Source organism: Aristolochia californica, unplaced genomic scaffold, assembly GCF_029961685.1.
Source record: "Aristolochia californica isolate CCGP_79_NKW_82.1479 unplaced genomic scaffold, dmAriCali1.0.hap1 SCAF_8, whole genome shotgun sequence".
NCBI lineage: Eukaryota > Viridiplantae > Streptophyta > Magnoliopsida > Piperales > Aristolochiaceae > Aristolochia > Aristolochia californica.
Window position 1 is genome coordinate 5,155,844 of NW_027182279.1, and position 70,367 is coordinate 5,226,210.

The 70,367-nt window shown below is 37.4% G+C and overlaps 1 protein-coding gene across 3 annotated transcripts; it reads left to right on the forward strand.

Annotated features, from left to right (window-relative positions):
- The first annotated feature begins 3,289 nt into the window (after nucleotides 1–3,289).
- LOC137939036 (hydroxyproline O-arabinosyltransferase PLENTY-like) lies at nucleotides 3,290–23,987 on the forward strand. 3 transcript variants are annotated; one of them, XR_011109922.1, is made up of 10 exons: nucleotides 3,290–3,366; nucleotides 4,284–4,831; nucleotides 6,696–6,763; nucleotides 6,883–7,084; nucleotides 7,374–7,471; nucleotides 7,578–7,647; nucleotides 7,759–7,830; nucleotides 12,372–12,485; nucleotides 23,283–23,820; nucleotides 23,904–23,987. XR_011109922.1 is itself a non-coding variant. In XM_068784205.1 (9 exons), the coding sequence occupies exons 2-9, from the start codon at nucleotides 4,418–4,420 to the stop codon at nucleotides 23,346–23,348; spliced, it is 1,104 nt and encodes a 367-aa protein (XP_068640306.1). In that variant the 5' UTR covers nucleotides 3,355–3,574; nucleotides 4,284–4,417; the 3' UTR covers nucleotides 23,349–23,894. The 3 variants fall into 3 exon arrangements, 1 of the variants encoding a protein (XP_068640306.1); XR_011109921.1 differs by having other exon boundaries at nucleotides 3,355–3,574; XM_068784205.1 differs by lacking the exon at nucleotides 23,904–23,987 and having other exon boundaries at nucleotides 3,355–3,574; nucleotides 23,283–23,894.
- Nucleotides 23,988–70,367: the final 46,380 nt, after the last annotated feature.

Sequence of the window (70,367 nt, forward strand, 5' to 3'; positions counted from 1 at the left end):
CTAGAGTGGTATTCAACAAGTCAAGGAGGACTTAAAAAAAGAGTTCCAAACAAAAGAATTAGGGTTTCTCAAATACTTCTTGGGTATAGAAGTTCTCTAATCTAACCACGACATAGTTATGTCACAAAAGAAATATGTTCTTGATATGTTACAAGAAATAAGAATGCTCGAGTGTAAACCAGCTGATACACCTATGGAGCTAATGTTAAAGTTTGTGCAAAAAGTGGTAGTGATGTTGAAAATTGGGAAATTCCAATGATTAGTTAGAAGACTGATCTATCTCACTATTATGAGACCATATATATTTTATTCAGTAATTGTTATTAATCAATTCATGCATCAACCCCAACAATTTTGTTAGATGGCATTGGAGAGGATTATCTGGTACTTAAAAGAAAATTCAGGTCAAAGGCATTTTATTAAATGTCACGAACACACTGATATTGAGGTTTTGTAGATGCAAACTGGGCTGGTTCACCGAATGATAGGAAGTTCATCTCTAGCTATTGTACAACTGTTGGAAGAAATCTAATCATGTGGAGAAGTAAGCAACAAAATATGGTGGCAATGTCAAGTGCATAGGCTGAGTATCGGTCTATGACAAATAAAGTAAGTGAGCTATTATGACTTAAATCCTTCATGGGCGAGCTTGAGTTTTACTAAACCCATGCAACTTCACAATGATAATCAAGTTGCAATTCACATCGCAATTAACCTAGTGTTTCATAAAAGAATGAAACATATCGAGATAGATTTTTACTTTGTTTGTGAAAAGTTACAAGTCCATGTGATATCTATGCAATACATCCCATCCAAGAATCAACTATCAAATATCTTCACAAAGGCCATTGTTGTACAATCTCTCTCAAAGACATATTCCAAGTTGGGAATCTTTGATGTTTTTTCACCAACTTGTAGTGGCATTATATGTAATTAAAGAGTGAGTGATGTGAGATGTAATTATGTAAAAACTAAAGTCTTTTGTTTCACTCATGTGTTAGGGTTTTATGCCCTCATAACTATAAATCAGAAGTAAGGGGGGAAGGCACATGTACGCGCTCAAAACTCCTCTCAATCTCATCCCTCTCTTGTTCCACACGAGCTACTTTCTACTCTCTTTCTCTCTTCTCTTCTTCTTCTTCTACGTTCTTCTCTAAAAAACTTAAACCTTCTAAGCATGTAACAGTAAAATCTAACGGACCTCAAACCAAATGAAGAAACAAGTCACCTTGAAGCACCTTGAGGAAGAATGACGAATTGAACATATAGAGTCTAAGTCTATTAAAAAATCTCAAGAACTCTAACATTGTAAGAGGATAACTAGCAAAATTCAGGTTTTGAAGTAAAAATATGTTTTGGAGCTATGACATGCAATGTTTTCTGAACCAATATGTTCCAAGCTTATTCAAATAGTTTAGAACATTTTGTTCATTTAGAGTTAACCTATATCATATGCACGACCAAAAATCGACCGATCATCCACTTAGTAAGAGGAGAGATTTATGGCTTAGAGATTTGATAGATATCTGTTGTAAGAAATCTAACAAAGAGGAGCGAGACTCACCGCTATGCTTCTATAGTATTTCTACTCATCTGACCTTTCTTATGTCCAACTTATTATGGCTTAGAGATCAGATTAGATATGTTTTAAGAAATCTAACAAAGCAAGAGGGGAGAGATTTACAAATGACTTCCTAGCCAATCATTGTCTACAATACTAAATCAACATGTATAATATGAAAAGTTACAAAGGCCAAATGAGGACTGCAAGATCATTCTTGATCACAAACCACTATGATTGCCTTAGGTAAGGTTGGCCCCTGAAGGCACTGTTATGGCTTTTTGCAAAGGTAGAAGAAGAGCCGTGACAAAAGTAAAGCCAGGAATACATATTATATCATTCTTGATCACAAATCACTATGATTGCCTTAGGTAAGGTTGGCCCCTGAAGGTGCTGTTATGTCTTTTTGCAAAGGCAGAAGAAGAGCCGTGACAAAAGTAAAGCTAGGAATACATATTATACTTTGCTGTCTCTCTACATAAAGGGGTTTGTTGTTAACATTTAGGGGTTTCCTGTCATGGCTGTAAATTGAAGAAGGGTTCTAAAATGGTAAACATAGTAAGTAATATATGGTAAGCAATCCCAAATTATAAGCATTTCAGGTTTCTCCAGATTTCAAGTGAAATAAAGAAAAAAAACTCAAGAATCATATTTAGTGCCTAATGGAGGAGCCATCCACTGAAATCTGGAAATAGAATTTGAGAGGCAGAACTCCGCACAGTAAAATAGGAGAAGAAGGCAAAGAAGTGGAAAAAGTAAAAAGGTTCTGTAACCATAAAAAAAAGTATGGAAGTGGATGCTTCATCTCTTTCCGTGTAGCATACAAGCAATATCGGATTCCGTGAAGCTTCTTGACCACGAAGGTTAGTTCTGTTGACCTTCCTTTCAGGTTTATTCTTTGAAAATGGAGATGCAGGGATGCCTAGTTAGGGTATCACAGATTCACCTGAGCCAAACGAGACAACAATCCACAGATTTGTTCTCTAGGAAATCTATAAAACAAAGCCAAATGCATTGATAGCGGTTGCTGGATGAAAAGAATAAATTATACCAATGAAAGAAACAAAAACGAAAAAAAAAAAGATGTCGCATTCGAACCCAGAAAGCCAAGGGGTTCTGCATTTTTATTGCACATACCCGAAGAGGCGCCGAAGAGCCTCCCTTCAAACAAGGAAGACAGCAATGACTCTTAAATTCTCAGTCTTAAAATAGTCATTAAATATAACATTAAAAATAAAAAATTATATAAATAAAAAGGGTATTTTATTATCTAAAACTAATTTAATAGATTTAACTTTTACTTTAGATAGTGTTTTTTAATAAACTAAAATAAAATTTCACTTATTTTAAACTAATTAATTATTTAATTAAATATCTCAAAATAAAAAAATTAAACAAATACTTACTTTTGTAATATCCGAATACTTAATCAAATTATTACTTTTGTAATATCTAAATAAAAAAAGGTATTTTATCATATAAGATTACTCTGATAAATTTATTTTTATAAGATAATTTTATTTAAATATTTTTAATAAACTAAGATAAATTTCAACTTGTTTAAATTAATAAATAATAAAAATTAAATTAAGATTATTTAATTTTATTAAATATTTAAAATAAAATATTTAAATACATATTTAATTTTATTATATATTTAAAATAAATATTTAATTTTATTATATTCAAATACAAGAACGAGAGGGAAGTAGAAGCGCTGATTCTCGGATAAGAATGAGTGAAATTGAATAGTAGAGAAGGAAACTGACGAGGACTTACATTTGCGGAACCAATTTTGCTCCCAGGTATCCATATTTTCCGCTGTCGGACACATTTTTGAACGTTCCCCTCTCTGTCTTCTCTCTGGTTCTATTTCGTTTTTCTATTGCATCGTTTTTCTATAAACCTCACGCAAAAGTCGTATACTGCGACCAGAGCCTTAAAAAACACGTAGACTAGACAAGGCCTCGGTTTCTAGTCTCTGCTTCGTAGACTTTCTGCTGCAATTCCCAGGTATTCTTCTCACAGGTTCTAGATCTGCGGCTTTTTGTCTGGTAATGGGTTTTCGCCTCTGAAACACGTAGAGAATTGGGCTTTTGTGGGAGAGCATTTGCGAGTTCTGTTTTTGTAGTCTCCATGGGGTCAAATTGGACTTGCCGGTTTTTTACTTTGCTTGTTTAGATCACGGTCTCATTGGTTGAGATTTTTTTTTTCTTCAAATTCGAATATTGTGAACGATTCGAAAGTGTCACAAATTGAAAATTTCTTCTCCCTGCAAATGCTTGCTTGGTTTACTGTTATCCCTATTCAGGTTTATTTGAATGTGTCTAATCATCTCTCTTTTGCATGATTTTAAAAAGATCTCCATGGATTGGGAGTATAAGAGATCTCCACAGATTGGAACGGTAAATTTAATTGCTGCAGCAATTATGCTGTTTTTTTCAAAAGATTATATCTGCCTTGATTACTCTTTTTACCGTTCTGGTTTTCTTTCAATCTTTCTTGTAAATTCTTTTTTATTTCTTCAATTCCTGCAATGCTGCATGTGTTCATTTTGGTCGAAATTCTCTAGTATGTACGGTGATTTAATCTCTTCTCAGTTCATGCTTTACTATTTCAATTCCAGATTTGTAATGGGGTTCATTTTACAGAGTATATTTTGTTTGATTTTGGAATTTTCAGTTTAGTCTAACCGGTTCGTTTTGCAATCAATGTGGTTCAGGAGCAATTGTACTGTCGATTTCTCTGGAAGAAAGTTTTTTCTTTTGATGAAGGAATTCAATTGTCCTGTGAAGATAGAAATGCCTAAAGTGGGAGTAAATCATTAAAAGACAGGAAATTTGTGAAAAACTGTAAATGTTGGCAAGAAAGAACATGGGCCGGGCCTCTCTCTTTCTGGTCCTTTTGGCTCTAGGATTTTTCTTTGCAACCTATAACTTGCTAACTACGGTGATACATAATAGAAACAACTTCTCAGGCAGCGAAACTCTAGAGAATTCTTTCTCCTCTGATCCAGTAGTGCAGATGCTCGGACATGTGAAGAAAACAGAGACTGACAATGTACTATATCATGTGGCTCTGACTGCAACTGATGCTGCTTATAGTAAATGGCAGTGTCGTATAATGTACTATTGGTATAAGAAGGTGAAGAACATGCCAGGGTCAGAGATGGGAGGATTTACTAGGGTGCTCCATTCAGGAAGTCCTGATAATCTAATGGATGAAATTCCAACTTTTGTGGTGGACCCTCTTCCTGCAGGACTTGACCGGGTTAGTATCTTATCCTTTCAAACACTGGTCTTGTTTGAATCTCTGCAAAATGTTTTTCTTTTGATTTTTGTTACTCTGCTTTAAAATCAGTTTCATCTGATGTATGGATTAAGGCTTTACTGGAATCAAGTATGGGTTTTCATCCTTGACCACAGTGTGCTTATGGTCCATGGACAACTTATGAAAAGGGATATGTTCTCGATTTTTCATTAAGAGAAGGAAATGACAAAAAATTGGAGTAGGTTAGGCTTTTTCTTTTTAAATTTTAATGTTTTGAATAGTTAAATTATACTCTGCTAATATTTGTAACTTCTGGAGCATTATTATCAAAGAAAGAATTCAAGAACTAAAATCGTTTCATCTGTGTATAAGGAAAAAAATATAGGTACTCATTCATGTAGGTAAATTAGCTACCCTAGCCACTCTCTGGAGCATCAAGCTCGTGTTATTGGGGCTGTCCATTGATAATATGTCTTAAATGATGACACTACTCAAATTGGGTGCCAGTGAGACTTGAACCCAACAATCCACACTGGCCCCTCTTACACTCCCCTCGGTATTTGAAATAATGGCCTAATCCACTGAAATTGAGGCCCTAATTATTCATATAATCTGTAAGCATAGGTGGCTCATGTTATGGCGACTTATATAGTTATTGCTAAGTTCTATATTTCTCAAACAATGGTTGGTTGCTGTGGACATCTATATGCATCTCTAGTTTATATGATTAGTTTATAACATGAAGAGAATGTCAGGCCTTCTTGAAAATCCTACTAGTCATGGGCTCGGTGTTCTTGTAAAGAAATTTCCTTCAAGTTATTAGATTGTGCTAGGTTCACATTTGACTTATGTGATTTGAACATTTCAATAACTTGATATGCTAATGAATAACTTGTGTTAAGTTTGCATTACTTTGAGCATTCATTTGGTGAAAAATACACTAGTTGGCTTATTTTTGTTGAAGTTGGGGCTAGGTCTTTCTCAAAAAAACTACATGAAATTAGAAGGTCTTTTCTCAACTAATAATCATAAAATTTTTCCTATCTTTAACCTATGTGGGATTATTCCCACTAACACTCACCTTTCATCTAGGTCATAACAAGCATACAATGGGCTCGAGACATGGGCGACTAAAATGGGATAACAATTAAAGGAGGTACGCATTAGGCCCAATGGCATGGACATCTTGCTTTGATATTAAGATATCATGTTAAATCGCGTCTAGGTCTATCTTGAAATAACTAGCCAAAGTTAAGAAACTTTTTCCCAAGTACCAAGTACAAGATTTTTCCAATATTGGATCATGTGGGACAATCTAACACTCCCTCCCGTGTGTAGGCCCTCTTTTTAGCTCTTACAATTGAACGATTTTAGGTGGAGACCCAATGGCCCTTTTATAGTTTTCTCTCCCAAGCTGAAGTTAATAATATGTTGTGAATTGGCATCCTTGTACGTCGAATAATTGGATGTGCAATTAGAACCCAAATTTGACAAATGTCATTCATTTGTGTCATCTATCAATAGGTAATTACTAGGATTCTTTATAATTTAAACTATGCTGAGCATGTGTCCACAGATACTCTCATATATTTTTTAAAGTCTATGGCCCTAGCCTCCTGAGTTTCTTGATGTCCATGTTTAGTTGGAAGATGGATGGACTCATGGCAGTTTAGACTTCTACGTTTATACTGTCATGTGGAATGATCATGTATGCAAGTCTGTTTCATATTTGAAAAATATATTGGTCATGGTATGGCCTTTTACTTGCTTTGTATTTATACAAATCAAGGATTTTGGAGCAATAATTATCTACAAATGTTGCATTCCTACCACTAAGTTTAAGTGTTTGGATTCTGTTTTTCAGGGTTATATTGTTTTGAACCGACCCTGGGCCTTTGTGCAGTGGTTGGAAAAAGCGACCATCGAGGAAGAGTACGTTTAAATTTTCCATTTAATCGGTTCTTTCTTCGTTCTTTTTCCTTTTTCCTCTTATTTTCTCTTTCCTCCCTCTGTCCAATAATTTAAACTGTTGTAATTGATGAACAATGCAGCTATATACTTATGGCAGAGCCAGATCATATTTTTGTGCATCCTCTTCCTAATTTAGCACATGGAGAATACCCAGCAGGGTTTCCCTTTTTCTATATTAAGCCTACTGAGCATGAGAATATCATAAGAAAGTTTTACCCAGAAGACAAGGGTCCTGTGACGGATGTCGACCCCATTGGCAATTCTCCAGTTATCATAAAAAAGGTCATATCTTCCTGGATTTGTATCTTTTGCTGGTAAAATTGTTCTAATAACTGATATGCCAGCAGATTCTAGTATCACTTTTACCCGTTGAAACTGATTCACCAGCATATGATAGTAGTTGATTTCATTGTTTTGCTATTAAGTTGTTGTCTTATCTCTATCCCAACCAGCATTTCAGTTCTGGTAATTCTTGCCTGGTTTCTTTGAACAAGTTTTACTTGCCGTTAGCTGTAGTTTAGAATGTTATGTTTGTTTTACCTTTATCTTATGAATAAATTGCTTATTTCAGACCCAGCTGGAGAAAATTGCACCAACATGGATGAATGTTTCATTGAGGATGAAAGATGACCTAGAGACTGATAAAACCTTTGGATGGGTGTTAGAAATGTGAGGCCATTAATAGAAATATTTTAAACATTTCTTTTAGTATTTTAGTCTCCATATATCTTTTTTAAAAGTTTTGCGCTCCATTTGTTGTTTATTTTTGAATTAGGTATGGATATGCTGTTGCATCTGCTCTGCATGGAGTGCAACACATTCTTCGAAAGGATTTCATGATACAAGTGAGTTGGCTACTGTAGAATGGCCTTGCCCTTTTTTTTACAAACTATTACAAAGTGTTGCCTTTTTGTTATGGATCTGGTGCTAAATAGATTTTCATTTGCTCATTTCAGCCTCCTTGGGATCTTGAGGTTGGGAAAAATTTTATAATTCATTACACGTATGGATGTGACTATTCACTAAAGGTAATAAACTGTTGAAATGTCTTGGTCATGACTTTTGGAACAGGAAGAACTGCCTTCATTTTTCTTTTGTTATTTCTGTTGAGTTTGTTATGATGTTAAGTATGCATACTCTTGTGTCGATTGGAATAGTAAGTTTATGGTCATCACAAGGTTATATGATGGACACCTCTAAAAAAACTTGCCAGGAACTTCTTTCAATAACATACATATGATGCTAGAAGGGACAAGTACCATAATGCTAGAGAACTGGGTGAGAGGTCTTCGCAGAGGGCAATTTCTTCTGAATCACAGCTTCCAATGAAGTCAGCAAAGTGACGCATTGAAGTTGAAATTCTGCGGGCCGGAGGAGACTTTTCATGGCAGAATCGAGTGACATTGAAATAATCGGCGAGTAGGAGGGAGAGGCCAGCACTGATAGGCAGAGAGGAGGTCACCACAAGGCTCTAGGTGCTGCCAGTACATTTATCACGGATCTTGACTCCGATGGAGAAGTTGCCCAAAAAACTATCAAGGACTTCAACGGTTCCTTCGTCCTAGATAAGGAAAATGCCACCTGCTATGCCAATTGCATTGACAATTAGCCAGCCAGGATCCTTAGAAGGCTAGATTTCACGCACAATAGCAGGGGGGAGAGAGGTGGCTTTAGTTTCTTGTAAAATTGCAATATTAGTTTTGATTGAAGAGAGGAGGCATCTGATTGATGCTCGATGCCGGGCCGAGCCTACTCCACGAGTGTTCCAAGAGACCACAATCATTGGTCATTCCTCTTTTTCTTTTGGACTTCGGAGGGATGATTGTCCCCTGGGAGTGGACCTGAGTAAACAACTCCAATCAGTTTTTCTAGCTCCATCATTTGGTCTCACGTTTCGGGGTCAAATTTGTGTTTTTCAGATTGTAAGGCCTTCACAAAGCGCTGAGACCTCTCACCCAGTTCTAGGAAAATATAACGGCCAATAACTGGGTCTCCGGGGAAGCTGCTTTGGGCACTGAGTTCACCCTGCAGAATCTGTCTGGGTTGCCCCTTGTTCCTCCGACGCGGGTAGGTGGCTATGAGGGGGAGATGGGTTTTGAGAATGACTTTGGGGGGGGGGGGGGGGGGGGGGTGTTGATCTTGGGGTCCTGAGCTTGATTCAGAGTCAAAGTGGTATTGAGCATTCTGGGGTTGGCGAGGTGGAGAGGAAGGAGGGGAGTCTATAGCTGGGAGGAAGGCTGTTGGGGTAATGCTGTTCGAGAGTTTGGTAATTATATGGGGTGGGAGGGACTGATGGGGTGACACATGGTGTGAGGGGCCTTGGGGAGGCATGGTTATTGTTGGGGTGGGTTCCAAATTAAGGTGTGTTATGAGAATGGGATGTGCTGGTAGTTGGCAATAGTTGAAGGAGGTTGGGGTTCTGTTCGAGAATGAAGTTGTCCTTTTCCAGGGGAAATGGGGTGTAGGGGTGTGAGTGGATAAGGCTGAGAAAGAGGAGACTGCTCGGTCAGAATGTTAGCTGGGGTGGCAACTTTGTCTGGGTTGCATGGGGGGGGGGGGGTAGGTAATTTTTTCAGAGGAGTATTTCAATTTGGTCAGCTGGGCAAGTGTGATTGGGAAGGAAGCTTGATCAGGGTGTCCCGAGTTGATGATTGGACTCGGTGAGTCAGATGCCAAAGACAGCGGGTCGCGAGTTGACTCGTCGGAGTCTTGTTGTCGAGCAACTTCCCGCCGGAAGTTCACCATATCTTCGAAGTAAGCTTGATCCAGAATCAAGTGTTGTTGATGGCAATGCACATGAAGCACTGTCCATCGTTGATTTGATGAGTGTTAATGAGAAGACGGGCTTCGTCCAGTTGATGCAAGTGCTTGATGGTTGGATCCAGTGCCGCGATGCTCGTATAGACTTTGCATTGCCATAGCTCCATAGGTAGACCGAGAATGGTTATCCACTGACCGTACGAGCTGGAGGGGGCCGATGGGAGCCATTCGGTGATGCTTTCAATACCGGAACTGAGACAAGGGGAGAGGGCAAGGGCAGCAGATTTGTTTGACTCCGTGTAGAGGTGAATTAACCAACATTGGTGATTAATGTAAGAAATATGTGGAGTGTATTGAAGCTGGAGTTGGGAAGTGAGCCATTGGATAACGGTGGACTTGTTGATGCCGGGAGTGGTGTTGATGATGATAGAACGGTCGAGGTCGGATCGACCGTCGCGAAGGAGGTTAGAGGGAAGGTGAATGGTGTCACTGGTTTGTGCTATCTCAAGGTTTTTAATGGCGGGGGTGATGGTGGTGGTTGTGGCATTTTTGAAATGAACCGAGGCATTGGTGGGGATAACGTGGAGGTTTGTTTGAGAGGCAAAAGGTGGTTCTGGGTGTGATAGAAAGGGGGGGGGGATGATGGGCATGGGTGGATGTGTGGCCATTTCTCATTCAATGAAGCGGGAAAGGCGAGTAGCTACATAGGTTGTTGTATAGAGGTTTCCAGCCAAAATCAGTGTTTGTTTGCTCTAGTATGTAGATTCTCGCCATGATGAGGTTGCCCCGTTTTGAACAATCTTGTATTCTCGTTGTCCTCGGAATGTTAGCCACCGAGAAGTAAAATATGAAATATCCACTCCAGAGTTCGTGAGGTCTTCATGTGCCATCTTCGTCTATGGTTACCTTCAAGAGTTGTTGGCAGAAAGAGGATATTGCAACAATTGGGATGCAGATAAAAGATGCCTTGGTGTTGCAGGTGGTGGTGATGCAAATGACAGGTCCCGAAGTGCGATTGATATTCTCCACTATAGCCGTGTTGCTGTTGTAGGAGTGACAAAAGAGTTGCTGAGGTCATTGTTGTCTGGAAACGATGGTCCAATCTCCATGAGCTTCGTCAGTCCTTGGGGCGTCGCTGGGAGAGTCGTTCAGTCTCGTTCGCCGAGGGCTTGCCAGGTTGCTGCATGAGTGATTCCAATGCTGGTGCTGCATGTGCAGAGCTGGTTCAGTCTGCTAACGACCAGTGGTGAGATTTCCGATGAGAGGGGCCGGGGTGTCACCGGCGAGAGCTGTAGTGGGATTTATCGGTGGGATCTCCCTGGTTACCCCGTGTGCACTCACATCTCGTGCGAATGCCATCAGGCATCTTGAAAAATTAATAGATAAAAAAAGCGACTCCAATCATGAAAACTTGAACTTGAGGATGTGTTCTTTACAAGAAGGGGAGAATGATGAAAATTACACAAAGAGAAAACCATCCTATATCTTTAAGAACTTGAAGAAAGTATTCAGAAGAAGTCAAGCCCCAAAGTGTCAATTTATAAAGTATTACTCTAACTAGGTTCTGTAAGATCAACAAGGTCATTTCTGTCCAATTAAATGTCAAAAGCATTGTTCAAAATGCATTTCTTGAATGGTTCTCTAAACATCAAGGAGCCTCTCTAGAATGTAGACAAATGGTTTGATACAAGTATGAAGCGATGAAAGTTGCTATAATTTTCAATTTTCTGATCTCACCAGAAAGTTTCCTAGTTTGGATTGTTTCCAAAGAAAAGGTTATAAATGGCTCATTAAGTGACCTGATCAAATGAAAACCTTTCTTGTTGTTAGATTACTAGGTGTGACATTTTTACCAATTCATGTGGCCTTAGGAGCAGTTTACTTCACCATAAGATTTTACTTTCCTGTTTGATGCATTTTGAGTTAGGCACATCCAAATTAGAGTCAGTCATGGAGCCTTTTGCCATGTTAATATAAATCCTGTTAAGATGTGGAGAAGGTGATCTCTTGTTTGATTTGAATAACAAAAAAGTTTTGAAGAGTTTCATATCGCCCTTGAAGATGTTTCTCAGCGTGTGAACTTTATCAAGTTTTCTGGATCTCAAACAGTTTGTATTCTAACCAAAACCAGATAGACGTAGCTGGTTTTTTCTTTTGACATGAGGATCCTAAGGAATGGTTCATCCCCCTGATCCATCCTACTTTATTTTCTTTTCGTACACCTATAGCATTCGCTTGTTCAGGATTTTTTATTCTTTTGTTTTCTATGGATAACAGTTTAGCCATTGGCCAAGGTTTTTTGCATCAAGTTGAAATAGGGAGATAAGTAGTGGATAATTTTTAAATTCTAGTCTGACGTCTCTCACATTGGACCCATGAAGGGCAACATCTTTGGACCTACTTAGGTTAAAAAGAAAGAAAGAAAAGAAGTTATTGAATGGGAGGAGGGGTAGAACATGTAACTTGGTTTTATCGAGATGAGGAACTGTAGGGAAATAGTTTTAGATATACCATGAGAGGAAATTGAAAAAGTGGTTTGAGAGTGAGAGCTTGTTTATTTTGTTTTGTTGCTACCAGAGGCAAGAGGCCACAAGAGAGTTGGGCAAGGAACCAGGACCAGACAGCATCTGTTGTGCACATATAACAAACTAAAGTAACTACCCTATGGCCAGCTGCATCCTGGTTTGTGCAATGTACATGAGTCCCTTCCTGCACCTTTATGTTAATTTTCTTGTTCTTCCTTGTTCTGGTATATACTTGTACTTTTTCTATTGGTTCCTATGCTAACCTGAGTTTTATATTTATTCAGGGTGAGCTAACATATGGCAAAATTGGGGAGTGGCGATTTGATAAACGATCATATCTTCGTGGGCCTCCACCTAGAAACCTCCCGCTGCCACCTCCCAAAGTTGCAGAAAGTGTGGTATGCAAGTCTTTTATTGTTTATTCAACAATACTAGTATTTTACTGGCAAAACAATAATAAAACTACATTGCGTGACTGTTAGAAAAACAAATCTACTGTTGTGTATAAATATTTTTTTTTTACTTGATTTCTTTCAATCACATATGCAAATATATTGAAATGCACAGACATGTTCTTATCTGACTAATTGATATTTGAATCGCTAGTTTTCTTTTTTTGTTTGATGAAAGAGGTCTTGTATGCATCAGGTAATCTGTGTTCTTCAAGTTATAGCTTCAATTAAATAAACCTTATGTATATGCATCTTGGTTGGTTGTTTATTTTTTGTCAAAAGTACACAGATTATGAACTTTTAATTTTTATGATAGTTAGTGTTATTAAGCATAATGTAAAAAAAAGCGCTACTGCATCACAGGGGTTAGGAGTTTCTTACTAATAAATAGGAAATCACTTTGTTCAGATCTTCTTTTATCTGTGTCTATCCTTATTAATGTATGAGACTTCAGGCTCATCATTTGGACTCGTTTCTTTGATAATTTCACTCAACACCAAATTTCTACCTGACTCGTTCATTTATGTCTCTCTTTCAGCTCATTGATGTCTATATCCAGTTTTATAGCTTTTTTTTTGTTTTTTGAAATTGTTATGACCTATATTGTTCACCTTTTGATTATTGCTAAAGCGGGGAGTCTTTTCCCATGACCGTTCTCACAAAGTACAGGCTGGCTGTAGGTTACCCTTGTTGACAATTTACAAATTAAATTACTAATAAATTCTTACTTGTTAACTGCCCTTTGGGATGATTTCACTCACCATACTTGTACTTTATTTTCAATTTGTAGGTGTACTTGTTATCAAATTAAATTACCAATTAATGCTTACTTGTTAGTAAATGCTTATATTCAATCATGGAGGGAGTTTGCAAGGATGATGATTGTCACAGGACTTTAACTGCCTAACCTCTAATGCATAGAAGATCATCACATAGGTCCTTTCATACCCCCTCCATGATGTCCTTCGCTTCATTATCTGCCCCAATCAATGTCCCTTGGGGTGGGCAATTCTTGATGGGCCTTCCCCGCTCATAAGCTCGTCAATCTTTTCCATTACTAGAAACTCCAAAGAGTGCTGTTTAAGCTTGATCCAGAAAAGCATTTGACTGGGTAAGTTGGTATTTGATTTTATCATGCATAAAATGTGCTGTGGCCATAGGTGGTAGACTTGGAGCATGAGCCTCAATCTTGATCAACGGTGTGTACGGTTTTTATGCTAGTTCTCGGGGTATCCGTCAAGGGGATCCACTTTCTCCAATGCTTTTTAACATGATAGATGAGGTGCTGCTTGGCCTCTTCCTCAAATCTAGGTAGAATAGATGGTTACGACTGCTTGATGTCCCCCATCCTCTGATTCACAGGTGACACGTTGTGCTTTTGTTGTGCAACCTTGGATGAAGTCATCAACCTCAAGGCCATCTTGATAATTTTTGAAGCAATTTTTGGCCATAAATTAAATTGCACAAAATCAACCATATTTGGCATGATGATCTCAAGGCAACAAGTGAAATTTTCGGATGTCAAATTTATATTGGGTTACCCCTATTCATAACTCAGCCATCTAAAATTCTTCGGGCCACAATCATCAAAAAGTTTGATAAGACACTACACTTGGAAAGGGTGAATGCTATCTAGCTGGAAGAGTAACTCTTGTCAATTCCAGATTAGCTGGATTACCTGTATTTTTTCTCTCTGCATGAATGTGTGATGAATATTGTCTAAAAAAGACATAGGAAGAAGGTTCCTTTGGAGAGGCTCTTATACAACTGGGCTGAGGTGTGCACCACTAAAGACTCGGGTGGATTCAGGATAAGTTAGGCAAATGAATGAGGCTTTGCTTGCTAAATGGATTTGGAGATATCGAAATGAGGGTAGTGCTCTGTGGAGAAGAGTCATTGCTGCTAAGTATGGCTATGTTCATCAGCAGTGGCTCCTCCCAATTCCGTATCAAGGAGAGCTTCCCCTTTATGGAAGTGGATTTTCTAACTTAGAGATTTCGTTGCAGTGGAAGTAAGGTTGAGACTGAGATCAGGTTCTAGAGTAAAATTTTGGAAGGATTGCTGATTTGAATTGCGTAGTTTTGATGTGGAATTTTCCAAAATTTTCTCCCTCACTAGAAACCAAGAGATTCTGGTTGCTGAATCCAGAACTGTGGGATAAGATTTTGACTGTAGAAAACATTTGTATGATCAGGAAGCTGTCACTGTTAGTAAGCTTCTTGGTGATCTAGTAAGCTAGTACATTAGAAGGAAAGGTGAGAACATCATCATCTGGACTGGGGAGGCCGATGTCAATTTTTCTTTGTCCTCCTATAAGCAGAATACAGCTCAATTTTCACACAATTCAGAGGTTTCTGGTAGAAGCTGTTGGGCCAGCCAAAAGTCCTATTTTTCAAGTGGTGTGCACAAAAACAAAATCCTTACATACGATAACTTGTGTAAGAGGGGGAATACGATTGTCATCAATCTATGTTGGCTTTGCAATGATAGGGATGGGACTGTTGATTACTTGCTTCTGCACCACCAATTTGCATCCTAGATCTGATATCTTATGTTCCAGCTATTTGACATCAGCTATGTTTTTCAGCCCCTTTTTCAGATTGGATTATTCATAATGCTTGCTTACCCCTTCCTCCACATGCTAGGATGCTTTGGCAAACAATTTTGGCTGTGATTCTGTTATGCCTATGGAAAGAACGGGATAACAGCATCTTTCAAGGCAAAATGGAGAGCATTGTGACAATTATGGATAGGGCTACGAAAACAGTTATCACCTGCTTATGCACTCAGGAGTTCTCAGGAGTTCGATGAGGGCAACAGTGTACATTATGGAGAACTGGTTGTCTTTTCCTTGTGTCCAAAGAAGCATAATTATGGAGAACTGGTTGTCTTTTCCTTGTGTCCAAAGAAGCATGTCTGGGACCCTCCTATGTGCCCCCTTCTCCGTTCACTAAAATCAACCTTGATGGAGTGCACGTGGGGTTATCTTAGGCCAGCGGGTGTTGGGAGGATTTTCCTTGATCATGAGAGGAATATACTTGCTTCTTATGCCATGCCACTTGCCCATTTCGATTCTTTAGATGCCGAGACTCATGGACTGTTGCACTACTTATCAATTGCACAAGACAATTTCAGGAAACCTATGGTTGTGGAAGTCGACTTGTCCATTATGATCAGTTGGGGTAAAGATATCTCTCCTCTGGTTCGGATTATTTTGCCCAAAACGGAGGAGGTGTTCGATCTTGTTAATAGCATGGACGTCACTTGGTCCCATGTCCTTTGGCTGTTAATTATGCTCCTGATGAGTGTGCTGAGGAGATCAACTTGTCAGTACTCTCAGTTACATTGAGTTGATATGATTGTATCAATATCTTTTCTCTTATGTAGTTTGGTGACTTTGTAATCTTCATGTTGTTTGGCCCCGGCTGCATGTAGTTGTGAGCCAGTGTATTCCCTCTCATTTAATGAAATCTCCTTTTCTGCTTCTAAAATGCAGGTTTTTTGGTCCCGGTTCCTTTTCCCAGGATTCTTTCTTCTTGTGGAGGAAAATTAGAAAATTCTGATGAACTGTATCAAAATCTTTTTCTGTGTCCAACTTATTGATGGCTTTCAGCTGCATTCACTTTTAAAAGTAGTCATGGAGTTTGCCCAAAAGTTAGTCTATTCTCATTTTATGAAATTTAAATTTTGTGCAGACAGTAGATAACCATAGAAGAGGCTACTGAAAAACAGCCTGAAAGGACCAAACTTCCAGATGATTTCATCTTTTGCATGTCCTTTTAAAACAGTGATTATCAAGAAGAGAAAGAAGATCAATTTAAATAGTATTTGGGCTCACACAGTCAGATCCGCCAATCATTTGGTGGACTTTAATGCTAAAAGGGGCTCTTCCCTCCAATACCTCGTTGTGGAGGATGGGCCGCCGCACTAGGTTGTATTTTCTTCCCTTTCCTTTGAATTAAATTCACACCTTTCCTTAAAAAAAAATGAAGAGAAAAAAGATTACTTACTTCTTAAACCTTGCCATTTCTTAGATTTCTTTGAGAATTCCAAATTCCAAGTCCCATTCAAAAAAGTTTGAGAAATCAAAATGCTATATTTTCGAGCAATGTTGAAAAGAGACGGAAGTTTTAGTTAAAATTTCTAGTGTACACCAAGATTGGCAAGGTCAGTGTGCTAGGAGGACAGGCACATATGAGAATTGTGGTTAGGAGTGTTAACTTTTGCTTTCTCTTGCCTTTTCATTCAGGACTTTGAGAGCAGCTACTTATCTATGGTAATTCCTATCGTAACTTAAATTGAACTAATATTATTTCCTGGCCTTTAGTAGAGTTGACATAGTATATTGATTATCTTTAACCATTAGAAGAAATTTGCTCAACTCCAAATCTGTGCATTGATCAAATGGCAGGCTGAATGTTACCGTAAAAGAGTCACTTAAATATCCAGCCATCTGACTTAAGTTTCTGTTGGTCTGCAAATTCTAAATGTTCTTTCTTGGGGTGTATTTGTATGCCTGCAACAGTCGGAAAAGATAAATTACTAATCATTTCGGTAGAATTTGCCATTTAAGCATAGTAAAGCTATATTGTTAAGCTTTCGTTTTGGTACTTGCAAACTCTATAATAATCTTACACTGCAATCATGAACGTTGTTGTGTTATGTATTTAATATTTTAAGTCTAATAATGACTTAAAGAGCAGTAGCAGTCTGTGACATATAGTTCTTCTGGTAACTTCAGTTTGATTAGTTTTATTTCATGGGTGTTAGTAGAGTTGACATTAGTGCATATTTCTTCTTTCACTATTGGTCATCACATGCTCGTACTCTAGTCTACTGCTTTTCACACTGATTAGACTGTAGGCTAAAATTTCCCATAAAAACATGTGTGAAATATTGGGAGAAAAAGGGTTGAGAAAGAGGAGAAGAAAATAGGAGGTGGCAACCTTTTTGGAGAAGACTAAAGTTCTGGATTAGGGTGAGGCACGAGCCCCCTTATATCAACTTAAGTGAGTGTAGAGGAAAAGACTCCTCTATCCCTCTAACATGTACACATTATGTTTGCATATATACAAGCCCAAAAATTATGAAAATTGGACCATAGGCACTTCTAAGCTTCCTGAAACTAATAACACATCTAGATACAATCAAAATATTTTAAAATGATTAAAATACCCTTCTAGTACATTTAATTCTCCCCCTCAAACTAGAGCATATATATCAAGTAGTCCCAGCTTGTTACAGAAATCCCAAACTCTCACCTGCCCAAAGCTTTAGTTAACACATACCAAGCTGATCACTTGATCAGACATAGGGAGTATCAACTTCTTTTTGCATCTTGAACGAAGAGACAATCCACCTTAATATGTTTGGTTTTCTTATGAAACATTGGGTTACTAGCAATAAAAATGATAACCTAATTATCACATTACATTATCATTAGTACACGGACCTATAAATTCAGCTCTCGTAACATTGATCTTACCCACTTCATTTCATTGACTACATGGGCCATTACTCTATATTCTGCTTCAACACTTGATCGGGCCACTATATTTTGTTTCTTGCTTTTTCAGTTGATTAGGTTACCTCTCACAAAAACACAGTAACCAATAGTAGATTTTTTATCTAGCTTAAGCCTACATAGTCAGCATTTGGGGAGACTTCTATTTCATATGATTGTGAGACCTAAAACATAACCCTTTTCCAGGTGACCCCTTCAAGTACCACAATATTCTCTGAGCTACCTCTAAGTGAACCTTGCATGGGCGTTCCATGAATTGACTTACTACACTAACTAGGAAAGATATATTTGGACTTGTGATAGTTGCATAGATCAATTTCCCAACTAATCTTCGCAACTCAATCTTATCCTTGAGTTCTTCCCTTTGCCCATCATGAAGATTATTTTCAATTTCAAGGTCTTTACATGTTTTGCACCTAATAAAAACCATACTCCTGTAGCATGTTAGTGACATATTTCCCTGTGTCAACACAATGTCAATTCTACTTCTTGTAACCTCGGTCCCAAAAAAGGACCCCAAATCCTTTGTTTGAAAATGTTTTACCAATTTCTGTTTCACTTCTTCAATACCTTGAACATCACTGCCCGACAAAACAATGTCATCAACATATACTAGTAGAATCACACCACCAAATGTTCACTTTCATAACAAATAATGAATCACAATGACTTTGAGAGAATCCAAAAGCTACTACTTGACTGAATTTTTCAACCCATGCCCTGGGACTTTGTTTGAGCCCATAAATTATTTTCTTCAATTTACATACTTTATGGGTCTTCCCTTGCATAACCTACCCTGGAGGTTACTCCCTATATACCTCCTTTGCGAAGTCACCATACAAGAAAACATTTTTAATATTAAGTTGGAGGAGTGGCCAAATCTGATTAATAGCAAGTGAGACAAGAATACACATAGATGTTAGAAGGGAAATTGGAGAGAATGATTCGAACACATTGATTCCATAGGTCTCAGTATACTTTTTTACAATTAACTGAGCTTTATACATCTCAATTGACCCAACTGCTCTATATTTCACTGTATAGACCTAGCAACACCGCACAATTGTTGCATTAGTAGGAACATCACAAACTCCAAGTACCTCTATCTTTCAATGCCTCCATCTCAATATCCATTGTATGCTTCCATTGAGGGGATACCAAAGCATCCTACATAGAGGATGGAATAGTATGGGTGGACAAAGACAAGGCAAACTGCCTGTATTTGGTGGATAAGGAATCAAATAAAACATAATGAGACAAGGGATGACGAGTAGAAGAATAAATTCCTTTATGGAGAGCAGTAAGAATATTTAAACCAGTTACCTCAAGATCCTGTGATAAAGTAGGTGCTGGAACCTGTGAGAGAGAGGGAACTGGATCTTGTTGTGAGTTTTGTTGCCTATGTTAAGACCTGCAAGGTATTTTTTGCAACAGTAGATTGTGGCAAACTGAAGATATCTTCCACTGGTGCGGGAGCAACAACACTAGGAATGATGACTGAAGGTGATGCTATTGTATCAGAAGAAGAAAAAATGTATATCCTCAAAGAAGGTCGCATCAGTAGACATAAATGTTTTGAGAAGAGAAGGACAACATTTATATCCCTTTTGTGTCCTAGAATACCCAAGAAGAACATACTTACAGAACATGGGGACAATTTATTTGTAGAAGCACCAAAGATATAGGCAAAGCAAACACAACCAAATATCCAAGAAGGCAATGAGAATAACATGTCAGATGGATTCAACACTTGAAGAGGAATTTGATTCCCAAGTATAGGTGAAGGCATTCTGTTAATAAGATAACATTCAATAAGTACAACATTTTCCCAATATGTCTTGGGTTACATGCATATGAATAAGCAATTTTTGAGCAATTTCTAATAAATGCCTATTTTTACGCTCTGCTACTCTATTTTTTTGTGGAGTAAATACATAAGAAGACTGATGAAGTATGCCATGATCCTGAGTAATAAATTTATGATTTATGAATTCTAACCCATCGTCAGTACAAAGATTCTAAACAGAAGCATCAAATTGATTTTTTATTTCATTGTAAAAAGTTTGGCTCAGACTTCTCCCATAGGAGATACACCCAACTAATACGATTGAAATCATCAATGAAAGAAAAAAAGTATTTGTATCCAAACAGACTCGAAACTGGACAAGGCCCCCATACTTCAAAATGTATAAGTTCAAATGGTTTTTTTATTTTTCTTTTGTGTCTATAGAAAAACACTTTGATGATGTTTGCTTAGTTGACACGACTTGCATTGAAATGATAACTTCAACGGAAAAGTAAGAAAAAGATGAGTCTTCTCAAGGAAGGATATCCAAGTCGTAGATGCCATTGGAAGGGTGAAACAACAGTGTGAGGAGTAGATGTTGGCGACTAAGATGTTCCTTCCAAGTGGTGTAGTCCTCTCTCACACGTGAAACCAATCATCTTCCTTGTTGTGAGATCTTGAAATACAATGAAAAGGATAGAAAAGGATAGTATAAAAACTTAGTAATTTGACTAATAGATAACAAGTTATGAGGAAATTTAGGAACAAGTAACAAGAGACATAGATGTAGTAGGCATGACATTACCCACTCCATGAACATGTGACACAGATTCATCAACTAATGTAACATGCTTAACCAAGGAAGAATCTTGCAGACCAGTGAACAAGGATGACATACTTGACATATGAGTAGGATGCCCTTGAGTCAATCACTCGGGAGGATCCGGGACGCACATGTAATGTAGACATACCTGAGTTAGTTAGTGGTCATAGGAGGTAAGTGAATTTGCCCAAGTGGGCTTCCCAAACTTAATCCAGCATTTGTTAGAGAGATGATTTGTGTGTCCACAGTGGACACACTTTCTATCAATTTTAACTTCTGTCCGACTTCGACCTCTACTAGATCCATCTTGGCTTCTGCCTCAAGAACTGCTTCCTCAGCCTCAAGTAGATTCTAACTGACCAAAGGAATTCAATGCTGACATTTTAACACCCTTATTGACCTTGTTTCCTCTATACATAATTGTAGGCTCTGCCCTCATAACTCGGCTAAATGCTGTGAAAAGTGTTGACACATCATCTGAGGCTAACAATTGAGTCCTGATTGCTTCAAATTAGATCCCAATCCATCTAAAAATTTGCGTAAAAAAATTGTTCTAGTTTTTTTAAGTTCTTTCTCATTAGTAGCAAATGGGTGGAACATATGAACCTCCTGCATAATACATTTCAGTTCACTGTAATATTCTGTGACTGACCCCTCCCCCCTTTCAAGGCTGAAGAGTCTAGCATAGAGTTCTTCATAGACCTTGGACAGGTTACTCTCTTGAGTATATAATGACTCCAAGGATACCCACTTCTCCTTGGCGGTATTGGCAATTAATAATCTGATTTCTCAGAATCAAATCCATACTATTCAATAGCCAAGTCATTAATTGGCTGTCTTTGGATTCCCAATCATCTATAATGGGGGTGGGAGGATCATCTCAGATACATTTGGATTTCTTTTTGGACTTTAGGTAGATGTGAACAGATTTGGACCAACTCAGATAGTTGCGTCTATTCAATCTCTCCGATGCAACCAAAATTTTATCTTTTCCCTCTGAACTTCTAGAATCCCTTGGGGGATAATAATTTCTCTAGAATCAACCATTAAACACCACCCACAATCACGACAATCGCAAAAGCACTTCAAGATTCATAGATACCTGCACCAGGTATTTGGGGCCCACTTTGAATAAATTAGGATTAGGGTAGAAGATGATATGCGCTAGCCGAACAAGAATATATGACTTGTTAAAGGACACCCACTTGTGTAGGGGTGGCATGGCTAGTAAATAAGGAGAACTTCCATAAAGATGACGTAGAATTGTAATTATGCAAGCTGGCTATATCCTCTTATGTCCTTTTCCTTTTGACGCATGTATCTTTCTACAACTATAGATACAACCTCGAGGAATGGGGTAGAGCATTCAAACCTCTTCCTCTTGGCTCAAATTTATCCTTACACCTCTCTCTTTTCCTCTTCTTTCTCTTCCTTGGTTTCTTCTCTCCTGTCTCCCAAGAGGTAAAGTTCCTCTCTTCTTTCCTTCCCTTGAGATCTTTTGTATATATTTGTTGGCCCTAGAAATCAACATGACTGAATTGCAGTTTAATCAAGCCAAGATAAGGGGTAGAACACTGAATGGGGCTGATGTCAGCATAGAGGATGATGTAGTAAAAAACCTATTAGGTCTGTGCGCAGGCCAATTGGATGAGATCCAACTCTAGAAACCCTCTCAAGGCAGTAATTACTCATAGAAACTGCTCAAGTGGCAGTAGAGGCCATCAACCATAGGGTTATGGCAGAAAAGAAGATAAAAAAAAATTAGATTTTTGTCAACTAGAAGACATCAACATTGAAAATCCCCCTTTCTATGAATATGTAGGCTTCAATGGAGGAGAGGAGAGTGTCACAAGCTTGTATTCCTGATCTAACTCTCTGATACCGTGTGAAATATTGAGAGAAATAGGGTTGAGAGGGGAGAAGAAGAGAGGAGGCAGCCTCCTTTTTGAAGAAGATTAAAGTTCTGGATTAGGGTGAGGCACGCCCCCCCCTAACCCCTGATATTAACTTTAGTGAGTTGCAGTGGAAGACTCCTCTACCCCTCTAACATGTGTACCTTATATCTCCATATATACAAGCCCAAAAATTCTGAAAATTGGACTATAGGCGCTTCTGAACTTCCTGGAACTAATGACACTTCTAGATACAGTCAGAATATTGTGACATGACAAAAATACTCTTCCAGTACATTTTACTATGCATATAAAAAATCCACCGATCTGACTTGGATTTCTGTTGATCCGTGAACTTTGAAGATTCACACTTTTGGTGCATTTATGTTAAAAAATGCTTAGATAGGATAAATTGTGAATCACTGAGGGAGAATATGCTATTTAAGCACATTGAACCACTTACATTATGCAGTAAATAGCTTGTAATATGGTTACAGACTTTTCATCAATTGTTATGTTCTCTGTTGTTTAAAACTTATAACAGAATTTCTTGAGCTGGTTTATTTCCAAAGAATTTGTCATTTTTTTGGCAGTCGATTTCATTTGTATTCTGCAATTCAAATGGAAGTTTGTAGTTGAAGTCCTGCCTTTTCAAGTATTTTCATCCTTTTTTCTGGTTTAATCCATCGTAAACACGAATTTGTTTCTTACTGGACAGGTCACATTAGTGAAGATGGTTAATGAGGCCACAGCTAATATTCCCAATTGGGATGATGAAAAATAGTGGGAGGTGAAAAATGTAGATGCCAATATTATTTGGAAAATTTCCTTAATACGACTCATCCAAAAGAGAGTCCTTGTGTAAACAAAGCACAGGTTAACAACTTCCAGGAGGAAAAACGAGGATGAAAATGGGCGGAAGAAAATTTGCCTTATGGTTTTGGTTGTTGGTGACTGTCATCTAAATAAGGAGCTCTGCCCTCTTTACCTCAATGAAGTCAAGTTACCGCAGATAATTGATTTTTTTTATATTTTATGGAAGTTTGTAAAGTATGTGACACAACTCAAAAGTTAGTAGAGTTTTGTCAGGTCTAAATAGAATTTACAGCACATTTGACAAATACAAATATCAGAACTCTAATAGATCAACTCGCAAAGTTAATCTGCCTGTTGTCGTTTGCAGGAATAGTCGGGACGGTATTTGATGTTTCTTCTTTCGGGATATTGAAGACAGTTTTGGATTCAATTTCAATCATGTACATAACTTTTCACTGGAAAGTTGCGTAATAATTTAGATTTTAGCAATATTTTTTGACTAACAGTTGGAATTTCTCACTAGAAAAATTGCTGTTTGGACTTGAAGTTGATCTAATTGTCACAAAATGTCGACTTGGAACTCTCAGGAGTTGGTCCCAGAGTGGGGGGGGGGGGGGGGGGGGGCGCGAGGGCAGTGCACTCTGCTTTGGTAGGAGTCCACCGTCATTGTCCAATGTCTGTAATGAAGTTGAAGTCAAATTTGGACCTCGAAATCTACTATGTTGACTATAATTTGTGTGCAGTGGGACCATCCTATTTTCTGTGCATATTAATCTTTTTCTCCTAATCTTTTTATACAAGAGAATGCTGAAAGTAAATGAATCTTTCTTCTATTTGGTGATCAGGTTGACCCATAGGTTATATTTGCCACTGAAACATTTTAGATATATTTCCTCCAAGAGTAAATTAAGGTACATAAAAAGAAGAATCAACAAATTTAATATAAGACCTCGTGCAAAATGAAGTGTTAAGTCATCTTGAAGAAGCATCTTAAAGTTTTGAAAATCTAGAGTTAAAGCTTCATAGAAAAATCATAAAAACTCTAGCCATGTAAGAGGATAATCAACCAAATTTCAATCCTAAGGTACTCAAGAGCATTGGAGTTTTAGGGCATGCAGCTTTTTTAAAACCATGTTTATATATGCATATGGATGATATAAAATTGCTAATAGCCTATCTCATACTTAGATTTAAAAAATAGTGCACTAGCATATAACATGATCAATCAACCTCTATAGACTTGATTGATCATTCAGAATATAGTTTGACAAAACTTATAAAACATTATTGATCTGTGGTTCAGGCATGATCGATCACACCGAATGCAACCTAGGAAGGTTATAAAACATGATCGATCATCCTCTATAGTATGATCGAACATATAGAACACTGCATAACTAGTTCTATAAAACATGATCCATCAATCAAAAAGGGTTTTGATTGATCAGTAAATTTTAAGGTTGAAAACTCGTTGATTGATGTCCTGATCGAGCAAACGGCTTGGAGAAACTTAAAAAATATAGTTGTTTTATATGGTTGATCAACCAAGACTTTTTGAAGATTTTCAGAAATGGGCAAAGAATGATTTGTTATGCTGGGAATCTTATAAATAGGCTTCTTAACTCATTGGGAAATATTAATTTAGTATTTATTAGTAATCCAAAGCATTTGATAAAGGTTTTTTCTGTTGAAATTTCAAATATACCTTCTTTATGAGAAAAAGGTAGTTCTAGCTAAAAGATTCTTCAGCCTCTCTCAAATCATTTGGCATCCTTGCTATTTCAAGTTTCACTACATTTTCTCTTGTATTCAAATGAAGTTCCACTACATTTTCTCTTGTATTCAAATGATTGGAAAGTTGGATCTCTCTAGGAGAAGGCTCTCTCCTATAAGAAAGGTGTCCTTAGCTCCACTTCACTACCTTCCTTCAATAATTTATGTCCCACAATGCTTTGACTGAAGGGGACTATTGAATCCTTCAAATGCAGACAAGTGTTGACTAAAGAGGATTTTGATGTTCCGAAAAAAGCTAAAAATTATATTCCAATTTACCACCATAGGTGCAGGTTTCTCTTCCAATACTATTGCCACCATTGCTATAGGTATGTTTACTCTTACTTCTCAAGTCCATTCTCTTTGGATTATTAATACTAGGGCATTTGAGCATTTGACTAGGAACATTGGTCTCTTATCAACCTTATCTCCTTGTTCTAAAAATAGATTTGTATCTATAGCAAATGGCTCCAATCTAAGGTATAATGTATTGGTTTTACTTCTCTTACACCATTATTTTAGCTATTTGATGTTCTTTTTGTTCCTGATTTCCCTTTGAGTCTTTTATCTGTTAGGCATAACCTTTTATACCACTCATTATGTTTTCGCATATTTGGAGACCAAATAGGTGATTTGTGAACATTTACTACCACAACCAATGCATAGAAAGAAGCTCTCGAATGACACAATAGATTGGGGCACCCTTCCTTGTCTTCTTTATAGTCACTAGTACTTTATTTAAAAGCAGTCTTTGAATTATCTTGTGAAAGTTTTTAGTTAAGGAAACATCACATTTTTTTTTCCATCACAATTTGGCAATGTAAGCAAAGTTCTATTTTCTTTGCACACTCTAATGTGTGAGGACCAGCTCAATTTGTCAATATTTCTTATTCAAAGTACTATATTATACTTATTAATGATTTCACAAGAGTCACTTGGTTATTTTAATGAAAGATAAATCTAAAGTGTATTCTTCATAGAAAATTGTATTCATAACCCACAACATAATGGTATTGTTGAATAGAAAAGAGATACTTATATGAGGTGGCTCGGTCATTGTTATATTGTATGAATGTTCCACAATTTCATTGACCACATCCAATTCTTACTGCAAGCTACCATATTAATTGTATGCCTTAATTTGTTCTTGATGGTCATTCTCCTTATTCTATATTATTTATTGTTGAGGATTCTTTTCCTCTTCCTCCCAAAGTCTTTGGATGTAAATGTTGTGCTCGTAATTTTTCTTTCACAAAAATAAAAATAAAAATTACCCCCATGCAATCAAGTGTATTTTTCGATTACTCTCAAACTCAAATGGGAATTATCTAGGTGTTATTCCACAAGCCTCTTCTTTATTATTTATAGATCTCTTATTAAAATTATTACAATGCCCTTGAGGCTTATAGAAGACTTGTAGCTTGAGTATGAGAAGAGAAGTTAAGTAAAAACTGAAGGATACATAATAAAACCGAAAATTCCTCTTAAACTAGAAGACATTTAACATAAATGAATTGAAGAGAACAAGAAGAAGAATCTAGAGTACTCAATGGAAGAGAGGAAGAAGAAGTAGAAGAAAGGAGTTTTAGAGAAAAGGAGAGTAAAAAGGGATACCCCTCCTCCATGACCTTCTCCTCTTTTATATTCTTGTACTCTTGAAAATAAAACAATTACAAGAATTCCCTTCACTTTTGAATGCTATGTTCTATATGTCTAAGAGCATAAAAAAACATGAATTAAAAATGTACCTTATGTTGGCCCAAGTGGATTCTCAAGATTTTTTACAAATTGAAACTTACGTGTGCAAGAACTTTGAGTAAATGAAAAATGCAAGTATGGAGACAAAAGTTCACACACCATGGATAATAACAAATGTTTTATTACGATGTTTCCTTGTTGGTATTCACCACCCAAGAATCCGCCATGGAAAATTCCGCTAATATCAGCTTTATTAGCTTGGAATTTACAAGAAAGAGATTCTACCTCTTTGTCAAGCCACGTGTATGCCCAAATACATGATTAAAAAATAATATCTCCGAGATATTATTAGCTAGATTCTACCTCTAACAAGTCTTTCTATCTAGTTTTGAACAAGGTTCTAGATGAACCTATCAAGAAAATGAAAGTTACACAATAAAGAGAAACTTACACCCTTTAGATTTGTGGAGAGACCACTGTTGACCGTAGGTTGACTCCCTTCTTACTTTTGATGATAGAAAAACCTAATAGAGCTGACCTATTACAAATTAAGTATTTCAGATATTTTACCTTCAAGAGACATGCATTCCATAGTCTAGAGCTTCAAAATGAATCAAGCCTATCATACCCCAACCTTCATGGAAAGTCACTCTTGAAGAAACACCCTTGGAAAATGAAGACAAAGTGAAGACTAGAGTTTAGGATCTACTAAGATATGTCAAAACTCAGTCTATTTAAAAGAGAGTTGTCCAATCTCCGATGTGAGGTACAATATTAAGTTAGAGTTGTAGGACATACATTGCACTCATACATGTTTTAAAGTATCCTAGACATACTTTCAAACATGCTAGAGCACTTAGGATCATTCATTCTCGTGCTTTTAAAGTCAATTTAGTTGAATTGGCACATGAATGATCGATCAACATCTGCCAATGATCGATCATCCAAAAGTGCACATGCCAAGATTATAAAGCAGGATCGATCAACCTTAGTTAACTGATCAATTGTCCAGAATATGGCCAAATCATGCTATAAAGCATGATCAATCATGCCACTTGGACTGGTCGATCAATACTGTCCAGATCAGAGATTTTTACATTGAATGATCGATCATCCTACATGACTGATCAATCAAACAAAATCTTGCCAGTTAGGGACATAAGGAATGGTCGATCATGGGAAGTTCATTCATCGATCATACTTGCATTGCAGTACCAGAGGGAACTATGATAGATTGATCATACCTTGGCAATGATCGATCAACTTAAAATGTTTGGCCCAATGGTAGATATTGATCGATCATACCATCAATTAATAAAACACATTTGGATAGAAAAATAGCCATTACACATGATTGATCGATTAGTCATTTTACAATGATCGATTAGTGTAAACATTGATTTTTGTAAATGGGTAAAAAATGACTAGTTTGGATTGAGAAACTTATAAATACCCCACCAAACCTCCCATAGAGAAGTTAATGAGCATTTTTTGGCATATCCATGAGCTTTTATTCTCAAATAATTGAAATACTTCTCAAAGTGCTTTTGAGTTCAAAACAGAGCTATTCCTTTGAAAATCTCCAAACTCTTTCCTCTATTCCTCTCCTTGTATATGCACTTAGACAAATATCTATTCATATCTTTGTGTTGCAAAGTTGGATGCGTGTATCTCTGAAGGAGAAAGTAATCTCCAAATGTAAAGGGGGTAAGTTCTTTTACCTTTCTTTACATTTTTCTATTGTGAAATGTTCATCTAGAACCTATTATAATATAGATAGAAAGGGTTTAGCTAGAGCTAGAATCTAGCCATTCTCTTGGGGAGATTTATTGTAAAATCATGTACTTGAGCTACATGTGGCTTAAAGAGAGTCATAATCACTTTGATGTAAATTCTAGCTATTAGAGCTAAAATAATGGAATTTTCTAAGCACATATTCTTGGGCGGTGAATACCAATAGGGGAACATCAATACAAAACATCTTGTGTTATCCCTATGGCGTGTGAATATTTTTATTTTGAAATTGCATGATTGTATGTTTAATACTTCCATGCCTTAGTTAAATTTTAAACATGAAAATCTCAATTCACCCCCTCTTGAGAAGCCACTTGGGCCAACAATTGGTAGTAGTGTAGGCCAAACATTTAAGCTGAATCAAAATCCCCTGATTTTGAATCGTTCAAATGGCATCTCAAGATAAATTGCTCCTTACTGAAAGACAATTTACCAATCATCCCCCATTATTCAATGGAACATATTATGATTATTGGAAGATAAGAATGAAATTCTTCCTCCAATTCATGGATTGGGACATACAACATGTGACCAAGAATGGGCCATTTGAACCTAAAAAAACTTGAGAATGGAATTCTAGTCACAAAGGAATTCATAGAGTTGATTAGGGAAGATAAGGTGCAGCTCAAAACAAACTGTAAGGCCATTAACCTTTTGTTATGTGCCTTAAGATCCAATGATTTCAATCGGGTCTCTACATGATGTCAAACGCCTAGCCAATACAACCCAAAAGACGAGTATTTTAAGTGCAGAAAGCCAAATACCTAACTCACCAGTGGTGGATGGAACCACCCAGCTCTGACACCCACCGCTCCCATTCCCTACCGCTTCACTCGGGATTCGAACGCCGAACGTGGTGCCCGCCTCTGATACCATGTCAAATGCTTAGCCAATACAACCCAAAAGATCAGTCTGTTAAGTGCGGAAAGCCAAATACTTAACTCATCAGTGGTGGATGGAACCACCTAGCTCTGACACATGTAAGACTGCCAAGGAAATGTGGGAAAAATTAGAGTTCACACACGAGGGAACTGCTAGAGTCACGTATTCTAGAATTACATTGTTGATAGTCCAATACGATGAGTTCAAAATCAAGATGGGTGAATCAATAGATGAGATGAACTCTAGGTTCACTCACATTATCAATTAATTGAACATCATAGGAGAAGAGATTTCATAGTATAGGTAAAATGATAAGCTTCTGAAGGCACTTCCAAAGTCATGGGATAGAGGAAGATCACCATTCGTGAGAATGCGAATTGTAGAACAATGAGCTTCAAAGAATTACTTGGAATCCTTCTCACATATGATATGGAACCTCAAGAAGTAGAGAAAGAGCAAACCAAAAGAAAAACCATTGCTTTTAAGGCCAAAGTGAGTGTTGAAAGCATCTCTAGAGAAGAAAGCTCTGATGAAGTGAGTTTCATCACTATTTACAAAGGATTTATAGCAAAAAAGAATTTTTTTATAAAAGGCTAAACAAGAAATCAAAATAACAAATCTTTTAGAAAAACTAATGTTTGTTTTGAGTGTAGAAAACCAGGGCATAGAAGGAACAAATGCCCAAATCTTGACTAAGATCCCAAGAATAAGAAGAAGGTCATGATCTCAGCTTGGAATGCTATGGATGAAGAGTATAGCCACTAGGAAGAAGAAGAAAGCAGTGTTGGACTCATGGCTATTGAAGATGATGATGAGTCTACCACTTCCAATAAGGTAAGTAACTCGGACTATGAAAATGAGTTTGCACTGTTATTAGAAAAATAATTTCAAAGTCTAAATAGGTATAAAGAAAATGCATTGCTCAAAGACATGAGATTGCAAAGCTCAAAGAGGAGCTAGTGCCTTGAAGGAAGTTAATTAGAGCCATATGGCCAATGCCTCAAGGCAAAGTGGATTGATAGATAAACTATCATGTCAGAGACTTGCATTTGAAAAGAACAACAAGTCAAAATTCTATTTCCAAAATCTATACCCAAAAGGAATTTTTGGAAGAACAAAAAAAAAAAACAAATCAAGAAGTTCTCTCCCATTCCTCACATTCGATTGCTATTATTGCAATGAGGTAGGTCACTATGTTCACATTTGCCAAATTAAGAACACAAATGGCATCAAACAAAGATGTGTAACCAAAAATACCAGAAGCGTTGTGGTAACCCACAAGAACTTGGACAAACACGTTTGGGAGCCCAAACCACCTAGTTCTTCAAATGTTATCCCAAAGGGATCCAACTTAAAATGGATCTCTAAGGGCTAAATCATCTTGTGATGTAGGTTTGTCTTCGAGCCAAGGCACCAGAAAAAAATTGGATTTTGGATAGCGGTTGCTCGAGGCACATGACTGGTGATAAGAAGAAGTTCGTAGAACTCAAACCTAAAGATGGTGGTCATGTAACATTTGGAGACATTTGCAATGGTACCATAAAAGGAACTAGTAAAATCGGTACCTTAACCTCTTTCATATCTGGTGTATATTATATTGAAGGGTTGATGCATGATTTACTTAGCATTAGTCGATTTTGCGAGAAAGTTAATAAAGTATCATTTGGAAAAGAAAAATGCTTAGTAAAGAACGATAATGATGAACTAGTTCTAGAGGGACATAGAAATAGGAACCTTTACGTTGTGAACATAGTTGATTTTCCCTCAACTAGTGCCATTTGTTTGGGTGCAAAAATTGATGAATTGTGGTTATGGAAAAAGAGATAAGGACATATTAGAATAAATTCCTTGAACAAATTAGCAAACAAAAACCTAGAGAGAGGACTACCACATAAAAAATTTGTAAGAAAGATACCTTGTGATGCTTGCCAACTTGGAAAGGAACACAAACTTTCTTTCAAATCAAAGAATGTAGTTTCAACATCTCATCCTCTTCAAATAATCCATATGAATTTAATTCCACCTACTCAAACCTTAAGCCTAATTAGGAAGTGTCTTACCTTAGTGGTGGTAGATGGCTACTCAAGGTTCACATGGGTAGATTTCCTAGCCCACAAGGATGATGCTTTTGTGACCTTTGTCAAACTATACGAAAAAGTTCAAAAAGAGCAAGGCAATAGCATTGTCAAAATTAGGAGTGAACATGGAGGAGAATTTGGAAATTCGCACTTCAAGGAATATTGCACAAAACATGGTATAGACCATAAATTTTTAGCTCCTTGAATTCCTCAACAAAATGGTGTTGTTGAGAGAAGAAATAGAACTGTAATTGAGATGGCTAAAACTAAGCTACATGCATACAACATGCCACATAGGTTTTTGGTCGAAGTAGTAAACACCACTTGCTACATCATAAACCACATATATCCTTATGAGTTGTATACAGGCAGCCTTCTCAACATTAGTTTTCAAAGGATATAACCAAAGCACTCGAAGTTTATCTTGTTGGTGTTGCTGCTATCTGCTGCTAATTAGATCACATTGCTTCTCGGTATCTTCTCTATTTTGAAATAGCCATTAGGGAGCAAAAGAGTAAGAGAGTATTTGTTTTTCTTCAATTTGAATTCTCTTGATTCTACTAGCAGTAGAGGTTAATATTCTGGTATGGTGAGCTTCTGAGAAGCTTTCTTAATTTCGAATTCTAATCATTGATAAATACTGGAGTTTTACATCTGTTATCTCAACAAGCTCTCTATGTCAAGATAGTTTCTGCATTTGTCACCTGCTTTGATATGAGAAGCAGTTGCTGCCTATTCTCTTTTGAATTCCAGCATGAGGCTGACTCCAACATGTTATTGTTCATGATTGTTTTTAGGAATTAGACACCCTAGTTTCAAACTAACGAGAGCAATAATAATAAACGTGGAAGAAGGAATAATCAAGCACGAAAAAATACAACAACATTTATACAGGTTCATCTCATGGTGAAACTTTGGCATGTCTTCTGCTGTTATAGTAATCCACTATGAAGATGAAATAGTTTACAAGAAAAATCACAAACTTACAAGTGTTTCTCTCTAACCTCTCAACTTGCAACTCGAGATGCTCCTCTGATTAAGATCATAAAATCTTAATAGCAGCACCCCCCCAATTTAAAGAGAAAGCTAGGGCAACTGCATTACAAGAGTAAAATTCCCAAACTGCCCTTAATGAAACAACAATCAATATATCATAAGGCGTGAGACTGACTTAGCGTAAGGCATTAATTAGGCTCCACAACTTAACAATCTCCCACTTGGTGACTAATCATCATCAATATCTCCTCTGAAGCAGCAACAACTTCTCAATCCTCAGAGAGAAGTCCAACTAAAGTTGCACACAACTTCAGTTTCTCAATCGTAATAGTCTTCGTCAACATATCAGTCGGATTCTGACTCCTTTGAATCTTCTCAAGTGATAAGACTTCATCCTCCAAAGCTAATCTGATGACGTGATAATGCACCCGTATGTGCTTTGTTCTAGCATGATAAACAAGATTATTTGCTAAATGAGTAGCACTCTGGCTGTCACAATGCAACACATTCTTCCCAAGCTTGAGACATAATTCTTCCCAGAATGACTACAACCATACTATTTCTTTGTTGGCTTCGGTCACAACGACATATTCTACCTCAGTGGTGGAAAAAACAACTATCTTCTGCAACTTAGAGACAAACTAACTACTATACCACCCAATGTGTATACATATTCAGTGGTACTCTTCCTGCCATGAATGTCTCCAGCCATGTCAGCAACTACATAACCTTGTAATCCCAAGTCGGACTTTCTGAAACATAAGGCTCAGTCTGCAGTGCCTCTCAAATACCTGAAAATCCACATAACTGCTTCCTAATGTTGTTTACCTAAATTACTCATACATCTTCTCACAACTCCCACTGTATGAGCTATGTCTAGTCTAGTGCACACTATGTCATACATGCGACTGCCAATAGCAAAAGTATAATGAACATTGGCCATGTTGGCTCACTCCTGATTTATAGAAGGTGACTGCTCCTTAGATAGCCTAAAGTGACTAGCCATAGGAGGACTCATTGGTTTTGCATCATTCATGTTGAATCTACTCAGCACCTTCACATATTCTTCTTGTGACAGTTTCAAGACATCAATATCTCTAGTAATCCTCATCCCAAGGATTTGTTTTACAATACCCAAATCCTTCATTGCAAACTTCTTGGACAACTCCCTTTTCAACTTATCTATTTCCTATTTGCAAGCTCCTGCTATCAACATGTCATCAACATATAATGTAGGAGTCATCAAACTTCTTCACATAACAACAATGATCCGTCCGACACCTCAAGAAACCATTAATATTCATAAAGGTGTCAAACTTCTTATACCATTGTCTTGGAGCTTGTTTAAGACCATACAAGCTCTTTTGAAGTTTGCACACCATTTTCTCCTTTCCTTGTGCTTTGCAACCCTGTGGCTACTTCATGTAAATTTCTTCCTCTAAATCACCATGAAGAAAGGCTGTCTTTACATCCAATTGCTCTAAGTGCAAGTTTTCATTTGCCACTAGTCCAAGCATTGTTCTAATAATAGTCAATTTCACTACTGGAGAGAAAATCTCAGTGTAGTCAATGCCTTTTTTTGTTGAAAGCTCTTAACTATCAGTCTTGCCTTATACCGCTTGCTGCCATCATGTTTGTCTTTTATTCGGTACACCCATTTATTCTGCAAGGCCTTCTTCCCTTTTGGTAACTTGATCAGCTGCCATGTCTGATTGGATAACAGTGAATCCATCTCATCCTTCATGGCCAACTCCCACTTGATTGATTCATCAACTTGCACGACTTCCTCATAACTCTCTGATTCACCTTTATCAGTTAATAAAATATAGTTCAGTGCAGGGGAGTACCTCTATGGTGGTCTGCTAGTTCTGGCAGATCTCTTGAGTTCAATCATAGGAATGTCCTGATTTACTTCTGAGGGTATGTTTTCCTGGTCTTCATGATCTATATTCTCCATCTCAATAAATGGAAGATCTCTCAACCGAATCACTTCAGACTTCTTGGCATCATCACTTGTGATCTCAGACTCTATTCTCAACCTATCTTTATACATGACACCTTCATTGAAGATCACATCCTTGCTAATAGCCTAAGATCAGAATATCTTTGGCAATCCCGCATGTAATCTCATGCTCATAGCACGCTCGTTCAAAGTCCTATTCATCCTTTCAGCCACACCATTCTGTTGAGGTTTTCTAGGAATGGTCTTCTTCATCTTGATTCCATTATTAGCACAGTACCACTTGAAATCATCATCTATGTATTCTCCTCATTATCTGACTGCAGACACTTCACCCTCAAATCTGTCTCATTCTCAACCATTGATCTCCATCTCTTGAAGGTATCAAAAACATCAGATTTCTTTTTCAAGAAATAAACCCATACTTTTCTTCTTGCATCATCAATAAATTTCACATAGTAGTTTGTACTACCAAGGGATGTAACAGTTGAAGGCCCCCACACATCTATGTGAACCAACTCCAATTTTATTGTCTTTTGCTCCTTTCCAGCCATAGAAAAGCTAACTCTTTTTTGCTTACCAAAAATACAACCTTCACACAAACTATTGTTTACCATTTTCAATCCTAGTAACTTCCCTTTGGACTGAAGCACTTTCACTCACTTCTCACTCATGTGACTGAGACTATAATGCAACAAGTCAGAATCAGTAACACCATCAACAACTGCGACTGTGTCTTTGCAACTGGTAGTTATATAAAGAGTTCCAATTTTAACTCCTCGTGCAACTACCATGGCTCCCTTAGTAACTTTCCAAGTAGCGCCATTAAAAGTCACATTATGACCTTCATCATCAAGCTGCCCTACTGAGATCAGATTACGCATTAGTTTTGGTACATGTCTCACCTTGTGAATTTTCCACACTGTTCCGTTTGACATCCTCAAACTGGCATCATCAATAACGACAATATTCAAAGGTTCTCCATTAGCAAGATACACCTTCCCGTGATCTCCAACAATGTAATTCTCCATGATCTCAAGGTGCGTAGTGGTGTGAAAAGAAGCCCCTGAATCAAACACACAAGAATCAATAGGGCTATCAACCTACAAGAGTAAAACATCTTTTACTTCTTTAGTCACCGCATTTTTAGCATCACCTTTCTTTTCATCTTTCTTTGGCGCTCTGCATTTCTTCTTTATGTAACCAGACTTGCCACAATTCCAGCACTTCACATTACTTTCGAATTTGGACTTGCTTCTTCCATTCTTTGACTTACCTCTACCATTGCCCTTGTTGGAATTCCTCTTAAAGTTCCTACCCCTGGTATCAACACTTAGGGCAAAATTAGATGTCAACGATTCTCCGGAGTCCTTTCTATGAACTTCCTCCATAAGAATAGTATCCCAAACATCATTAAAAATCAACTTTCCATTGCCTATAGAGTTGTTGACCGTAACCCTCATAGGCTCCCAACAATTTGGCAGAGACGCCAAAAGAATTAAAGCACGAACCTCATCATCAAATTTAATCTGAACTAAGGTCAAATGATTGACAACCATACTAAACTCATTCAAATGCGATGCCACTGATGTATTTTCTATCATCTTTAAATTTAAGAATTTTTTTTCATGAGATGTACCTTATTATTTACGAAAGGCTTCTCATACAAGTCAGACAAAATCTTCATCATCCCCACTGGGGTTTTCTCCGATGCCACGTTGTAAGTAACGTTCTTTGATAGTGTTAACCGGATTACTCCCAACACTTGTCTATCGAGGAGATTTTACTCATCATCTTTCATACCTTCTGGTTTCATATCCAGAAGTGGTGTGTGCAACTTTTTTATTGTAAAGATAATCTTCAATATGTATCCTCTAGAACGCAAAATCTATACCAACGAACTTGTTGATTCCAAGTTCCGATCCTTCTCCGCCAGCCATTGCTCTCAATCACGAACCAAAACTCTGATACCAGTTGTTAGGAATTAGATGCTCCAATTCCAAACTAACGACATTAATAATAATAAATGTGGAAGAAGGGAAAAACAAGCAACGAAAAACACAACAAGATTTATATAGGTTTACCTCAAGGTGAGACTACGTCCTGTCTTCCGCCATTGTAGTAATCCACTATGAAGATGAAATCGTTTACAAAAGAAATCACACACTTACAGGCGTTTCTCTCTAACCTCTCGGGCTACAACTCGAGATGCTCCTCAAATTAAGATCATAAAACCCTAATAGTGGTGCCCCAAAATTTAAAGAGAAAGCTAGGGAAATCGCATTATAAGAGTGAAATTCCAAAACTTCCCATAATGAAACAGTTGTTAGGCTCCACATCTTAACAATTGTTTTATCTAGCTGGCAAATTGGCAACTAGTCATGTTGCGACTTCCCCAATAAGCTTGATTATCTCAAGGTTTGAAAAGGTTATCTAAATTGGATTCTAGGAAACTCTCCTTTACTATTAAATTGAAACCCAACTCACGTTATTACTAGTTTGGTATTACTGTTGGTATTATACTCTTGATATACATGTTTTTTTGCTGCTAATCAACCAACTTCACATCTGGTTCCTCCTCCTTGTTGCGATTGAATGAGTTAAATTCCACCTGATGGGCCTGCCTTGATATGGGAAGCAACTGTTGTTGGTAATTCAGTTGCTACAACACATGTGCAATCCAATTGATTAAGTTGATATTGCCAAATTGCTGTTGTTATACTTGTTACTATTTATTGTTGTCATGGAGAGATGTTATGTGTTGAATTCTTTGTCTAGAAAAAGCTTGCACCTGCTTCGATCTAATGCTTCCTTCCAATCAGCCGTCGACTGCAGCTCCATAATGTTGTTTTTTATGCTTCAAGATGTCGAGTACTTATCCTTGATGCACCTGCTTAGCGAGAATTCCAGCACATGCCTTTGGAATTTTGGGTGATTTATTGATGATCCTACCACCTATTTTGGATTATTGAATTTACTCCTTGGAAGTATTTAGCTTCACTTCCAATTGTCTTGTTCCCCTGGCTAAGGTGATCCATGATAAATTTGGTGTGATTAAGGGATTGATGACAACAATTGACTCTCTTACTAGCACACAAAAGACGTGTAGATGGTCCTTCAAATACAAGATTATTACTTGTTGCACAACATCCTTATTCAAGGATGGATTCACTGTAGATTATCTCATGTGTCCTTATTACTCTTAAGGACTCACTATTTATCAATTATCCGTTGCTATATAACGATGTATTTGGTATGTATTATTTGGGCATTGGATCATTACAGCAGCTGCTATTGTGTTGATTGAGATATTATTATTGAAGAAGAAATCCTCGGTTGTTTGCCTTGGGTCCATTATTTGCTTATTGTTGACGACACTAGTTCATATGATGAAGAATTTGAATTACTTCAGAAAATAAAGCACGTGATGGCCCGACTTCTTCATTTTATCTTCCTTCAATTCCCCATTACCCTTTTATTATTTGGCAGTCTTTCTCCTACCATCCTTTATTTGACTCTCGTTTACCTTCCATTGGCCAATACTTTTGGTGTGTTACTTTGGTTGGTCCTTTATATATATGGGTGTTTTTAAGTCCAGTGCGACTTTTTATTGGTACCCTTTGGTTTTTATCGCCATCTTATGAATGATAGGCATTACCCATTTTTGTGATTATTATAACTATTTTTGTTCTAAAATCGTTTGAGGTTAGTTTTGAATTATGTTTTATCACCCATCTTTACCTTTTGAGAGTTTGTGTCCAATTTCGTACTTATCATTGGGACACTGTGATGGAGAAGCTTATTACTACATCTATTTTATTTGTTTCAAACTGGTATAACTGCCATTACCTCCCAGTTTGAGGGAGGGTGTTGGAAGAGATGAATAAGTAGGAGTGTCTTTGATGTAATTAGTTTATGATTTTTGTCTCTTATTCACTCTTTCTAGGGTGAGGGGTATAATTATAATATTAGTACTTTTGGAATCTATAAATAAAACTTAAGGAGAAGGGTTTCGATAAGTTCATAACCTTAATCTTCCTCCCTTCTCTCTCCTCAATGTGATCCTCTCTTATCTCTCTCCCTCTTGGACGTGACCTTCTCATCTTCACCTCTTCTCTTCTCCTTTCCCCCTTCCTTCTCTCCTTCCTCACCTCAACGTTGAAGACAATAATATTATGGAGTCTTGTAGTCAACAATCAGGAGATTATCATCTAAGTTATACCTTTAAGTAGTGAAAGTTACTTTTAATTTTCTTAGAGTTACCCAATATATAAATAGCTATTACCCAATTCTATTTTATTACTGGTCCATTGAGCAAATGGTAAACAAAAAATGAGTTAAACGGGAAAGTTGTCATCCACCCTTGGTCACCATGTGATTCCTTTTCTTGACTTTGAAAGCTTGTAACTATATTGTTCACTTTATACAAACCTTTTAAATATAATTGAAGCCATTTATTGCTTATGTTGTGGTCTCGTTTCACTATCTCCATAACACGATTCATTTAAATCTATAGAGAGTCTCGTTCAGTCTCCCATTTCAGTCCCCCATTTCAGTCTTCATAAAATCAATTCAATTTCAAACTGAAGATGAGGCAACCAGAAGATAGGGAAGGGCTTAAAAATCTCCTTTTATTGATAACATTTGATCTTATACAACATGACTTCAACAGATTGATCAAGGTGGAATTAACTGGGAAGGAGGTGGTGATACACGGCCACTTTCTTTGGGGTTATCATTTGGCTTCGGGGAAGGTGGACGTGTCACCGGACTCCTCTCTGTCTCGTCCGGATTGAACTCATCTTCTATGGAACTGATTTCACTTGAAGCGAGGAGGCGAGCTTCAGCACCCAGAGAAACGCAAATGATAACCAGGACGAGAATCAGCAGCTTGAGAGGCGAAGGAAACACCATCTTGTCTTAATCAAACCGATCTTTGTCGATGCCATCTTATAGAAGTCGGTCAGAAGGAGAACGCTCTCTGAAAGTGGTACGCGGTCGACGAAGTCAGAGACGCGGTTAGATTTTACCAACTATTTGCTTGCAAGGTGGAGGAGACTGGACTGGAGTGGCCGTGAAAACGTTTATGTTGTTAACTAAGACTTATCTTCCGCTCTTCCGCTGAAATGGAACTGGTCCACTCTATCGCTGTTGAGAAAAATAACGTGCAAAATCGTAGTGGCGTGGACATGAGGGACTGCTGCCAGATTCGTTGGTTTTCTGTTTGCAAATTCATTTCCGAGACTGTATTTCGACTTATTTCCTTTGAATCACCCAATGATCAGCTGGTTTCTTTGATTTTCTCTGAAAGAGATTTTGGACTTCAAAGCATAATGGAACTGGTCCACTCTTTCGCTGTTGTGAACCAATGGGGGAACATCGATAACAAAACATCTTGTGTTATCCCTGTGGTGTGTGAATGTTTTTATTTTGAAATTGTTTGATTGTATGTTTAATACTTCTATGCCTTGGTTAAATTTTAAACTTGCAAGTCTCAATTCACCTCCTCTTGAGATGTTACTTGGGCCAACAATTGGTAGTAGTGCAGGCCAAACATTTAAGCTGAATATCCTGATTTTGAATCGATCAAATGACATCTCAAGATAAATTGCTCCTTAGGGGGGTGGTTAGTCCACAATGAACTTGAATTGAAGTGAAGAATTGAATTGAAGTGAAATGAATTGATTTAACTTCAACTCATGTTTGGGTGTTAGTGTAGACGAGTTCAAGTGGCTGGAAAACAGATTCTAGTGTTAGTACCCCAAATGAAAAATATAATATAAAGAAGAGAATGAGTAACTTTTTATAATATACTTAAATAGAACATATACCTAAACATATAATTAACCAAAATAAACATGGTTACTACACTTATAAGTGATTTAACATGTAGTATTAGAATATATTAATATCCTAATTAATGAAAACTATATTATATTACTTAATGATTATAGTTTATTATAAATTAAAACAATAATTAAGTGTGACTAGAAAAAATTATAAAAAATTAATAAAAAAATTAAAAAATAATATAAGAGAATATAATAAATAAACTTAATGTTTTAATTAATTATAGAAATTGGCTAATTAAACCAATTAATGATTACGGTTTATTATAAATTAATATACTAATTACGTGTGACTAGAATAAATTATTTAAAATAAATAAAAAATTTAAAAATAACATAAGAGAATATAATAAATAAATAAATTATTTTTTAATAACGTAAGATATAGTTTAACATTAAAACTCACTATTTTAATACAAAATAAAAAATACATAATAAATAAATAAATATATTAATTTATCAATAACATAATATATATTTTACATATTATTAATTAATAATATATTAACAAAAAATGAAAAACTAATGGTTTAATTAATTGGATAATTAAACCAATTATGACGATGGTTTAATTTTTCATAACTTAGGAAAAATTAAACATCGTCTTCCTCAGCGGTGGGCCAATGGGCAACGGCGACGGAGGCGATGCTTAGATGGTACGCCGAGAGGGAGCAAAGAGGGAGGCTGAGAGAGAAGAAAAGACGAGAGGCTCGACCTCTCGTGCTCTGCGACGGCAGTCGAGAGGGAGAGGAGAGGGAGGCCGAGAGGCTCAACCTCCCGTGCTCTGCGACGGAGGTCGAGAGGGAGAGGAGAGGGAGGCCGAGAGGGAGGAAGGCCGACGGGGGCGGGGGAAGAGGGAGGAGAAAAAAAAATCTTTGGGAGACGAAGGCCGATAAATTTTTCCTTTCAAGGGGTGGGGAGGTGGGGAGAAGAGAGGGAGGCCAAGAGAGAAGAGAAGTCAAGCGGTCGAGAGGGAGAGGAGAGGGAGGAAGACCAACGGGGGTGGGGTAGAGGGAGGGAAAAAAATCGTCGGGAGACGAAGGCCGATAAATTTTTCCTTTTAGGAGGGGGGGGGGGGGGGGGGAAGAAGCAACTTGCGTCGCGCAAGGAAAGTGGTTGATTCTCAAAATAGGTATGACTCAATTTTCCCCCATTTTTGCCTGAGAGAATGAAATGGTGTAATCTCACTTCAATTCAATTCTTTCTACACTAATGCCATTATTTGAAAAACTAGGTAAAGGGGGGGGGGGGGGGGGGGGGGGGGGGGAATTCGTTCCTCTTCATTGTGGACTAACCCCCCCTTACTGTAAGACAATCTACCAATCATCCCCCACTGTTCAATGGAACAAATTATTATTGTAAGATAAGAATAAAATTATTCCTCCAATCTATAGATTGGGACATACGACATGTGACCAAGAACAAGCCATTTGAACCTAAAAAACTTGAGAATTGTATTCTAGTCATAAAGCAATTCATAGAATTGACTAGGGAAGATAAGGTGTAGCTCAAAACGAACTGTAAGGCTATTAACCTTTTGTTATGTGCCTTAAGATGCAATGATTTCAATAGGGTCTCTACATGTAAGACCGCCAAGGAAATATGGGAAAAATTAGAGTTCACACATGAGGGAACTACTAGAGTCAAGGATTCTAGAATTACTTTGTTGATAGCCCAATACGATGAGTTCATAATCAAGATGGGTGAATCAATAACTGAGATGAACTCTAGGTTCACTCACATTATCAATTAATTGAATATCATAGCAGAAGAAATTTCATAATATAGGCAAAATGATAAGCTTCTCAAGGCATTTCCAAAGTCATGGGACATAAGGAAGATCACCATTCATGAGAATGCGAATTGTAGAACAATGAGTTTCGAAGAGCTACTTGGAATCCTTCTTATATATGGTATGGAACCTCAAGAAGTAGTGGAAGAGCAAACCAAAAGAAAAACCATTGCTCTTAAAGCCAAAGTGAGTGTTGAAATCATCTCTAGTGATGAAAGCTTTGATGAAGTGAGTTTCATCACTATTTACAAAGAATTTATAGGAAAATAAGATTTTTTTAGAAAAAGGCCAAACAAGAAATCAAAATGACAAATCTTTTAGAAATACTAATGTTTGTTTTGTATGTAGAAAACCAGGGCATAGAAGGAACAAATGCCCAAATCTTGAAGGAAGAACTCCATTCTCAACCTAAGATCCCAAGAATAAGAAGAAGGTCATGATCTCAGCTTGGGATGCTATAGATGAAAAGTCTAGCCACTCAGAAGAAGAAGAAAGCGATGTTGGACTTATGGCTATTGAATTAAAGCAGAGCACCTCATCATCAAATTTAATCTGAACTGAGGTCAATTGATTAACAATCGTGTTAAACTCATTCAAATACGATGCCACTGATGGATTTTCTGTCATCTTTAAATTGAAGAGTTCTTTTTCATGAGATGTACCTTATTATTTGTGGAAGGCTTCTCATACATGTTGGACATAATCTTCATCATCCCCACTGTGGTTTTCTTTGACGCCACGTGGTGAGCAACGCTCTTTGACAATGTTAACCGGATTACTCCCAATACCTGTCTATCAAGGAGATTCCACTCACCATCTTTCACACTTTCTGGTTTCATTTCTAGAAGTGGTGCGTGCAACTTTTTGTTGTACAAGTAATCTTCAATTTGCATCCTCCAGAACACAAAATCCATACCATCAAACTTGTTGATTCCAAGTGCCGATCTTCCTTCACTAGCCGTTGCTCTCAATCACGAACCAAAGCTCTGATACCAATTGTTAGGAATTAGAGGCCCTAATTCCAAACTAACGAGAGCAATAATAATAAATATGCAAGCATGAAAAAACACAACAACATTTATATAGGTTCACCTCAAAGTAAGACTACGTCCTGTCTTTCGTTGCTACAGTAATCCACTATGAAGATGAAATAGCTTACAAGAGAAATCGCACACTTACAAGTGTTTCTCCCTAACCTTTAGGGCTGCAACTCGAGATGCTCCTCAGATTAAGATCATAAAACCCTAATAGCGGCACCCTCCAATTTAAAGAGAAAGCTAGGGCAACCACATTACAAGAGTAAAATTCCCAAACTGCCCTTAATGAAATAATTGTTAGGCTCCACAACTTAACAATTGTTTTATCATGTTGGTAAATTTGCATCTAGTCATGTTGCAACTTTCCAAACAAGCTTGATTATCTCAACCTTTGAAAAGGTTATCTAAATTCGATTCTAGGAAACTCTCCTTTACTATTAAATTGAGACCTGACTCATGTTACTACTAGTTTGGTATTACTGATAGTATTATACTATTGATATACATGTTTTTTTGCTGCTAATAATTTGATCAACTAGCTGCATATTTGGTTCCTCCTCCTTGTTGCCATTGAATGAGTTAAATTCCATCTGATGGGCCTGCCCATCTGATGGGCCTGCCTTGATATGGGAAGCAGTTGTTGTTGGTAATTCAGTTACTACAACACATGTGTAATCCAGTTGATTGAGTTGATATTGCCAAATTGCTGTTTTTATACTTGTTACTATTACTATTCAGTTACTAGCTGCAACTCCATAATGCTATTTTTTATGCTTCAAGATGTTGAGTACTTATCCTTAATGCACCTGCTCAGTGATAATTCCTGCACATAGCTTTGGAATTTTGTGTGATTTATTGATGATTCTACCACCTATTTTGGATTATTGAATTTACTCGAAAGTATTTAGCTGCACTTTCACTTGTCTTGTTGCCCTGGGTAAGGTGATCCATGATAAATTTGGTGTGCTTAAGGGATTGATGACAACAATTCACTTCCTTACTACTACACATAAGACTATAGATGGTCCTTCAAATATTAGCTTATTATTTGGTGCACAACATCCTTATTGAAGGATGGATTTGTTGCATATTATCTTATGTGTCTTTATTACTTTTAATGACTCACTATTTACCAATAATCCGTTGCTATATAACGACATATTTGGTATGTATTATTTGGGCATTGGCTCATTACAGTAGCTGCTATTGTGTTGATTGAGATATTATTATTGAAAAATAAATCCTCGATTGTTTGCCTTGGATCAATTATTAGCTTATTGTTGTCGACACTAGTTCATATGATGAAGAATTTGAATTACTTAAGAAAATAAAGCACATGATGGCACTGACTTCTTCATCTTATCTTCCTTTGATTCCCCATTACCCTTTGACAGTCTTTCTCCTACCATCCTTTATTTGACTCTCGTTTACCTTCCTTTGGCCAATACTTTTAGTGTGTTACTTTGGTTGGTTCTTTATATATATATATATATATATATATATGGGTGTTTTTAAGTCTAGTGTGACTTTTTATTGGTACCCTTTGGTTTTTATCGCCATCTTGTGATGATAGGCATTACCCACTTTCGTGATTATTATAATTATTTTTGTTTGAAATCATTTGAGGTTAGTTTCAACTTATGTTATATCACCTATCTTTACCTTTTGAGAGTTTGTGTTTGATTTCGTACTTTTCGTTGGGACACCGTGATGGAGAACCTTATTACTACATCTATATTATTTGTTTTAAATCGATATCACTGCCATTATCTCCCAGTTTTAGGGGGAGCGTTGGAAGGGATGAATAAGTAGGAGTGTCATTAATGTATTTAGATTATGATTTTTGTCTCTTATAATTATTTTTTGTAATTAGGATTATGAATTTTTGTCTCTCATTAATCTTTCTAGGGTGACGGGTATAATTATAATATTAGTACTTTTGGAATCTATAAATAAAGTTTGAGGAGAAGGGTTTTGATAAGTTCATAACCCTAATCTTCCTCCCTTCTCTCCTCGATGTGATCCTCTCTTATCTCTCTCCCTCTTGGATGTGACCTTCTCATCTTGACCTCTTCTCCTCTTCTCCTTTCCTCCTTCCTTCTCTCCTTCCTCACCTCAACGTTGAAAACATTAATATTATGGATTCTTGAAGTCAACAATCAGGAGATTATCATCTAAGTTATACCTTTAAGTAGTGAAAATTACTTTTAATTTTCTTACAGTTACCCAATAAAAAAAATAGCTATTACCCAATTCTATTTTATTACTGGTCCATTGAGCAAATGGTAAACAAAGAATGAGTTAAACGGGAAAGTTGTCATCCACCCTTGGTCACCTTGTAATTACTTTTCTCGACTTTGAAAGCTAGTAACTATATTGTTCACTTTATACAAACCTTTTAAATATAATTGAAGCCATTTATTGCTATATAACACGATTAATTTAAATCTATAGAGAGTCTCGTTCAGTCTCCCATTTCAGTCTTCATAAAATCAATTCAGTTTCAAACAGAAGATGAGGCAACCAGAAGATAGGGGAGGGCTTAAAAATCTCCTTTTATTGATAACATTTGATCTTATACAACATGACTTCAACAGATTGATCAAGGTGGAGTTAACTGGGAAGGGGGTGGTGATACACGGCCACCTTTTTTGGGGTTATCATTTGGCTTCGGGGAAGGTGGACGTGTCACCGGGCTCCTCTCTGTCTCGTCCGGATTGAACTCATCTTCTACGGAACTGATTTCACTTGAAGCGAGGAGGCGAGCTTCAGCACCCTGAGAAATGCAAATGATAACCAGGACGAGAATCAGCAGCTTGAGAGGCGAAGGAAACACCATCTTCTCTTAATCAAACCGATCTTTGTCGATGCCATCTTATAGAAGTCGGTCTGAAGGAGAACGCCCTCTGAAGGTGGTACGCGGTCGACAAAGTCAGAGACGCGGTAAGATTTTTCCAACTATTTGCTTTCAAGGTGGAGGAGACTGGACAGGAGTGGCCGTGAAAACTTTTATGTTGTTGACTAAGACTTCTCTAGAATATTGCCTGCGAATCTCAGCTACCTATTTCACCATCTTCATCACATTTCACACCCGACTTTAATAAAGTAAGAGAAGCTTGACTACTACAAGTTTTTTGTGGTTGTTGAAATTTTATCGAGTCACCTCGACCGAGAACAATATCTTTTAAATATCGATTGCTGTAGATGATTTGGTTTCAGTTCTTTCAAGCGGCGTGATTCCATTTTACCACCTGTGTTCATGTTGAGACATCCGTGAGATAAATTTCTGTAAGCAGTTCTTTGCATATTTGTTAGCTATCATAGAGCATAAAAAGTTTGTGTTATGACACTGTAAATCTTTTTATGTGTTATATTGATTTTTAGGACTCCATAGATTTAACTCATGAATAAAAAGAAAGACAAAATATTGGGAGAAAACAGGAGGAAGAAAAGGTTATAGACTTGATCCTTTGAAACTCAATTTATAGATTAATGATTCTATAATATTACAATTATGTCCCTAAAATTTAAACTAATTATATTAATACTATCTTTATGAGATGACTCTTTATTTACCATAATGTCATCATTGTGTGGGCCTTGAACCCATCTTCCACCTCTCTTGAATATGTGGACCTTCCTTTGTCTTGTAAGTTTGTGCCCATTTTCCACTCGCTTGGACTTGTGGGCCTTGGTTGTGTGGGTTTGAGCCCATCTTCCACACTCCCCCTCAAGCTGAGGGGTGAGAAAACATCATGAACGCCGAACTTGATACAAATGGTGTATAGGATTTTCCCGTGCAAAATGGCAGTCCACCATATCTTCAAATACTCTTCCTCAAACTGGTGGTCTTTTTTTTCCAAAAGACCCAAGTGGCATAATATAGAAGAGTAAAATTACTCCTAGCCGTAAGACATCACTCTGTACTCCAGTCAAGTGGTCATAGTCAAAAATATTTTTCCATCAATTTCACAAGTGTAAAAGTAGCTCTATTGTTGGGTACATAGTCTACCACTTTCTCAGGGTAGCTAAAAAAAAGAGCTTTTGGGTGAATAATAGACTTGACTCACGCTGAATGTTGGGCACACTCTTATCCTATGTAGATAGTGGGTCAATAGGCATTGCTCAAAAGTGTAGTAATAAACTCCTCCTTCACGGTGTCCATCCACAAGGCATCGACTCTCAAATGGTAGGAGTAAATATGCCAATGAGGTAACGGGCAATCACCCGGAAAATAATATTCTAGGGCCACCATATGCTTTCTTCTTCATAAAAAATAACTAATGTTGACAACAATCAACTACTGAGAAGTCTTTCAAAAATAATGTCTCAACCAAATAGACACAATAGTAGCAGCTTAAATAGGCTTAGGGCCATATAACATGAACCAAATAATGAAAATCCTTAAAATTGACCTATAAAATAATCCGCTACGACTCCATCAGAAGGTTGAGCACCAAATAATACGCTAACCAAGGAATAAACTACCAGTACTTCAAAATAATAATCCAACCAGAGAAAAGGGACCGAGTTGAGTCGAGTGGAGCCGAGCCGATTTAGATATGCTAGAAGATAAGACCCAATAGGGTGGCCAGACAAGGGTTGAGCCTGTGCTCGTATGTTGGGTGCGGGAGGCCAGAGACACTAAGAAACAAAACTTTAGCCCAAGAAACCTCTTCGGCTGAAGGCCAATGGAACAAGCAATGAGCATGGTCTCACGGAGAGAGTAGTAGCAGAAAAAACAAAAAAACAAAAACTGAGCAACTATGAAAAAAAACGATGGAGAATGAGACATGAAAAACCATAGTCGGAGTCCTCAAAACCTGGCTCTAATACCATGTTGATTTTTAGGACTCTATGAATTTAGGTCATGGAGAAAATTGAAAGAGACACCATTGGGAGAAAACTAGAGGAGAAGAGGTTATGGACTTGATTCCTAACCCTCCCCCTGATGCTCTATTTATAGATTTATGAAACTACTGTATTACAATAATACCCCTGAACTTAGGGTTTAGGGTTTTAACCCTAGAACTTTAACTTAATTATATCAATGCCATCTCTATGAGATAGCTCTTTATTTACCATCCTGCCATCTTGTATGTGGGCCTATGGGCCTTCTCCTTGATCTGTGGGCCTTGAGCCCGCTTCAATATCTCTTGGATACATGGGTCTTCCTTGGTCTTATGGGCTTGGGCCTATCTTCTAATACACTTGGATATGTGATTCTTCCTGGCCTTGGGCCCTATCTTCCAACAAGATATCAAACCAATATAGTTGAATCGTGGAAGAAAAAGGAATAGAACTTGTTGGAAAATGGGCTCCAGTCCACACGACCAAGGAAGACCCACATATCTAAGAGTGTTATAAGATGGGCCACACGACCAAGGAAGGCCCACAAGATGGGCCTAATCACATAAGAAGTAGGATCCACCATGATTACCACGAGCTGACATCCTTATCACATAAGTTGGAAGATCAAGAAGGACTCACAAAGATAACCATGAGCTAACACCTTTATCTTATAGTCATGTCATAGAAGAGTTTTAGTTTGAGTTATGTTTGTCTTCTATTTATATTGAGTTATTTAATTATGATAAGGCTTATCCTTAAGTGTTAGAGTTTGGGTATAATTGGAACAAAAGGTAGTTTTATTATAATTGGACTCTACTACCTTCCTCTATTATAAATAGAGGTTTATGTACTCTGATTATATATAAGTTAATGAAGTCAATGAAGTATTTCTATTTTCCATAAATTCAACAGAACTCAACACCCGGAACCGTACACCCGACGTAACAAACAAGTGGACCAAGTCAGGTTGATCCGAACCGGAGTTGACCTGAACCGAGTTGGCTTGAGTTAACCCAAGTGGGGCAGAAACAGAAGCAGTTAATCGAAGTGGGTCGCTAGTTCGCTAGCTTAACTCGACTCAAACCGGGTCACGGTTAGAACAGGTGTAGTTCGGGTTGCTCGGTGGATGAAAACTGTTGGTTCACGGGATTAAAATCAACCACCTAAGTTTGGCATTTTATTGTTGTCTTCCCCACGCATCTCGTTTTCGAACAGAGATCTCAAGAAGGTCGCCATTGAGAATCTAATATCAAAACACTAGTAATTGGAAGAAGTAAAAAAAGTAATATGGGTAAGCCAACTTTGAATGATCAGCTGAGACAGTAAGAAAGGAATTCTAAAAAACTATCACTACAAGTCTTGAAAATCAATGCTCTAATACAATGTTGATTTTCAAGATTCCATAGATTTAGCTCATAAAGAAAAAGAAAGACAACATAGTGGGATAAACCAAGAGGAAAAAAAAGATTATGGACTTGTGTCCTAACCCTTCCTCTGAAGCTCAATTTATAGATTAATAATCCTATAATATTATAATTATGCCCCTAGAACTTAAACTAATTACATCAATGTCACCTTTATGAGATGACTTTTTATTTACCATAATGCCATCACTGTGTGGGCCTATGGGCCTTGAGCCCATCTTCCACCTCTCTTGAATATGTGGGTTTTCCTTGATCTTGTGATCTTGAGCCCATCTTCCACACACTATGACTTGTGGGCCTTCTTTGGTCATGTGGGTTTGGGCCCATCTTTGAACATGTTCAATTTGTGAATGTTAATCTTAGCCATAATAAGTCTATTTTGGAGGGCTCTGGTACAGGGCCTACATAGAACATCCCATTTGTAGAAACGACTTAATCACCAAGTACTTCTATTATGCCTATAGAAACTAAAACGAAGAATATTTTGTCGTGCCTTTCATTGATGAGGTATGCAGTATTTATTGATTTACAACAACTATGTAGCATTTACAACTCTTCAGCTACGTGTTGTAGCTGGATACAAATTATAATTGGAGTATATCTCTATTTCGATCATCCTTTATCTCATTCATGGCCCCGCAAGATGGAGCTCTGAGAGGAGAGTCCAATCTTGGTCTTCAAGAAGAGGAAGCATGTTCGTGGAAGCAGTTTGGTGAGAGCATTTGCTAACTAATCAGTAGAGGAGACATAAGTAACCCGAAGAGCACCATTCTGAACTTGTTCTCGAATGAAGTGGTAATCCAAAGCTACATGTTTCATGTGCAAGTGAAAGATTGGATTAGAACATAGATTTATAGCACCGACATTGTCACAATAAAGCATCGATTATTATGGAAGAAAAATACCAAGTTCAGTGAGAAGAGAGCGTATCCAACAGATCTCACCTGCAATGGTTGCAATAGATCTATATTTTGCCTCAATAGATGATTGAGCCATAGTCTGTTGCTTCTTAGAACTCTAAGAGATAGGATTGTATTGGAAGATGGACCCAAGCCCACACGACTAAGGAAGACCCACACATCCAAGTGTGTTAGAAGATGGGTTCAAGCCTATAAGACCAAGGAAGGTCCACACATCCAAGAGATGTGGAAGATGGGTTCAAGGCCCACAGACCAAGGAGAAGGCCCACTTGCCCATATAGTGATGGCATGATGGTAAATAAAGAGTCATCTCATAAAGATAACAATGATGTAATTAGTTTAAGTTACAAGGGTATACTTATAATATTGTAGGATTATTAATCTATAAATTGAGCTTCAGGGGAAGGGTTAGGACATAAGTCCATAACCTCTTCTTCCTCTTGTTTTCTCCCAATGAGTTAAATCCACGGAGTCCTGAAAAATCAACATGATATTAGAGCATTGATTTTCAGGACTCACATATATGGATTTTAGATTAAAAAAAACCATTAGTTTTTCATTTCATATTTTGCTTAAATTTTTGTCATATTGTTGTTATTTTATTTTTTCCCCTCTTCGGCTAGTACACCTGCTCCAGTAGATTGCTCAGCGGCAAGCTTAGCCAGCAAAGTTGTCTCAGATGATTCAAACTTTTTCACCCTTCTTTATCAGCTCTCTGCTCTTCCACTAGGTGACATCTTCAAAGAGAAGCATGGAGACAAAAGGGTACTATTCTGGGCTTTCTTATTCCTGTTTTTGGCTCTCTATTATCGAGTTTGGATGCTGAATCCATCTCTACTTCGCCATTGCTCTCTACCTTCCAGCACTGCTCGTCTTCGCCCTCGTCTCCTCCAAGCGACAACTTCATTGCTGTTGTCGGAGACGACATTATGTTGTGGAGACACTGTTACTATTGTCGGGGATGATGACACCTGACTCGACGAGTTACCTACATTGTTGTCCATTCTGAGTTTTCTCCAGTTGGTTTATCGAGTTGTTCGGCACCGTGGGGAAGAAGAAGACATTGTTGCCAAATTTAATTTTCCTAAGTTAAGAAAAATTTAATCCAGCGCTGGTTCTACCCGAGTCATGGCTTTGACCCGCATGAGCCAACCCAGCTTGACCCATCTCACTATTGTCAAGCACTACCAGCATGACCGAGTCAACTCGGTCCAACTCGGTCGAGTCAACTCAAGTTCGGGTCAACCTAACCCGGCCTACTTGTTTTCTACCTTGCTTATACGGGTCCGGGTCTCGAGTTTTATACAGATTTCTTCTACAACTCAGCTATATTGGTCTACTATTTGACTCGATTAGACTCAGTTCCTTGTCTCTGGCTGGATTATTATTTTGAAGTATTGGCAGCTTATTCCTTGGTCAACATATTATTTAGTGTACAACTTTCTGATGGACTCGCAACGAATTATTTTATGGGTCCTTAGATTTTCATTATTTGGGCCCAGGTCTATTGCAGTTGTTGCTATTGTGTCTCTTTGGCTAAAACATAATTATTGAAGAAGGATTTCTCAGTTGTTGATTGTTGTCAGCATTGGTTATTCTGATGAAGAAAAAATCACATGATGGCCCCAAAATATTATCTTCCGGATGATTACTCGTTACCCCCCTTAATTGGCATTTATTACTCCTACTATTTGAGAGTCGGTGTTCTATGGAGGGACACAGTGGAGGAGTTTTATTACACTTCTGAGCAATGCCTATAGGCCCACTACCTACATAAGATAAGAGTGTGCCCAATATCCAGCATGAGTTATTTGACTGGAGTATGGAGCGATGTCTTACACCTAGGAGTGATTTGACTCTCACTTACATTACGTCAGCTGGGCTTCTTAGAAGGGACCACCTGCTTGAGGGGGACTACCATTTTATAAGGGAAGACCCTATACACCATTTGCAACAAGTTAGACGTTTATGATGTTCTCTCACCCCCGGCTTGAGGGGGAGTGTTGAAAGATGGGCCCAAGCCCACACAACCAAGGAAGATCCACACATCCAAGTGTGTTAGTAGATGGGCTCAAGCCCATAAGACCAAGGAAGGCCCACACATCCAAGAGATGTGGAAGATAGGTTCAAGGTCCCCATACCATGGAGAGGGCCCACAAGCCCATATAGTGATGGCATTATGGTAAATAAAGAGTCATATCATAAAGATGGCATTGATGCATTTAGTTTAAGTTATAGGGGCATAATTGTAATATTGTTGGATTATTAATTTATAGATTGAGCTTCAGGGGAAGGGTTAGGACATAAGTCCATAACCTCTTCTTCCTCTTGTTTTCTCCCAATGAGTCCCTCTTTTTTTTTTCTCTACGAGCTAAATTCATGGAGTCTTGAAAATCAATAGATTGCGACCTAGGTAAACAAGATCGACACCTATGGAAATGAATTCATCCTTGTTTCCTGCCCGATCAACATTAGAGAATGCATGGAGAGACAAAGAATATTGTCGTTGTAATACAATACCATGATCTAGAGTCCCACAAAGGTAGAGAAAAAATTGTTGGACAACATCCCAGTGGTCAGTAGTAGGGCAATACGTGAACTATGATAACTTATTCACCACAAAAGCAATGTCAGGGCGAGTAAGAGACAAGTATAGAATAGCAACAACAATCCAATATTCAAATGCATCAAAAAGTGACGTGCCAGAATGGAGTGTGAGTTTAGATGATGAGGCAAGGGGTGTAGGTATAGGCTTTCCATTTTTCATGCATGTGTGAGCAAGTAGATCAGAGATATACCAGCACTGAGACAAAAGTAACCATTGAGAATGAAGAATAACTTCAATTCAGAGAAAGTAAGTCAATGAGCAAAGATCCTTGAGTGAATATCTCTGAGCAAGAAGGTGGATGAATATCATCATAGCTTGATCATTGTCTCCTGTAATAATAATGTCATCTACATAGACCAGAATATACAACACAGTAGTGCATGTGTGAGAGATAAATAGAGAGGAGTCTGCATGAGAGTTGGAGAAGCCAGAGGTGATGAGAAACTAGCACAACTCATGATACCAAGCAAGAGGAGTTTACTTGAGACCATAGATCGCATTGCAAAGTTTGTAGACATGATGGGGATGATCACGATCAATGAAGCTCGGTGGTTGTGACATAAGTATATCCTCAGATAAGGTACCTTAGAGAAATATATTATTGACATCAAGTTGTCAAAGCGACCGACCATGACTTACTACAAGGCTAAGAACAACGGGACTAAGGTTTCATGATAATCAATCTCAGGGCACTGGAGAAACCCTTTGGCAATTAAGTGAGCCTTGTACTTGTCAATAGAGCCATCAGAGAGATATTTAGTACAAAAAATCCATTTGAAACCGACCAGATTCTATGATGTATCTAAGAAAAAAATCTCCCATGTCCCATTCCAAACAAGAGCATCATACTCATCAAACATAGCCTGATACAATTTTGGATCAGTGAGAGCTTGAGTCATGGTTGGCAGATGTTGGAAGCTGGGCTGTGAGGTTTAATTTTTGGATGGATTTGTGAACGTTGTTTTTGGATCTGGTAACAATAAAAAAAGGAGGGGAGGAAGCAAGTAGGGATGATGGGTGTGAATCATCCGATGTTTGAGTGTGATTAGTTGTTGGAGTGGGGTTAGGTGTGACGTCTTGAATGGAGCATGTAGAGGGTGGATGGATCGAAGTTGCGGTGAATGTGTCGGTAACAGGAAGTAAGGACATAGAGGAACACCAATGGGAGAGTGTGTCAGATGAAGGATGGTCAAGGTGTGAATAAAGTGAAGTGAAGGTGTAGATAGATTCAACGAATTTAATAGGATGTGATGCATAAAGAAGAAAGCTAGTGGGTTCAAGACATAAATAGGAACTTTGAGTGGTAGAGTACCCCAAGAAAGACAGAAGGAGAGGAACATGAAGTGAGTTTGTAGGAGGAGTATGGCTTGAGCCATGGATAACAGAGACAATTAAAACTGCGGAGTTTAGAGTAGTTAGAAGGAGTGCCAAAAAAATTTCCATATGGGGAAAAAAGATTAAGTGTGGGAGTAAGTAGACAGTTGAGGAGATAGACAGCAGTGGAGAAGGCATATGACCTGTAAGATAGAGGTATGGAGGCATGAGAAAGAAGAGACAGACCTGTTTCAAAAATATGATGATCTCGTTGTTCGGAATACCCATTGTGTTCAAGTGTTTGTGGAGGGGACGTGAGATGGTGAATGCCATTGGTCACCAGAAAAGAAGACATTGCTTTATATCCCCCCTCATTATCATAATAGAGAGTTCTAATACATATACCAAAGAAGTTTTCAATAAGAGATTTAAACCGGATAAATGTATCAAACACATGTGATTTTCGTTTGAGAGAGTAACACCAGATAGACTTTGTAAAGTGATCGACAAGAATAACATAATATTTGAAGTCATTAATACCTCCTCATGAGAATGTGAATTTGCGGAGCCTAATTAAAGCCTTATGCTGAGTTGGTCACGGATTATTAAGAGCAGTTTAGGAATTTCACTCTTGTAATGTGGTTGTCCAAGCTTTCTCTTTAAATTGGGGGGCGCCGTTATTACGATTTTATGATCTTAATTTGAGGAGCATCTCGAGTTACAACCCAAGAGGTTAGAGAGAAACACATGTAAGTGTACGATTTCTCTTTTAAACTATTTCATCTTCATAGTGGATTACTACAATGATGGAAGACAAGACGTAGTCTCACCTTGAGGCGAACCTATATAAATCTTGTTATGTTTTTCCCTTATTTTGCGGTTATTATTATTGTTCTCGTTAGTTTGGAATTAGGGCATCTAATTCCTAACAATTGGTATCAGAGCTTTGGTTCGTGATTGAGAGAAATGGCTGGCGGAGAAGGATCGACACTTGGAATCAACAAGTTCGATGGTATGGATTTTGCGTTCAGGAGGATGCAGATCAAAGATTATCTATCCAGTAAAAAGCTGCATACACCACTTCTGGATATGAAACCAGAAGGTATGAAAGATGATGAGTGGAATCTCCTCGATAGATAGGTGTTGGGAGTAATCCGGTTAACACTATCAAAGAACGTTGCTCACAACTTGGCATCAGAGAAAACCATAGTGGGGATGATGAAGATTCTATCTGACATATATGAGAAGTCTTTCACAAATAATAAGGTACATCTCATGAAAAAAACTCTTCAATTTAAAGATGACAGAAGAAACATCAGTGGCATCGCATTTGAATCAATTTATCATGATTATCAATCAGTTGACCTCGGTTCAAATTAAACATGATAATGAGGTTTGTGCTTTAATTCTTTTGACGTCACTGCCAAATTATTGGGAGCCTATGAGGGCTGCAGTTAGCAACTTTGTAGGCAATGGAAGTTGATTTTTAATGATGTTCAGGATACCATTCATACGAAGGAATTTCATAGATAGGACTCCAAATAATCGTCGACATCTAATTCTGCCCTAAGTGTTGATACTAGGGGTAAAAACTTGGAGAGGAATTCCTACAAGAGCAATGGTAGAGAGAAGTCAAGGAATGGAAGAAGCAAGTCCAAATTTGGAAGGAATGTGGGAGTGCTGGAATTGTGGCAAGTCTGGTCATATAAAGAAGAACTGTAGAACACCAAAGAAGGATGAAAAGAAAGGTGATGTTGTAAATGTGGTGACTGGAGAAGTACAAGATGTTGTACTCTTGTCGGTTGATAGCCCTATTGATTCTTGGGTGTTAGATTCAAGGGTTTTCTTTCACACCACTACGCACCGTGAGATCATTGAGAATTACGTTGTTGGAGATCACAGGAAGGTGTATCTTGCTGATGGAGAACCTTTGGATATTGTCGGTATTGGTAAAGTCATTTTTAGGATGTCAAATAGGTCAATGTAGAAATTTCACAAGGTGAGACATGTACCAAAACTGATGCGTAATCTGATCTAAGTAGGTTAGCTTGATGATGAAGGTCATAATGTGACTTTTAATGGTGTTGCCTAGAAAGTCACTATGGAAGCCATGGTTGTTGCTTGAGGAGTTAAAACTAGAACTATGTACATCACTTCCAGTTGCAAAGACTCGGTTGCAATTGCTGATGTTGTTACTGATTCTGATTTGTGGCCTTATAGGCTCGGTCACATGAGTGAGAAGGGAATGAAAGTGCTTCAGTCCAAAGGGAAGCTACCACGGTTGAAAAGTGTAAATAACAGTTTGTGTGAGGGCTGTATCTTTGGCAAGCAAAAAAGGTTAGCTTTTCTAAGACTGAAAAGGAGCAAAAGACAGTAAAGTTGGAGTTGGTTCACACAGATATGTGGGGGCCTTCAACTGTTACCTCCCTTGGTGGTTCTAACTACTATGTGATATTTATTGATGATGCAATTAGAAAGGTATGGGTTTATTTCCTGAAAAAGAAATATGATGTCTTTGATACCTTCAAGAGATAGAGAGCAATGGTTGAAAATGAGACTGATTTGAAGGTGAAGTGTCGGCGGTCAGATAATGGGGGAGGACACATAGATGATGATTTCAAGTGATATTGTGCTGATAATGGAATCAAGATGAAGAAGACCATTCCTGGAAAACCTCAACAAAATGGTGTGGTTGAGAGGATGAACAGAACTTTGAACGAGCATGCTAGGAGCAGGACATTACATGCGAGATTTCCAAAAATGTTTTGGTTTGGGGCTATTAGCACCGCTGCCTCTTTTATCAACAAAGGTCCCTCAACACCATTGGATTGCAAAATACCAGAAGAGGTTAGGAGCGGCAAAGCGGAAAACCTTTCTTTCTTGAGAGTGTTTGGTTGTGTTTCTTATATTCATATTGATTTTGTTGCTAGAAGTAAACTTGATGCTAAATCTAAAATATGCTTCTTTATTGGCTATGGTGGTACTGAGTTTGGTTTTCACTTCTGGGATGACCAAAGTCAAAAGGTTATCAGGAGCAAGGATGTGATCTTCAATGAAGGTGTCTTGTATAAAGACATATTGAGAAAAAATTTTGAGAGCACAAGGAATGAAGCTAAGGAGTCTGAAGTGATTCAGTTGAGAGATCTTCCAGTTATTGAGATGGAGAATATTGCTTAGGAAGATCAGGGAAACATTCTCCCAGAAGTAAATCAGAACATTCCTGTGACTGAAGTCAGGAGATCTACCAGAACTAGCAAACCACCACAGAGGTGTTCCCCTGCACTGAATTATATTCTTTTGACTGATAAAGGTGAACTGGAGAGTTATGTGGAAGTTGTACAAGTTGATGAATCAACCAAGTGGGAATTGGCCATGAAGGATGAGATGGATTCATTTTTATCCAATCAGACATGGTAATTGACCGAGTTACCAAAAGAGAAGAAGGCCTTGTAGAATAAATGGGTATATCGAATAAAAGACGAACATGATGGCAGCAAGCGGCAAGACAAGACAGGTGGTAAAGGGCTTTCAACAAAAAGAAGACATTGACTACACTAAAATTTTCTCTCTAGTAGTGAAATTAACTACTATTAGAACAATGCTTGAACTAGTGGCAAATGAAGACTTGCACTTAGAGCAGTTGGATGTAAAGACAAACTTTCATCATGGTGATTTAGAGGAAAAAATTTACATGATCCAGCCACAGGGTTTCAAAGCACAAGGAAAGGAAAAAATGGTATGCAAATTTCAAAAGAGCTTATATTATCTTAAACAAGCTCCAAGACAATGGTATAAGAAGTTTGACACCTTTATGAGTATTAATGGTTTCTTGAGGTGCCAACCGGATCATTGATGTTATGTGAAGAAGCTTGATGACTCCTACATTATTCTATTGCTATATGTTGATGAAATGTTGATAGCAGGTACTTGCAAATAGGAAATAGATAAGTTGAAAAGGGAGTTTTCCAACAAGTTTGCAATGAAGGATTTGGGTACTGCAAAACAATCCTTGGGATGAGGATTACTAGAGACGTTGATGTCTTGAAACTGTTACAAGAAGAATATGTGAAGAAGGTGTTGAGTAGATTCAACACGAATGATGCAAAATCAATGAGTACTCCTTTCGCTATTCACTTTATGCTATCTAAAGAGCAGTCACCTTCTACAAAACAGGAGCGAGCCAACATGGCCAATGTTCCTTATGCTTCTGCTATTGGCAATCTCATGTATGTCATGGTGTGCACTAGACCAAACATAGCCTATGCAATGGGAGTTGTGAGTAGTTATATGAGTAATCCGGGTAAACAACATTGGGAAGCAGTAAAGTGCATTCTCATGTATTTGAGAGGCACTGTAGACTCAACCTTATGTCTCAAAAAGTCAAACTTGGGATTACAAGGTTATGTAAATACTAACATGGTTGGAGACATTGATGGCAGGAAGTGTACCACTGGATATGTATACACTTTGGGTGGTACAACAATTAGTTGGGTCTCTAAGTTGTAGAAGATAATTGCTCTTTCCACCACTGAAGCAGAATATGTCATTGTGACCGAAGCCAGTACGAGATGGTATGGCTGTAATCTTTCTGGGAAGAATTAGGTCTCAAGCATGGGAAGAATGTGTTGTATTGTGACAGTCGGAGTGCTATTCATTTAGTGTATGATTTCCCAAATTGCCCCCAAATCAGCGTAAAGCATTAATTAGGTTCTACAACTTAACACTATTTTCCAGCCAAATATCAAGCCATATCTTGAAGTGGCCAAAACCCAACTCCTTAGCTCCTTTGCACCTCCATCATTCAATGATATAAGTGCAACATTACTTTGGATAGTAAATCCTTCCTCCGCTTCTCATATTGAAGTATCATTTGTTATGTACTTAAGAAATAGGGGTACATCTTCAACCACCCGAGTGCGTGGTAGAAATTCTAGAGGAGGCTATACTAGAGGTAGTAGAATTGGCTTTGGTTCTTCAAGGTCAGAAAATCGGGTCTGCACTCACTGTAGTGGACTGAACCATGTGGTGGATACTTGTTGGAAGTTTCATGGCAAGCCAGATTGGGTCACTATATCTCAAGCCTTGGTTCAAAATGAGAAAAATGCATACCAATCTGAAGAGAGGAACTCTAGTTCTTGGAAGAGAGGAGAGAAGAAACCAAGGGAATGAAAGAAGAGGAAACGAGAGAGAGAGAGAGAGAGAGAGAGAGAGAGAGAGGTGTAAGTACGAATTTGAGACAAGAGGAAGATGCTTAAATGCTCTACCCATGCCTTGAGGTTATATTTATAGTTGTGGGAAGGTGTTTAAAATAACTACAATGTCCTTAGAGATACATGATTTAAAAGATAATGATATAAGAGGACATGCACCAACTTGCATAATTAAAATTCTATACCATCTCTATGGAAGTTATCCTTGTTTATTAGTCATGCCACACCTACACATGTGGGTTTCTTTAATAGATATCTACTCATAACACTTAACTTAGGACTTTAGTATTCAAATGCCTCTACCATAGACCAAGTAGGTTACTCCGATTCTGATTTTGCCACATGTAAAATTGACAAAAAGCTACTAAAAAATGTGGTTGACTCTTTGTTTTCCAAGAAACAACATTCAATTGCTCTATCTATCACCAAGGCTGAATACATAGTGGCTAGAAGTTGTTGTGACAACTTCTATGGATGAAACAACAACTAGAGGATTATGGTTTAGAGCAAACCGAAATTCCAATCCATCGTGACAATATAAACACCATAAGTCTACGTAAGAACCCAGTTCACCACTATCAATCCATACACATCAAAATTAGGCATCACTTCATCCGAGAGTTGGTTCAAACCAAAGTGATTAACATTGAATTTGTTCCCGCTGAAGATCAATTAACAGATATTTTCATAGAGTCGTTAGGATTTGATTGTTTCTCTAAGCTTCGAGGAGAACTAGGCAAGTGCAACACACCTACAATCACTTAGGCAGATAAATTTGAGCTTATAGACAACATCCCATAGAATTCCCATAGAATTCATGTTGTAAGAGTGAAATGAAAGCCAAAGGATCACTTTTGAATTACTCTACAAAAGGTATTGTTTGATTAGTGAAATTGGTTGATCAATTAACTTAATCAATTAATCAAAGTTGACTGATTGATCATTCACAATGAAAAATGAGAAGGTGAAGAGTTTTAAGTGACCTTTCACTCTATTTCCTCATTTTAATCTCTTTTGTCAAGCTTGCCCTAATCATCTATGCCATCAAAACTCCTTTCTCCTTTGATTTGTTTGATTTCTTTGGTGTGAAGAGTTTTAAGTGACCTTTCACTCTATTTCCTCATTTTAATCTCTTTTGTCAAGCTTGCCCTAATCATCTATGCCATCAAAACTCCTTTCTCCTTTGATTTTTTTGATTTCTTTGGTTCCTAACCCTCAAATCGGAAAAATGGCTTGTGTTTTACCTCCTAAAGACATTCCCACCAAAGTTTTTAGCCAAAACTGAATTTTCTAACATGGTTAGGATAAAGGTCATGCCAAGGAAGACTACGCCATTGAAGGACAGTGATGTCCGTGAGGAAATGCCCAATTGGAGGGAGCATTATTGGACTAAAGTTAAAAGGACTATGTATTTTAAGAATTTTGTGTCAAAGAGCGTTGTAGAGACTAGTAGGGTGCAAATTGATTTCTTTAAGAGGAAAGTCAATGGATTTGAAAGGACATTTAGGCGTTATATGGGCCTTTGATGATGGAAGAGGAAGTATACCCTTTCTTAGTAAAGCTTTTCTATGTGAACATTGAGGCGGAGGAGCTATCATTGTGAAGGAAAATTGGCCGCAAGACTTCCACAAGGACTGTCCTCAAAACCTTCAAGATGCCATCCAACTTGTGTTTGGACAATCTACAGGTAGCTTATACAAAATCAAAATAAAAGGTTTTAGTATGGAGTGTTGGGTATACATGGAGATATCAACCTATGTCCTCAACTGGAGGAAGGGTACTTTCTCTAGGTTGACCACTACTCACATCTTGTGGATGTGGGCTATCACCCAAATGATTGATTTGAGCTTCAGCTATTTCATGGCCAATTGGATGATAGACATCACTTAAAGCACAAGGGTAGATGGTCTTCCATTTACTCAACAAATTACCACCACCCACCGACACGTTGGAGTGGACCACACCAATGAAGAGAGCAACAATTTGACAAAGAAAATATCCATTGGTGAGATGAATTTGAGGAAGCTTGATTTCACCAAATGGAGAGGCCAGTGGGTGCATAAGGAAACCATAGGCAAAACACCTCCTCAGTAAGTGGGCTCCAGAGATGAGCTAAGTCCCGATAAGTTCAAATATGTCAAGAGGAAGCGTACCTATGACGCTTCTTCATCATCTGATTTTTTCCAACGACTCGAGGATGTCGTTGACAACCTAAGAGTAACTTAGGCCCTAATAGTGTTTACACAAGAAGAATTGAAGATGGGACAACAAAAGCTACAAGAACTGCTTCAGCTCCATTCCATGCTCAAGACCCTTCTCAACCACATCACTCCACCTCCACCACCACTGAGAACTAGAGCCACCTAGTTTGACATGCAAGGGGAGGGGGGCCGAGGTGATTTTTTACCTAGCATTGACTCACATCTTGATTTTGATGATAACATAACTTAATTGATTTAAAATTGGCAAATCTAGCATTTCAGATGCAACTCCTTCAAGAGACACACAAATTAAAGTCCATGTAAAGAATTGACAAAATCCTCTCAAAGACTTCGAGCTTCACTATTGTGTCAATCTTGAAGAAGCACCCTCAGAAAGAAGAAATAAAGAATTAAAGACGAGTTCAGATAGTACTGTGTCAAAGAAAACAACCGCAAATCTTCAAACTTGAGGTACAATAGAAATTTTTGGAGCTTTAGATCAAAATTGTGTTATCTACATGATTTACCGATACATACGTATGTTTTAAACATGTTAGAATCATTTAGGATCAAATTTAATCATGCTTTGAAAACATACTAAGAGATTTGGCACTAGATTAATCAATTAGCATTGGTAGTATCAAATAGAATTGTACAAGGCAAAAATATAAAGCATGATATCAATAAGAACTTGACCAAATTAATGGATCATCCACTGTGAACAGATCGATCAATGATGTCCATGCAATGTAAAATTTTGAAACATGATCGATAAACCACTAGACTTACAGGAGTTTGCCAACTAGAGACATAAAGTATGATCGATCATTGACAAGCCATTGATTGATCATACATGCAACGCACTGCCAGTAGGAACTCTGGTGGATTGATCAGTCCTTGTACATGGATCGATCAACTTAACTTGCAGACCCAACATGAGGATATTGATCAATTATACCACCAATTAATAGGCCATTTTCTAATAAAAATATAGTCATTACATTTAATTGATTGATCAATACTTTACGCTGATGGATCAATGTGAAGTCAGCTTTTTGCAATCATACATGTAATGACTAGTTTGTTTTGAAAAACTTATAGTTACTCCAGCAAACGTCCATTTGAGAAGTTAATAAGTATTTATTGGCATACCTACTCATCTCTAAGCTATTTTCCTTGAAAATTCTTCTTAAGACCATTTTGAGAGAGAGATCCTTGTTTTGGAAAACCATTCAATTTCTCTCAATTCTTCGGTGTAAATTCATTTAGTCAAACTCTATATCATCTTCATTAAGCATCAAAGCTAGACGCTTGGACAAATCAAGGAAGAAGGTTGTCTCTCCAACTTTATAAAGGATGTAAGCTTTCTATTCTTTTGTAATTTTATTTTTTTATTGATAGGTTCATCTAGAACCTTTTGAATCTAGATAGAAAAGTTTGCAAAAGATAGAATCTAACCAATCTCAAGGGAGAAATAATTTGTAAAGAGAGTTACAATCTCTTTTATATAAAATTCCAACTAATAGAGCTAAGATTAGTGGGATTTTCCAAGCACAGGTTCTTGGCCAATGAATGCCAATAGGTGAACATCGATAACAAAAAGTCTAGTGTTATTGTGGTGTGTGATTAATTTTTTCATTACTTGCATTACTTCTTTGATTCTTTACACTTTAACTTTAATTTCCAAAACTCTATTCACCCTCCACCCAACCCCTTGAGAAGCTACCTGGGCCAACACCATTCCAGCAATCATTTCATGACTAGTTCAAAATGGCTAAACAACTAAAGAAGCAAAATGGGTGATTATAGATGACCGTTGAGACGACTCCCATGCATTGAAACAATATAATCCAAAAGAGTTGAAAAAAGAAATTCCATGCTTTGATTCAGGTACGATAGGTTTCCAAAATCCGTGAATGATCTATCCTAGGTGGGGATTTTTGCTAGTTTAGTAAAACTTTAATATTACATTTTTATTATGCCCTAGTTGTGAGTCTCTTATCTAAGCTCTCCATTATACGACTGGGTTCACCCTCGTCTTTGGTTGCCTATTTAAGCCAATACAAATTATTCAGTTGACTTGAATAGTCGTAGCCCTCCTTGTCATTGACGGTAAGGAAGGCAATAGCTCCTCTCTTGGCGGTGCTAAAAGAGAACTGAGAAGGGCGGTCACTATGTCATGCGAGAGAAATCACCTAACTTGGCTTGACCAACCTTGTGAAATAGTCCTGAGCCAAAAGAAGGATTGGATATAGTTGAACCCTCTTCAACTAGCTGATGGGGCCTAGGTAATATAAGACTCATTAGAACTCCTTATGTGATTAAGATTTTTTTATTTTAATAATTTATGACGCTCATGTTGCTTAAAGACAAATACTTGTAATAAAGTAACGGCAAACAATACCAAAGGGGGTCGATGGATGATCAACGAGATACATTTAGGGCCTATTTGGAACCCATAGAAAATAAAATAAAAACAAAAGAAAAGAGGAAAAAGTTATTTTCTATTGTTTGGCAGCTAAGAATCATTGAGAGAAAAGAAAATAAGAGAGAACTCTTAGTTAATAAACTTTCTCTCACAAAATGATGACATTTGGGGAGAAAAGAAAAGAAATGGAAACTTGACAAAAATTCTTAATAATCAAAATTTTAAAATATTACTATTTTTTTTCATTTTTATGTTTCATTTGTATACAAACAAGAGAAATTATATGTCTCTTCCATTTTCTCTCTCATTCTTCATGGGCATTCAAACAAGAGAAAATAGACCACTTTTCTTTTTCTTTTTTCTCTTTTTTTTTTCTTTTCTCTCCCCTTTCTGTGTTCCAAACACAGCCTTACACATTGACATTGTAGTATGTTTGTTGAATGTGATAAGACCAAAAGGTAAGGTTGTGGAATATGTGGCCCAAATTGTCCCATTCAGACTTAGTAGATCAGAAGAGCATTTTCAGAATTGAACTGAGACATCTAAGTTGAACTAAGATAGTCCTTGAAAACACAAATAAGGAATGAGTACAATATCGTCGTGAATAATTTTTAAGGCAAGAGACCGTTGACAAGGGATCCTTTTATCTCCTTACCCATGACCAGCTGGACATCAAGGTTGATTTGCTCGTTTTCCTTCTCTGGGGTTCACACATGGTGGAGGTGGGGGTGGCGGCGGCGGATCTGGTGCTTGTTCCCGTCCGTGGGGGTTTGAATTTGGTTTTGGGGCAGGCGGTGGTCGCTGCACCAGTCTCTTACTTTCTCCTACTACCATCGGAGGCAATGCACGGGACCGAAATCCTTGGGTAAAATTAATCACGGGGGAGGGAAGCCGACCGGCATCGACCACTTTTAACACGGAAGCAACCAGAAGTACCGCGAGCAGCAGCAACCTGAGACGCGGAAGGGAAAGAAGAATCATTTTTGGCCTCGTGGAGTAATTCTTTCTGGGCATTCTTATAAAGGAAGAAGGCTTAAACCTCTCTTAAAACTACTCTTCTTTGTTTTGTTTTAAGTTAAATCTACGCGTTGAAGCTCGTCATTTTCTGCACTTTCGAGGGAAGACAGAAACCTTTGAAGTGATTTAAAGAATGCGAAGACGTGTTGAAGATTGCTGGCAGTAATGTCGTTTTCTTACTGAAACACAAATTTCCTACTTGTTTTTCCCGATAAGATTCTGAAATGCAACTTGTTTGGTACTGAAAATTTCAAGACGACGCTAACGTTTGACTGCAATATTGACTATCAATAATAGGTTCGAACAGAAATAGACAGGTCACGGTATTCTGCTTTGAAGTTTTTTTGACTCGCATGCGATTCAAATTTCCTAGCTCTAAACATCCCGTTTTCTTATGATAAACCCTACTTTGTGAAGTGGAGTTTGTCATGGATTAAGAGTCCCGCATGAAATCTATGGAAAAGAAAAGAAAATGAGAATTTCATCATTATCTCATTTTTATTAATTATTTTTGGAATAATAGTGATCAAATTCTCAGTTTAGTGTGATCAAGCGAAACTTAAGAGCACCATGTAACACTAAATTGCAGCCTAGCAAAGTGTGATAAAGTAACACTAAGATGCAGCCCTGCAATAATTTGATGCAGTTAACTTGTATAGGTTGAGGTGCACCCAACAGGCCTTGGGTGAAGTAGGTCTAGTTAACACTTCTTTGTAGCCCAGTCACAAATCTAGGGTTTAGGTTTTCTATTAACAAGCAATGGGTTTCTAACGAATGTCAGCATTATGTATAAGGGCCAAGGGATGTTATCTATCTCTTATTATCTCCAACTTGTCAAAACCCTAAACTCCTATTCTCTCTCTTCTCTCTTCCTCTATTTTTCTGAATTTAGGTACATAATAATAGGTATCGAAGCAGCCTTTCCTTGATTCCACATGATCACCACACAATTTTATATTAAAAATCATGTATTACCAAATTATTTTTGAGTCTGATTTTCAACATAAACAATTTTAGCAATCCGATTTTTTTTCTTAAAGGAAATTGGGATATGAAGTAACTAAGGTTGGGCAGCAGGAAGGATTCGAGTATTAGTAGGGAGTTTCATTATTTGAACGACTCTTGCCATCAATCACCCGCTTTACATAGAAAATTGTAACTTCAAAGAAAGATCAATGATCTTTGTTTCTAATGCCACACATGGTTTCTAATTCCAGTTTTTCTTGTTGAAGAAGCACTAATAGTATATCTTATAATTAAGTGGTTTAGTTGCATACTTTTTAATTACCAAGTGTTTTAAGTTCTTTTTGCTCATGAACATATGTTAGGGTTTCTACCCATCATTGTAGATAAGATAGAGGAGAGGTAAGTTCATTAAGTCATGGACTCCTCTTGGGGAAAACCCTAGTTTTTCTCTCTTTTCGAACTCGTGTACATTCTTTTTTAGCTCTTTTCTCTTCTTATTTTCTTCTCCTTCTTCATTCTTCTTTCTTCTTCTTCCTTCTTCTTTTCAACCTAAGTTCTTCTAATCATGAAACCCTAGAATCTAACATGGTATCAAAGCAAACATTCTAGGGTTTGATTGTGTTGCTTTAAAGTTCAATTAAAAAGCATGAAAATAAGTGTTTTCCACTAGCCACTCAAGGAAGCAAGTGCAGAAAAAATTCCAGCAAGTGCTCTTGAACAGTTCAGGTTTATGCCATCTTCCCCTTGTATTTTTAATTCCTTAAAATCTCAGATTTAAGTTCTCTTGCTAGTCGTTCAATTCAAGTATAGTTTCAGCCCACAAAAATTCGTTTTTAGGCATATATGAGGGCTGAAAAGTAGGTCTTTTGATTACATGGCTATAGGCTTTCAAAATTTCAGTTTTTTGCTCCCATAAATTCTTCCCTGCAATTTCAAAAATTCGTTAGAGGTTGCTGGTTTGAAATTGTTTGTCTTTTGAGTATTTTAACTCTTCAAAGTTCTTAAAACCTTAAGTTAGGATTTGGAGTTATTGGCTGAACTAAAAGTCATTGTTATTTAATTTTTATCCACCACTAAACCACTCAAAAAAAAATTGGGTATCTCATCCATAATTAGGTGCTTAATCTCTTCAAGTTGTGCCCTTAATTTCTCCCTAAAATACTTATGCCATGCATGTTGGTTTCTTAGTATATGCTTGAATTTCAATCTAAATTTTTTTTTCGGCACTTGTTGATTTTCTTCCTTATATTGTTTGTTACTCTATATTTCGGTAATCATTTTGTGTTAAATTACTCTTCTTTTAAACCCTAGAATGGTTTATTTCTATATGATTGGTTTAAGATAGCAGAAAATTCAAGTAAAGACCACTCTTCCTATGTTGAATTCAATAAGCAAGATATTTTTAGAATAAGTACTATTCCATTTAAAATTCTAAATAATTATTCATCACGGTCTCAATCTATAATACGGTTGCTGATCACAAGAGACTTTTTTGGATACTTGACACATGCACCAGTTGATGAAGATGATCCTTCCTTTCCAAAGTGGTTGAAGGAAGACACTTTGGTCATAAGCTAGTTGATTAATAGCATGGAGGAACCAGTTGCTAATGATTTTGTTCATCTAGATACAAGGAGAGATGTTTGGTCAACTTGAAATTATATTCCACTCCAGGTAGTCTTCAAAGGGTTTATAATATCTATTGAAAGTCATAAATAAGTTTAGGTTGTATTATTGTAAATATCATATGTTTTTTTAACTTTTTTTCACTCTTGATAGGGTGAAAGGGTATAGTTATAATTTATGTACTTTTGAGATCTATAAATAAAGGTTAATAGGGAGGGTGTGTGGTATTCGAACACAACCCTCATTCTTCATCCTCTTTCTCCTAAACCTTTTGTCCACAACTCTTCTCCTTTTTCTCTCCCCTTAAATCTCTTCTACTTTGATCATACATCATAGAATCCTAAGTTTCAACATGGCATCAGAGCATAAAGCTTAGGATTCCAATTTTTTCTGCTTTATTGGTTACTATGTTTTGATCAAGACTTACACAAGTCTACTTGGTCGATGGGTATCTAGAGAATACATCAATTATCTGTTGTTGCTATGTGAAGGTCGAACTTTGAAGTTTCTTTTGCTTTGGTATCTTGATTATCAACGTCTCTTTGTTGCTATTTGTTTAACACCATACTATTGCTTCTTCTTTTTTCGCCATTGTTGGAACTACAAGTTGTTGGAACTCTGTTTCTAATGTTGTTGTTGATGTTTTTCGTTTCTTCACTTTCGAAATTGTTACTCGAATAAACTGCTTCATGTTGTTTTATCGTGGAATGCCTTACACTCCTACTTACCTCGTTAATCTGCTACTCTGCTACTCTGCTACCTCTAGTCATTGTTTAAACATATTGCTTAGCTAAGTGGTATGACCTTCTCATTAATATGTTGTTCTGTTTGTTAAGTTGTGGAGCCTAATCAACGCCCTATGCTGAGTCAGTTCGTGGATCAACCTTTGCGGTAAGGTTGTTGTGGTGGTTGGAAGAGGAGCGAGGAGCCTACCTCCCAGGGGTGTGGGGGCAGAGCCCCCGCCAGATCCACGTTATATTGATTGTTGTTTCATTAAGGTTAGTTTGAGGATTTCACTTTGTTGGAAGATGGGCTCAAGCCCACAAGCTCAAGACAAGAAGCCCACACGTCAAAGGAGTGGCATATGTGTAAAATATGGTACTTTCCATAAAGATGGCATAGAAGTGTAAATATGTGTTCCTTTTATGTCTTTTGTTTTATCAAGTTGTAGCCATAAGGGTATTGTAAAACTATAAATAAAGGCATTGGCTAAGAGGTAGGGCATTGAAGCACTCTCCTCTCTTTCCACAAATTCGTCCAGCCCTCATTTTTCTTTTTCACGCAACCCTCTTCTCCCTTAATCCAAACTCTCTTCTTCCACGTTTTTCTTCTTCTCTTCTCCTTCTCTCTTCTTCTTCTTCTTCTTTCTTGTTGATCTAAAGTTTCTTTCATGAGATCCTAAATTCTACATGGTATCAGAGCAAGGAGTTTAGGATCTCTTCATGGAGTTATTATGAAATTTGTTCAAGAAGTTGTAAAAGGAGTTCAGTCATAAAGAGATAAGTAAATCATCTTCTTATTTAAATATTTTTTTGTTTCCTTTTCTTATTTACACACTCCTTTTTACTGTTTTTCTTTACTTCTTGAATTTTGAGTCACATCAAGTCAAGATAAATCTTTATATGTTGTAAAGATTTATTTCTATGACTAAATTGATGTTATAATCTTGACTCCTTGTAAATCAATTACAAGAGTGATCAAGATCATTTGTTGTTTGCATCTTATTAAGATTGATGGGTGAAATTCAATTACCTGTATGTAATTTGGATCCATCTCATTTGAAGTAGAATTCTAGCACATGTTGTTGTATCTTCTCCTACTTAAGGTTGCTCATGGGTTTGTGTTATGTTGTTGGATGCCCATTATATGTTTGATGAAATGCCAACAACCATTTACCCTTTGTAGTTCCATTTTTTTTTAACTTGAACAATTGAATTTTTTCTTACGTTGAAGTCTCCCATGAACTGAAGATAAATTTCTTCCAAGTGTCTTGGTTTATCGTTAAATCTTCTCTAAATTTTTGTCTATTGGTCATTTGTGTTGGAGTTTGGATTAAGGCCTAATCGGTTGCATCTACTTTCTTCTCTTTGTTCTTATGAATACAAGAGAAGTTGAGTGATGGTTGGATGTTATTATCACTTTCTAAAGGCACAAATTTATTGATAATTTGGTGCTTGCCCATGTGAAAGAAATTGGTTCTTGTTCTCTTTTGTTGGTGATTGATTTGGTCTACGGGTTCTTCAAATTACATAGAGTAATTGTTCTTTGAAGAAGGCCTTTTTCCCTTGACCTCCATATTTTACTTGCCTCATTATGGAAATTGGATACAATAGTAATAAGAGTGATATACTCCGTATTACTACAATTCCACTTAGAGGTCTCTCCAATTACATGAGCTGGTCACAATCGGTTCGGAGGGTTCTTATTACTCGTGACTTGAGCCACGTTGTTAACTTTCCTCCGATTGATGAAGAAGATGTGTCCTACCACAAGTGGGTTAAAGATGATAACATGGTGATAAGTTGGCTCATTCATAGCATGGAAGAGCAGGTAGCCAACAATG

What these genes read in the sequence shown, in the direction of transcription:
- LOC137939036 (XM_068784205.1), top strand. Translation starts at nt 4,418, where the DNA reads ATGTTGGCAAGAAAGAACATGGGCCGGGCCTCTCTCTTTCTGGTCCTT. An exon ending in TTCCTGCAGGACTTGACCGG is followed by an intron (nt 4,832 to 6,695) that starts GTTAGTATCTTA and finishes TCTGTTTTTCAG; the next exon opens with GGTTATATTGTTTTGAACCG. An exon ending in CTCCAGTTATCATAAAAAAG is followed by an intron (nt 7,085 to 7,373) that starts GTCATATCTTCC and finishes TGCTTATTTCAG; the next exon opens with ACCCAGCTGGAGAAAATTGC.